Here is a 72,089-nt window from a genome sequence, read left to right as displayed (position 1 = left end):
ACATAGTTTCTAAAAACTTTCCCAGGACAGTGACTGTAATCATAGATATGTATACATTCTTTCTGATATACGTCTTTTGATAGACATCTCTCACGGCCAGTACGGTTGGGAAGGTGTTCACTTGACTATCCAATCCCTGGCTGTGGTCAGAAACCTATAAATACTGAGAAAATAAAATAAAGCTCTTTTTCTTTCACCACACCTCGAGCTGTGTCTGTGTGACTCATTTTGTGTCCAGCAGCAACACCCCTTCTCCTTCCTCACACTGACACACCGCATTATTTTTCCAGTGTTGAAAGTCATAGACCTAATTAATGGAGAGCCTCATTACCAGCGCTCCTCCTGCCTTTGTTTTTTGCCTAATAGAGGTACACCGAACTAAGGCACACCATCAACAACACCGTGTTTTAAAAAAATCCATAATTTTAAAAAAGAAACATATAAAATCAAAACTACTCACCAAACACCAACAAAACCTGCTGCTCTTTTTGGCCAATTCCTTCCTTTGTGCTGGGGTTACATTAAGGGCGTAGGGAACCTGTGGGTACCAACAGGCCCCCACGGCCACTTCCCACCCACAGCCCCAGGGCCATGAGCCCATTCCCCTCAGAATGCTCCAGTGGGGCTGTGGGACAGCTTCCAGGCCCCACCAGGACCCCCACAGCCACGTCCCACCCACCACAGCCCCGGGGCCATGAGCCCATTCCCCTCAGAGATGTGCACTTCTCTGGCTTGCACTGTGGAGGAGCCGCCAGGCCCTGCCCTGCCACGCCAGGGAGCCCTGGCCCCTGCCATGCCCTGAAGGTTTCCCCCAGTTATAACTTTTGGAAAAATACGACCCGTATGTCTCAGAGTCATAACTTCACCGTGCTTTAGAATTTTTCCTTTCATTAATTAATTCCTTCATCAATTTGCTGCTATGCTGCCCCAGCAATGGTTGTCATGAGGTCTTGAAAACCAAAGTACGTAGAGGGACTCCTTGTTTCTCAAAGTCTGAAGCCAAAGAAGGCATCTCCTAGCAATAGCTGTGGCTTTCCACAGAAACCCCCACTCCAGCATGCACATCAATCACCTGAGCTAGGAATTTGTCAACATTTTTGTCTCATGATTAGGAGTTAAAGAAAGAAGCACCTTAATTGCACATACAAATCCATATCAATAAAATCTATCATAAAATTTAAACATTTAGGACAAAATCTCTGGCAGGAACATGTATTCTTTCTTTCTTTCTTTTACTCTGACGCCTAAGATCAACTAAGGAATATTTCTTGACAATTTTTACCCTCATTGTAAAAGTGATAGCTAATTTTGGTGTTACTTTGCTTCCTCTCAGCAAAGACATGAGAATAAAAGAAAACAAAATATCCTTTTTAGGCTAGTTATTTTAATGCCTAAACTGCAGATCACTTACTTATTTTCAAAACTCTTTTACCATAACCAGCTTTCAAAATATAAGCATCTCACAAAAGTACAAAGTTTTTTGGGGTTTGAGCTATTTCAGGTTTCCAGGTTTCTATATTTTTTTATAAAGAATTATATGAAATGAATTACATATACTTTCTGTCAAAGAATCTTTTAAATAGCTATGCTTCTCAGAAATACAGGCAGAGATTGCTATTATCATTACTGCTAGGTTTGGCACATCTCTTCCTACTACAGCAATATTTATTAATAGTTTACATGCTATTTTTCCAAATCTTGTAACACCTCTTACGGGCATTAGCGTAAATGCATTTGCTGCATTGAGAGCATTGCACAAATTCTGATTGTTATAGTCAATTTTTCATCTTTTACTGTAATAAAATTAAAATTTAATCAGAACATCAAGATTTAAAACGACCCTGGCAAGAACTTGTTCTACAGAAGCCTCATTAATAAGAAACAGAATACCATATCTTTGACAATTACAGGGGCTTGGGGGTTTTTTTGCTTTTAAAAAAGACAACTCCACTTCATTATTTTAAAAAGCCTTTGTTGTGGAAAGTAATGAAAATTATATTGTTCCTTTGACTTGTCTTGTAGATGGAGGTGTCTTTGATCATTTAAGTATCATGAATTCCCATGTCAATATTTTCCCTTTCCTATCCATGATCCCAAAATACAAACAGTTGCTATAGGGGAATAAGAGTAACATTTTAGCTTAAGGAGTTCATTAGATGCTGGTCCTTAAGGGCAGTTTCCCTTAAAAAAGAATGCAGGGAAAAAAATTAAGTATCTGTGACATGAGTTATAGTGAAATCACCTCTACAAAGGCAAGACAATCACTTTGTAAATTATAAGCCTCTCAGCAAATATTTTCTACTTTCCCAGGGGCAAGACAATGCTTAGGAACATACTGATTTTGTAAAAACTGCAGACTCTAATTGAGTTAGAAGTAAAACATCAGTATTTCATTAAAGCCAGAAGTAAGCATCCAATGCAAGACTGGAAAGCAATACCTCAGCCTTATGTCTCTGCTCACTCTTCTCAAAATAGAAAGATATCCCTGATTTCCTAGACAATATATAGTGGGATTCACCCACCCCGACTTTGAGATTTCTAAATATTACTGCCTAAACCTAAGCTATCCATGCAGAGTCATAGAATCCTTGAATCATAAAATCTCTCAGGCTGAAAGGGACCCATAAAGATCATCAAGTCCAATGCCCTGCTCCTTGCAGGACTACCTGAAGCTAACTCATATCACTAAGGGTGTCATCCAGACACTCCTGTTACTCTGACAGGATTAGTGCCATGCCCATTTCCCTGGAGAGCCTGTTCCTGTGACTGACCGCACTCTCAGTGACTCCTCTGACAGTTAATGGAGAAAAACAGTCAGAAGGTGAATCATCACAGCTTCCATTTTTATTATTTATTTTGCTCAACTTCCACACTTACATGGCTAGTTACAGCTAGCCATTCTTATCAACAGGACAAGCATCAGAAGCATCTAAAAAGAGAAAAACTCAAGAAAGGAACAAATCCTATTTTTTTTTCAGTAAAAGTACAGCTGCTCCCTTCTGAGCATCTAAAGTTAGGAAAGATGACATTCATTCCTTGTGTCCATCTCCTGACTTTTACTTCTGAATGTAATGAAGATGTTTCATCCCAAACCTTCATAGCTCAGTCCTCTTTAAAAGGGAAGATTCAGAACCCAGTCTATTATGTGATGACAAACAAACTGAAGGACCAAAGGATCCTAAATACAGAAGGAAATATGTATAAAAAGCAATGTTTTTCATTTTATTTTATGTAATAAATAGGGATGTGTGTAATAAGGTGAAAAGTTTAACTTCTCTTTAAATGACTTGTTTCAGGAAAAAAAAGACCTCGTTATTCATTGCATATGATGTTCTAAACAATAGTCAAAAGCTGCAGGGATTATGGACAAAATCTGAAACTGCTGATTGGGAAATGCTATAGCAGGCTATACCAACTAGTCAGAATTGACAAAGAGTATCAGAGGAAGAGCTTTAGCATTCAAAGATACTCTTAGAAGTAGACTCTTCATTTTAAATACCTATTATATTAAGAGCTACTCACATCTCCAGTAAAACAACGAATGTACAAAACCAAGTCAGTGCTTGGAAAAAAATGAAAAGATTTTTGCAAATCAGTCACATTAATATTTATACCCACAAGAGACAGTCATTTTCCAATTACCATGTAGGTAGAACAGCAGTTCATATTGAATTTCAGAATGAAAATACACACCATGCGATTTCTCTAGCTCGTCTTTCAATACGGCTAATAGAAAACCAGGTGGAAAATTGCTCATGGAAGCCAATTAGCCTTTAGTTATCACCAGTTACATTTCCAGCTGCTGTATTTCATCCTAGACTTCTTAATTTATTCATCTGGCATATTCAGATCTGTTTCCTCCATATGCTATGTTCATAAGAAGAAGGAAGAAATCCTGTTTCTGGGGAATTAGTCCCTCATCTGTCATATTCCTGATTGCAACTTCATCAGTAATTGAGTGTTTATAAGCATGCATTTTATAGTAAATATATTTCTTGCTATTTAGGGATATAGATATCATTATAGAACCCATGAAAATGAATCTACATCACTTGGGAAATCTAAGTTGTACATTCTTACTATTTCTTTTACAATGAATGTCAGATAAACTCTGATACACTCCAGGGCTGTAAAATTAAGTTCTTAAGTAAAGGACTAAGATCTCATTAGTCTGTACCATAAGCATATTAATTAAGAGAATACTACTCACAGGCCTTTGTAGCTATGGAAAAGAAAAAGTAAAGCTTGTGGTTTTTTTTCTTTTATATAGCATATAATGATATACCCTGTCTTTAAAAAAATCAGAAGAGAAAATAAAATAGTCCTCTTACATTATGAAATGCACCCAAATAATATTAATTTTCTCAAATATAAAAATTATTTTAACTTACTCTGTGCATATAATTTTAACTTTTTCTTTATTGATCTTGAATATTGAAAATCTGAATAATATTTTTCCAAGCAATTAATTACATAAGCCACTTGATTTTTTTCTGTTTCTTAGTTGGATGCCAATTCAGTTAAGTGCAAATTTGGTATAAAGGCTTATGAAACACTATTTGTTTGTGGAAAGAAAACTCAACGGCTCAGTTGTCACACAAGAACGATAGTAAGAACAGCACAATATGAGGAATCATATGTAAATTATATGAACACTACTGCATTTGTCAGGAGTTGCACCCATTGCCCCAACAGAAATGCCCGCACAGCCCTTCTTCCTTCATGCTGTGCATGCACAGCATGATTGCCAGAGGCTCTGGCATTACTTTTTTACTTTCTACTGAAAGAAGGAGGTCAGCCTGTTATACCACTTCATTCCCACAGTTCCTCCTGGGCAAACTGGCAAGAAACAGACTGGATGGGTGGTCTGTGAGCTGGGTAGGAAATTGGCTCCCAGAGCACTTGGAGGGCAGTGATCAATGTTTCTTACTTAGGCTGGCAGCCTGTCACATGTGAGATCGATCCCCCAGTGACTGGCACAAGGCCACACACAACGCTCAACATCTTGCTTGCGAACTCCCACTCTGCAGCCTTAGCTGTGCTTTGTTGAGTTGATTTGAATGAATTACTAATACATTTTTTCAAGCATTGTTTAGAATTTTCATGTTGAAGAACCAAATTATATATCTGTAGATATGCAGTATTGTCAAACATATCTTTTCCAATTCTAAACATGCAGTACTTGATTAACCTGTAAGTGGTAAGTACATTTCTAAAATAAGGTGCCTTTCTTCCCCCCTCTTAGCTGAGTGTACAGAACTTAACGAGTAGTCCAATTTTCAGCATTGCTATTGTGCTAATAATCAGAAATGGTTTTCTGGGGTCTGCACCAGTCACACTGGGTGACATCTTGGTGCCTCTCCAGCCACCTAGAACTGTTACAAACTGCCTGCCTCTGGTTTGTGGGAACTTGGCATCCTCTTGGATTTTGTGTCTCCTGCCCCCTTTTCTCAGTATCAATGCTCTGCAAAGGGTGAAGAACCTGCAACAAAATTACATGGCCAAGTCCTCAAAGAGTTCTAGAGGAGGACATGTAGCTGCTCCACAAAGGTAGAGGAAGGGAAGCGACAGACCAACACTCATCCCCCTTTCTGAAAGAAGCATAAAGAAGCAGTGAAGGTGAAAAGTCAGAATACTGACCAGTTTTGCCTTCTGTTGTATGGGACTTGCTCTTAGTCCACCTCAGACTTTTCAGAAAAGAAATGAGAGGTATATTTACAACTTCTGCCTATGTGAGGAAGGTGGGGCAGACAGATTTTTTTCCTCCATTTGCCTTCATACCCTGTGAGAGTTGGAGTCTTGCAGGTGTCTCTCTGAAACTAAGGAGAATGATGGAGAAGGATACTGTTACATTCCCAAAGGAAAGACAGCATCTGCAGATGCCAAATAAAAAACCTGTGACTTTGCCTAAATATAGGAAGTAATTACAGTAAGGAAGAGTTGCAAAAGATAGCCAGAATAAGAAAGGACAGTGTATGTGATTAAGTTAGTTGAAGGCATCCACAAGCTTGATCCTAAATATTAATGGGTATCAAAATTTCTGGAAGTGAGCTAGATCAAAATCTTCTAGTTCTACCCATGGACGGATTAGATACATCAAAGGCAGCTATCCTTAAGCATCCAGAATGGATAACTAAATAAATAACACACTATCAGTCAGTGATTTTTAGATGTGTCTGGTATGAATAGTAGCCATATAAATCTCAGAAAATATTTAATGTATTTCATGTGAATATATTTGAAATTTATTATGTTTCCTTTGAATCGCTTCACACTACACAGATCACATTGCACTAACACTGACATATTAAGATATGGGGTAAAAAGAGTGTGTAGTAATGAGGAATAAAGGATTGAAAATTATTACCAGTATTACGTGATACATGTGAACAGAAAGCCAAATAATTGTGCCTGTTAGTGAGGCAGAGATGTCTCATGATGATATATATTCATACATTATAATCAAGCCAATGTTAATATATGCCAAGATAAAAGGATTATAGACATCTCATTGGAGAACTCTGTCCTATTGAATCCTATTTACACCTGGCTAACAGAAATTAAAATTCATAACAAAAACTGTATGAACATTTGCTTGTTTAATTAAAATTAAATATATGAGTCTGTGCTCAAAGCTACCTTACATGAACATTATAAAACTAAAAAAAAAAGAAAACTAAATTCTTAAGCTAAAAGCAAATGACCTGGTTGTTGTAGGTCAGATTCTGATCCCACTGGCTGAATATCTCTTCTGTCATCTGTGCAGATACAGAGATCAATGAATATGTTAATTAATGCTTCTTTTCAAAAGAACACTGAAGATCAAGAGATAAGCATATCACATGAGAAGTATTTCACATTTTTCTTGAAAAATCATGTACTAAATATGTTGTATTAAAAATTGCACTGTTTTGAATAAAATGTATTCATTTTATCAGTGTATTTTAAACTGGCATATGTTTAATTTATAGCTTATGTATTTAATAAAAAGGATGTTAAACAATCAAATTCATAACAACTAAGCAGCTACCTAGAAGAAAATAAAATTATTACTGTCGTGATAGACACAACATCTCAATTGCTTTCTTTAATAGGTGTCTTAAGTAGATAAGAAAAAATCAGAAGCCTCTAAAACTACAGTGAGATGATGTGAAGTTCTTTGTATTCCTAAACACAGGCTTTCTGATATGATTTGAAATTTTCTTCTTAAAAGTATAGATGCCAAAGATTCCCTGTTTTCAAAGGAAAACAGGGAGGTTTTCCACTACCTAAAAAGTACCAAAAACTACACCTGCTCAACCTTTTTTGGCTGAGCAGTGGTCCTGCCACCCCATGCAAAGGTTAGAAGAGTTCAGCTGGGAAGTTAGTTCCAGGTGCTCCTGGGCATTAGGGACTGAAATCATACCTTCTCATTCCCAGCAGCAGCTTGCCCCTGGCTCCTACCATTCCCATGGATTAAAGACGTGCTATGAAGCCAGAGCACTGTCAAACTGAAACCTATGCAGCCAAAACACTGCAGCTCAACCCTTCCCTCTCTAAAGAGGCAGCCGCACGTTCACATTACGACTGGTGCTGCTGAGCAATACGGTACAAACAGATATTTATAAAAAGTCTGTACTGGACAGACTAATCTACTTTTCTATATTGTCCCATGTTATTTCAATATCATATTTCTGATTAGTGGCTTGCATCAAAGATGTTTTGTAATTCCATGACAAACTAGGACATTGTAATAAGGGCATATCTGTGAAGAGGTCTAGTGACACATGGTCTGTGTGTTCCTGTAAATTCCATCACCATGAAACTAGGGAAAAGGCATTGGCACCTCCAGAGAAGGAGTAGAACCAAGAGAACTGAAGCATGTGTTTATGACTGCAAAACACTTTGGGCTTATCACCTGGTACCCCTGAGAATCTGTCACCCATCTATAAAACCAAACAACTGCTCCAGTACCTCTCATGACTGTGCTGTGAAGAATGAGCACAGCAGAAAGCCCTGTGAAAGACTGAATAAGGACTGGTTTTGCTGACACCATTATATGCTCCTGCCAATAGTATGTGTCAAATGCAGTTAGAATCATTAGGGTGCTCTCTGTTGTTATATGACACAGAAATGAGACAAAGAAATTCATAGGAAAAAAGTTCCTCTTCACAATACCTTCTCAATCAGAAACCCAGGTAAGGGGAACTAATGAACCTTTCTATTTTTAATTTTGAATTTAAAAACATAGAATGTTACAGATCACTATTTACACCACTGCATTTCTCATTTGCTAGTAGCAACACTTTTCCTCACTGAATCTAGGATAAATGTGTATAGTTAAGTAAAGAAAATAACGTAGCTAATTGAGTTCCAATATTTAATTAACTTCAAATGAGCTATTTATGAGTAAAAAGTAAATGCAACTATTGGCAATTTCCATATAGTGCTCTAGCATGACCACTATGAAGAGCCAGAACTGTTTGTCTACTTGTACTTGTTACATTTACATGAGAAAATCTGATTTTTACAAAGGCATTATTCTATCATCATCTCTCCCTCTTCTGCAATATTTGCAAATATAAATTCATTTATCACTATGTATACTGAATATGCAGATTCACCCTGAACCTTTACATCAACTATGGTGCAAATTGTTTGATAAGAAATCAGCTGTCAATACACAGAAGCTTCTTTCTCCACATCATGCAGTCTGAAGAAAAATTAAAATGCATTGGAAGACCCAGTTCTGTCAAAGGACAATTTTTTCTTGAGTAACTTGTTTGATTTTGAATTCTCTTTAATGCCAGGCTTAGGTGATGAGAGATTCATAGAAGTGATTTAGAATGAAATAAAATACAGCTTCTATTAAATGACAATTAGAATGATGCCTCTGTGATGCCAACCTACCAAAAAGGCCAATGAGAGAACATGTTCTTAGAAAATGGCAACAGAAAAGCTTTGTTTCAGAGAATTCCTGTGCTTACTTTCAAGTTTATTTTTGAAATAACTGCCTCTGGCATCCATCCCATATTAATTAAGTATTTGCTACTCCTGAAAGCTATCACTATCACGCTTTAATTCAGAGGAAACTTTCACTTCTGAACCTCCTTGCAGATTTAATTCCTCCTCAGAAAGCCGTTTGAATCAGCTAAAAGAGACACCTTTGGTTTTATTCTGAAAAACAATTTACTGAGCACCTTTGGCATTACATTTCTTTTCCTCAAGAATTAATAACCAATGAGGAGTTGTTTTATTGTGTGCCTGACAAATGTTGTAAATTCTAATAGATCACAATATTTCTTGCAGTAATCTGTAAAAGCTTCTACTCTTTGATTTATTAACATCTACATTACACTTATGTTTAAAAAACAGTAATAACTCATTAATCCTTTATTTAAAATATTGGTATAAATTCCAAACATGGAAGAGTTGCTTCTGTCAAAATCTGTCTAAGAAACTTGCAAAAGCTTCAGTTGAACAGGTGAGTGGCAGGAGGGCCTTGTCATTTCAAAAGCCAGAGATTCTCTCCAGTCAGTGATAGATCAGGAAGTGGTTTTCTGGTCACAGATTGTACTAATGGCTTAGGTGAGTGCAAAAACCCCAAACTCGCTTCCTCCTTGATTGCTTTAACCCAAGTCCACGCCTTAGTGGTCTTTGTACCCCTGAGATAAAATTGTCAAGATCTTTCTTTAACCATTCATGGAGAGAATGGAAGTTCACCTGAGCACAGTAACGCTTCTCAGCCAGTGTTGAACAATTTCTGTCCCTTCCTTTGCAGCATGAGGGATGGTACAGTGATGGTGTCCCCTTGCACTAGTGTTGAATTCTAAGGGTCAGTGCTGCATTGTATGGTAGTGGAAGCCAAGGTGAATCCTCAGATTTAGTGCTGACAACTGGATCTAATGTTGTGTGCCTACAACTTCTTTCAGTGCATGCTGAGGGCACACTAACTCTTCCATGATTTGGCTTTAGTTTAGTATTTTTAAATCTTTTGAAATCAGTGGGGAAATTCCTGCTCACTTCTGTAGCAGTAGAATTAGGACCTATAAGTCACCTAATAGGAAACCTCTAGGAAAAAGATAACATGGTATGTAATTAGACACATTTCTCCAGGGTAAAACCACCCTCACATAATAGTATGTGCAGCTGTGACACCGTGCTCCTGCATGAAAAGGTTAAAATCAGTCCAGACAGTGCTTAATGTGATGTTTCCCTCTTAAAACTTCAATCAGACATTTTTCAAGTAACTTCAGACACAAAGTATGCTGAAGTGAAAGATTTGAACTGAAGCCATACTATTATTAAGGAATTGGAATAGGTACAATGTACCAGGAATGTACAGACCTGCACATAATGAGAACCGAATTTCATTACTTATCTGCTGGATCATCTGAGGCTGGGTCATCTCATTTCAATTCTCTGTATCTGTTTTATCTTCTTCACTTTACTTGCACGGATCTGTAGGTCTTAGAAACAGGGACCAGCTACAAACTCTCTCCCATGCAGTACCTTTGAGCACAAGAAGACAGTAAAAGAGTTCAGACTTTTCTGAGGTCTTTAAAAGCCACGACACAAATATGTAATAATTACATGGTTCATAACAGGAATGTGGAACATCAGTTTATTTAAAAAACAGGTGTATACTTTTAATTATACTAAAATAAGGTTATTTTAGCATGTTTTCAGTAGTGGGAAAAGGTTGATTTGGTCAGGATCTGGTCTTGGTTAGCCAAATGCTGAACTGATCCTCTAGATTTAACATACCCTTTCCTGGTGTAGGAATAAATAAAGATGACAAGATTTATTTTTGATCACTGAAACTCACACTATTTCTGCAGAGTGAAACTACCAGTTCTGCTCCATTTGGGAAAAAAAAGGTCTAAAAATAGAATAGCATCAACTCAGGAAGTAAAAATAATTATCTTCTGAAATTGTTGTCCTCAAAGAAAAAACAAACAAACAAACAAAAAAGAATAAGAAAAAAACATATCAAAAACTATAATAAAGAGAGCAGAACTGATATTCAGTTCTGAATATCAGAACTGTGACAACAGTAGTGTTTGAAGAGGTAGAGATCTGGATTTATACCCAGTCCTTAATATGTCATTTGAAATCAAAGCAAGGTAGGACACGCTGAGGAGTTTGGAAGAGTGTGGATATATAAGAGACAGTGTTAAGGGTTCTGCTGCCCACTTGACCTCCAGCCTTGACAGAAAGCTGGCCTGCATCCTTTGCTTTTCTAGCAGATGCTTCAGCATCTCACAGACTGCAGAGTTACAACTTTTTATATTACACTGAATTCTTTATGTTTATAATTCTTTAGGTTTAGGTTTATGCTTTACTCCTTATAATGAATATCATTGCCTCAAAAATACTTCTGATTTCAAAGTTGTTTTTTAAGATTGGGAAAATGAAGGCAAATTAGTTCCACTTTGTTAAACTTCAGTTATTCTAAGGCAGTTTACCAAGTCTCTTTAACAAAAAATATCCCAGTTTCACAGAGGAGCATGGCAGCTTTTCCCTGGGTCTTTTTTGGTGCTTAGGGACCTGCCTGTTAACTACTAATATCTACCGCAGGACGTCGAGTCTGTGCCAGAGTAACGCTGGCCAGGAGAAGCCCTTCCCCCTCCTTCCTCAGGAGTCTTTTAGCGCTTCCTCATTAGCACCCTGGAAAGGACGTCTGAAACCCAAGGTCAAAGGAAACTCTGTTAACTCAGAAAACCGCTGGGCTGCTTTGGGGTGTTTCCTCAGGCGCATCAAGCCATGCATCAAGAGGGCAGCCTGGGGCTCCTGGCAGGCCTGGGGCCCTCCCTCCCACTGCTGCCCCCAGTAACCCCAGCAACTCGCCGGTGGGCCCCAGTGATGGGGTAGAGTTTCTGGCTTTCTGGCTGGCAGCCCTGCTGAAGGGTTTCCATGGCCACCCGCTCCACCGCCGGGCTCCTGGCAGAGCAGAGCAGGATGGGCAGGGCAGCCTCTCCCTATGCACCTGCCACCCACCACCTGGTGATGGGCCCCCTCCCCATCTGTGCCACATCACCTCTGCCCCTGCATGCACACAGGTACCTATTTCTCCACCTCCTTTTTTTTTTTTCCCCTTTCCACAGGTTTTTAAAAATTCCACTTAAGAAAAGAAACCAAGATCTTATCTTTCCCAGCATTGGGGGGCTGCAAGGCTGGTTCCTGGAGCAGCCACAAAGAGTTAAAAAAATACCTCCCCGAAGCAAAGGAACAAACCAAGTAACAAAAGGCACTGTCTTGTGCCTGAAGCAAACCCTTTGGAGTTTTTTGGACACTCCCCTGTGGACAGGTGGAACCCCAGCCCTTGCCAGCATGGTGAGAGGACAGATGCAGAGGGCACTGTCCCCACAGCTGTGCCCCTCCCAGCACCAACATTCCCAGACTTCAACTGGCAGCCTCTGCTTGAAGTGGACACACAGGAAGGGTGTTCCACAATGGGCAGCTGCCTGTAGTGAAGGGGACTCACCAAGAACTACTCAGAGGCAGGTTAAAAGCTTGATCTTTCACCCCGATATGTAATACATTGAAATGTGGAGCCAGGCTTCATCCCTATTAATCCCTTAGGGATGGGAAATCAGAGATTATTTTTGAATTTGAAACGGTGCCAAAAGTCTTTTGAGGAGTCAGTATATCCCTAGAAAGGGAAAGATTTTTTCCTGTCCTGCCAAGGGCCTACTTTCACAGAGATTTCATTCTAGCTGCACTTCATTTACAAAATTAGAGTTTTCAGTGGAATACATCGTTTCAAAATATATATATGGCAAAAAAAACCCCATATTTGTTTTCTATATTTCCCTTTCATATAAAGGAGAACTAGCTCTGTGTAATTTCTTCAGCTAGCAGTACATTTTCAAAACTACTTAACTACTTAAGTCATGCTGAGACCCATGAAAAATGACCAATTTATTCCAAATTTTGTCAAAACCTGTTCTCTCATTTCTAACTATATGTGGCCCCAGACTTGCAAACCACTCTTTCTGCTTACAGAGATCTGTGCAAAACAGCTTTCAGGTTCACAGCTCAAGCTGGAAATCTGCTGCCACGATGTGAACTGAATGATAAGACTGACAGACTTTAAAATATATTTCTCATTGTCAGTGCTATTATTACTGAAGAATGCTCACACTGAGTGCCATTTTAGAAATAAGCAGTAATGCCTGCCCTGAGGAATTTAAACTTAAGCCTTTGCCTGTATAGCAGTTTTCCTTCTGGGAACTCATTCGTTTAAACATTCACAAATTTCCTCTTCCACTCACAAATACATAGACAAGGAAATTGAGCCAAGAAGAACTGAAGTATCTTCCACAAACAACACAGAAGGGCTCTGAAACACTGCATTAAGGAAGCTTGGTGCACAGATGCTGCTACTGCTCAGGAAGAACAGAGCCCAGCATGTTAGAGGTACACGACACAACTCTACATCACAGCCATGGAGAGGAGATCAGGATCCCAGTGGATGGCAATTTGAACATGAGGCAGCAGTGCCCTGGCAGCCAGGAGGGCCAACCCTGTCCCGGGGGGCATCAGGCACAGCATCACAGTCGGGCAAGGGAGGGGATTGTCCTGCTCTGCTCTGAGCTGGGGCAGCCTCACCTCAGTGCTGGGGGCAGTTCTGGGTGCCACAGTATAAAAAGACAAAAAGCTATTAGAGAGTGTCCAAAGGAGGGCCACAAAGACAGCAAAGGGTCTGGAGGGGAAACCATACATGGAGAGGCTGAAGTTATTTGGCTTGTTTAGCCTGGAGAAGATGAGACTGAGGGAAAGACCTCAGTGCAGTTACAACTTCTCAGAAGTGGAGGCAGAGGGGCAGGCACTGATTTCTCCTCTCTGGTGGCAGGACCGTGGGAAATGGCATGAAGCTGAGTCAAGGGAGGTTTAGGTTGGATATTAGAAAAGGTATTTCACCCAGAGGGTGGTTGGCCACAGGAATGGGCTCCCCAGGGAAGTGAGCACAGCATTACAAATCTGCCAGAATTCAAGAGGCATTTGGACACTGCTCTCAGGCACATGGTGTGACTTTTGGGGATGGTGCTGCTTAGGAGCTGGACTCCATTGATCCTTGTGGGTCCCTTCCAGCTCCAGGTATTTCATTGTAACAGTGTGCTGAGATCCCAGGGTATGGAACAGCAAACAGTGCCTTTCAAACACTGTTCAGACTGGGCAGTCACACTTTTGTATGGCACTTCCTCCCTGACACACTCAAAGGACCTGCAGATCCTGCTCATCTTGGCAGCCCTGAACAATTTTAATGTCCAGAATCTGTCTGTAAGTAATGTAAAAAGTCACACTTTTTTGAGAACAACCGTTCTGTTGTTCAGATTTTGTACATTTGAAATACCTCCCAGGGGCAGTTTTTATTTGGTGTAGTTGGTAAGGTTTTAGTAGCAGGAAAGCTACAGGGATGACTTTTGTCATAAGACACCAAAAGCTGTCCCCATGATGGACAGAATCAGTTGCATCAGGTCTCAAAATGGGGCCCCTGCTGGCAAAAGCTGATTCCATCAACAACACTTTGATAATACATTTAAGAAAAAGTAAAAAATTCTGCGTAGGAGCTGTGTGAGAGAGATGTGACAAAAATGTGAGAGAAACAAGTCTGTAGACATTCATATCAGAGAAGGAGGAGGTGCATCAGGTACCAAAGCAGATTCCCCTGCGGGCTGTGGAGAAGACCATGGTGAAACAGGCTGTAGCCCTGCAGTCCATGGAGGACCATGGTGATGAAGACACTCACAGCGCAGTCCACAGAGAGCCCATGCTGCAACAGGCTCCTGGCAGAACCTGTGGCTCCACAGTGGGACCCACACTGGAGCAGCCCATTCCTGAAGGACTGTGCCCTTTGGAAAGGACCCATGCTAAAGCAGTCTTGAAGAGCTGCTTTTTCCAAAAGTGTTCCCATGCTGCTTCCCTATCATACAGTGCAAACAGAATAATGAGCATAATATACATATTATATTATGTATATATATATATATAGTATATTATGTATACTATATACATAAGTCTATCTGCACTGTAGCTTCTGAACTGTGAAAAAAATTGTGGGTGGAGTGTGAGTGTGCTCCTGAAGGAAAACCTCTCCATACAATGCACTCTGTAGATGCTAAATGCAAAAAGCAAGCAGGGAACAGAGCCTGTGTGAAACTAAGTCACACAGGCTTCTCACTCTGGCCTGAGAAAGCATAAGGAGGAATCCAAACAGTCCTTGGTAAAGGACAACAATCTTTGCAGGTGCTGTTTATGTAAACAGTCAACAGGTGGTGTTCCAATTAACCAATGTTGGTGATGTGTTGCTTTGACCTAATTGGTCTAATGACCAATGAGAGTTTTACCTCTCGGACCTTCTTGAACATATCTATAAAAGAAGATCAAGAATAATAAACTTTGCTCTCTTGGACAATGTAGCTAAGAGAGTCATGTCATACTGCTTCTCCATTCCTAATATAATGCAACAGCACCCAATGTCATAGGGTAAGCCAAACATCTTTAAAGCATCAAAAGTGGAAGATTTTTGATTCTTGAGGGGGGCACAAAAGCCTTTGCTATGCTCCCACTGGCATTTTCACACCTACACAAAGCCAGTATTGAGTTACTCTGTCATTTCCAAACCTGCCTCTATGCACCAGACACTCTTTTTAGTCTCTATGGGACAGAAACATACCAATTCTTATAAGGTGGGGCTGGAATCTACAACTCCCTGGATCTATGCTGCATTAAAACTGACTCTTTCTAAAGTGGTCTTACATTTCCCATGAAATCTCCTCACTTTACCACCTCAGCAAACAAGCAAGATCTGGGAGCTTTCATCTGGTAGCTTTGCTTCAAAAAGAAGTCACTCTCAAAGCACTCTGAAAAAAATTTCACAAGTTTAAGCTATTTATAACATTTCTCACTGTGGTCTTAACAAGTTAAAAGAAAGAACATCTATAAATTTTCCCTGAAAGAAAGAACAGTGTGTCTTTGCAAGATGTTCCTGAAGAGAACAGCACGCAGCAACTTCCGACTACAGCGTTGTGAGAAGACAAAGGTGAAGGTCATGAGCGCCAGTCTTTCAGACTAAGAAACTCACAGGGATCATGTAATGACTACATAGACTCATTCTGCATTTGCAGAACACAGGCTTAAAGGGAACTGCTGAGAACCATGTCCAGTTCTCAGTTGTCACAGGAAACCATGACCGTGTGAGACCTTTTCATGAAGTTTAGTCTTAGAACTTGTTTGGGCTTTTGCCCTCATGACTTCTACAAGAAGGCTTCTCTAGAGTCAGACTGCTCTGGCAGATAAAAATAATCTTATAACTTCCTGCAGTTAATACTCTTATGGGTTATCCCAACATTATCCCTCAGGTTAGATAGCTCTTCTTTCTCCTCTCAGTTTTATAGAAAGCAATTATCTCTTGCTGCAGTTGAAGAGGAAGCTGCTTCTCTGCCCTGCACTTTCTCCTGCTCCTCCTTCAGCATGAATGCAGTTTAGAGACAAAAAAAGTTGAGGCCACACCAATCATCCCATCTTCTTTCCTTTCACAGATTTATCACAAACAGTAGGCACATACAGAAGGCAAAAGCTTACTCAACACATAGACCTACCAGCTTCCCTGAGGGAATGACAGCCATCCTAGGGTCAGCTGAATATCACCACACTGAGCAGATGTTTGCTAGCAAAATATGAAAAAAAGGCCAACAACTGACAGCTAAATGGTATGGAAAGTCACAGAGCTCAAACCAGTTTCCAGACCCTGTTGAACTTGCTAATCCAGACAGCTCCTGGGATCGAGAGGAAGCCCATGCCTTAAAACTAATCATCTTTCTTGGGATGTTGTTTGTTGTTCTTTATCAACAGAAATGTGTTTTTATAAAATTGCACAGGGTACATTTCCTGCATCAGGTCTACTCCATCTCTCACTACCTTTCCAGAGCAATGGAGGCATTCACTGCTTACTGCTGATTGTAGCAAAAGATCTCTTTGAATGAGAGAGAGAGAAGGCTCTGCTTGTAGATAAGAAGGCTCTGCTTGTAGATAAGAGCCATGAATGGATGTGTGGGACTGCAGAAGTGTATGTCAGGCACCATCTACACAGAAGCATCAAAGACTCCTAAGAAAAAGCTGCAGTGTCTGACTCCCTGCTCTTTGGCTTGAAAAAAGTGAGCCCATGACCAGGAGTGTCGATGGGTACATTCATTATTTTAATTAATAGTGGAAGCTGCCACAGATCATGTGAGCAGGTTGATATTTTGCACCTAACAGGTGAAAAATATTGTTTTAAATATTGTTAAAATTTTTTTGGAAGTTATTGAATAAAAAATATGTTTATGGTACTTTGGCATGTCTGGTGCTTTTTCTTTTATTACCTTTGCTTCTAAGACAATTTAGTGCTTATGAAAGAGAGGTTGATAACCAAGGAAAAATATCTATTCTCTTCATTTGCAGACCAGGTACATTGGGAGCATCAGGCTTTTGAAGATGACTATCCACTTTGAAGTTTGTCTTTTCTGTCAATGAAGCCAGCAGTTTTACATTTCTGTCAGTGAAAACCATGAGGTACTTTGAAGTTTTCTTCTGCTGACATTTTAGCAGCACTTTAAATCTACATATTATAAAACACAATTTTTAATAAAAAAATTAATTTGTGGTTGTCTATGAGAACATTCAGTTTGGATGTTTATTTTTGTTTTTCAGAGTAAGGTCCATTAAAAACATGGTCTGAAAGATAGATGCCTGAAAAGCAGTTTTGAGTTTATGCAAATACCCCTTGAAATCTATGTAGAAGCCTAATAAATAAATTAATAATAACATCTACAACACTTAGCAAGGGAATAAAAGAAACATGAACTAATATTAAAATTATAAGTAAATAGAACATCTTACCATGTGTTTTTAGACATAACATGTCGTGATAACTCAGAGAATGGTGTGGTATGAGTGCATTGATCTAAATTAGAGAAAGCAGAGAGTCATGTCTGTAGCTAAACCTGAGGTATCATGGTTGAAATTATTTTGATTGCAGTACGTCAGATTACTCCCATGTATTCAAATTTAACAGGGATTTCTTGAGGACAGGAAAACAGGTATTTATATTGGCTTCTAGTGATTTTCAGAAGATTGTCAAAACTCATGTTAGCTAAATCAAAGGGAAAGATATTTATCTAAGAAAAAATAGTTAGTGTAAGAGAAAAGAGCTTGAGAATACAGGAGATTTTATTTAAACACACAAAGCCCTCTTTTTTTTATGTAGAGTAACTAAACACTAAAATTGGTTGCCAGAGAAGTCCCCATTCTTGGAGATGCTCAAAACCCTGAATAATGGTGTATCTAACAGCATACACTGATACTGAAAAGGTCTGGACTGCTTCTTTCTTTGCACATTTACCTAAAGAGCTGAGAACCATGGCCCTACTTCGTGGGAAAATCCATACTGCAGAAGTAAATTAGAAGCGTTGCAGGGTAGGCTATAGATAGACAGTATTTAGGCTATAGATTATGGGTAGGCCATAGACAGACAGTCTTTGTCTCTTTAAAACAGCAAACCTCTGAGGCTGCTGCAGGCTGAGAGCAGTGCATGTCTGACTACACGTGTGATCGCATTACGGTGTGCTCCATTTCAAAAGCTCTGACAGATATTACCAGATCACATTTGCTTTGTGTTATGACTTACACACAAAAGCAGCCCCAGTATATTACAGGGTGTTGATCTGTCTGTGGAGGAGAAAAATGGGATGACCAGTAATTCCAAGACACAAATAAAAACGGAAGGAGTAGTTCAGTGTATAGGTACCCAAATTTAATGGCATATCGGGGTCACTGAAATCCCCTAGATAAGATCAGAGCAGGAAATGAATGCAAGGCTTATGCCTGCACAAAGAGGCCCTTCTTTGCAGAGATACAGGTATTACACAAAATGAGTGGGCAAAGTTTGCCTCCCACATTTCTTTCATTACTCATACCCAACACCTGCTAGTTAACTAATAATCATTTTTCATACTGGGCTGCTCCAGTTCCACTGAACATTAATGTCAGTAAAACAATCTCTCACTTCATGTTACCCTGCACAGATAAAATTGGTAGTGCTGCCAAAGTCATGCAACCTGAATTTAGAAGTATTTATCAAGTTTTGAACAATATACCCTATTCTCAACCCCTGATGGGAGAACAGTGCACTGGAAGCAAACAAACCTCCAAACAGGCAAAGTGACAATTTTCTGGTTTGGGATCTAAGTAGAACACCTGATTTCATTAGCATTACACTTCCTCATGGAACCATTATGATAAATGCAAAACCAATTTTGTGTCTTTTGTGGAAAACATACATTACCTAAACACATCTCAGCACTGAAATGACCCTTGATAGATCAGTAACTCAGAGGTACTGTTGTCTGGTTAATTATCACCACCAGTATCTACAGGAGAAGGATATTATCAAAATTACCTGCACAATTGTTGTATCAGCTTGCAATACCTTGGCAGATTGCAGCATGACCACGTGTGGCTTTGGTCTGGAGATCTAACACTCTAAATCAACATTACTCTGAAGGTTTCAGGGAGCCTGCAGTCATTTACATTGCATGAGACTATAAATAATCTAAATCTTAAGAGACAGAAAATAGACTGATTGCTATATAGTCTATTTTATGGTATGGCATCATGTACAATACATCAGAAAAGAAATTGCTGATGAGGAATAGAAAATGATTCTATATGTATCTGCATCTGCTGAGTAGAAAAAAAACTGGAGGATACCCTCATAACCTTTGCTTTCTAGTGTGGCCAAACAAAACATGGTTAGACACATTTATTCTGTAGTCTCTAACCACACTGACAAGACTCTGACAAATGAGAATTGCCCCAAGCACACTATTCTCTTTTTTTCATTGTCAGTGACTCTCCACATAAGCTGTCTTTCATGCCTTAATTCTTTATGCTGGCCTGTGTGCATTCTGGGCTGTGGTGCTTTGACATGCTAATGAATTTTGCTCCGCTGTTAATAACTCAAAGCTACAGGACACCCGATGATATCATCATTACCAGCCTGTGTACGGTAGTTTTGTCTTCTTGCCAAATTTTAGTCTAGCATTTTCATATGGGAAAAAAATAACATGCCTATCTGAGAGGACAGGTAAGGGATATTTGACATGATGCCTACATTATACTGACCTACATTGCTTCTGAAAACTAAGGTCCCTGACCTCTATGTTGGGAGCACAAGTTTAGCAAGGGCATTCATTTCTAGAGAAGGGATTTCCTTTTAACTATTTTCTACTGCTTTCCAAATGAACTTTGTGCTGTGTAAAAGGGAGTGGGAAAATATGTGTCTGCCAAATGTGAGTAGTGCAGGCACACTTAATACAAGTATTTCCAGGTAGGAGCACCACAGCCTGCCCCTTACCTGCCAGAGCCGTAGGAATAGGGCAGCTTTTTTGACAGACTGTATCTTTCCTTCAGAAACTGCCAATGACCTCTGGGCAAGTTTTCATTGTTCCCCTCCAGCAGTGAGACTGAGAGCATGATTACATTTCACATGCACCCAGACCCCCATATCAGCACTTTTATGGCAAGCCTGAACTTTCAAAACAGTGTATAATCATTAACATCATACCCTACAGCTATTCACTGAGATGTTATTACCACTGTTTTCTATTAGGAAGGACATGCAAGAGACTCTGGCCAGTGCCACACAGTGACTTTGGCAGTCACACCTCTCAGACTATGTCTTTAATGTATTAATTTTATGGCTGACTCTGACACTGGAATAATGTAAAAATATATTTAGCACAGGCCCTGATAAAATTAAATTAAATGTTTTGCCTTTTCCTTGGTCGTTATGGTTCCCAAATAGCTTTCTGATGGAGGTGGACATCTTTTGTTCATTACAGGAATAGATAAGAAGAAGCGCTTGGAGGGGATGAGATTTTCCCACCCACATTCAAGAATTCAGTGGCCACATGGAGTGCATCTGGGTCTCATGGGTCCCATTCAGTTCGCTTTCCCAGGTCTCATGCTGCTTTGTACTAGCAGCCGCACTAGCTTCCCTCAGAACTGCAAGACTGTGACACACTGAGGTGCCTCCTGCGCCCACAATGATGATATTCAACATCACAAAGAATTAAACCATTAGTTGTAGATTCAGAGTTTGGTCTGCATTTCCTGTTCAGGTTACTGTGTAAAGAGTATGAGAGAGGCTCCCTGTATTTCCTGCAGAGGGAAGAGCCAGTCCAGGGTTCCTTAGCCGCACAGCCAAAAGTGACTTTTTCTGCACAAAATACTAGAGCAAAATAACTCCCTGATATTTCCTTCCTCTTCTCATATCTTTCCATTTTCCAAAAGTACAAGATCCCAATGTTTCTCACTTCCTGAGATACAGTCACCTCTCATTTTCAGGTATGCCAGCCCCATGTCATGCCACACCAGTCCCCTTAGAAGCCTCATCTCTTCCCCTCACTGGTAAGTGGTCCCTACTTCTTTTCCAGCATTGCTGTCACATGAGTGAAGAGGAGAAAAGGGAAAAACCAAAGTTCAGGCCAGATCTTATTCTTGTTTCTGATGTTATCCCATCAGAGAATGAGAAGCCAGAACAGAGTTGGCAGTGGAGGGCTGGCATCTGCTCCTCCTATTGTCTTGGGGGATGCTCAAGACACAGTCATTGTACATGTTGCTCCTAACCACCCTGATACCCTCCTTACACACCTCCTCCTTCTCCTCCAGGGATGACAGCTACACAGTATGAAGAGGGATGTGGATGCCTGACTCAGTTCCTCAGCCACTTCAGTCCCAGGCAGCTCATTCACTCCTTTTCCAGTTCAGGCAGTGGGAAGCTGCCTGGTGCCAACCACTGGACAGCTCAGGTGGCAGCAGGTGTCGTGGCTAGCCTTTACTGGGACAAATATTGAAGCCTTCATTCCTTGCATTGTTCTCTATCCTTACCTCCCTTTTTGTGTTGCATATTAGTAGCAGACCAGACATATCAAGTAGACACTATTTGTAGAACCTATGCTCTTAGCTTACTCAAATCTCTTGAATAAAATTCATGAAAAAAAATATAGAAGTCTTATGCCATTTTGTACTCATTCTTGAGTATAAAGATTATAAAAATAATGATATAAATAGATAAAAAATTCTCCTTCACAAACATCTTTCTCTGTTTTTCATTAAATGTATTATCCCACCACTGCTGATTATTTAAAATACAAGGTTTCATGCTAGTTGAGACAAGTAAGTAGTGATGACACAACAGTATGAAAGTACCCACCTTTCTTAATACTGTGACTTCAAAAAGCCTCTGATTTTGGCTACTGAAAAAAGAGAGAGGTTTACTCTTGTAAACCTGAAGAGTGCCAAAACAGAGGGAAAAATAATGCTTCTGCTTATCAGTTACCTAGCAGGCATCTGTGGCATTTATGTGCCAGAACCTGGATTTGGCCAGCCAGCCAGCTTCTGCTGTGGTCTCTACCTGCTCAGTATTTCCTATAACAGGAGACTTTTTCTTCTGATTTCCAATGGGTGTGCAGCTGTAAAAGTTACACTGCTGTCATTTTTCTTTTTTTCTTTTATGATTTACCACATCTGGCTGAGGAGGAGCAGAGCTTTTGTGAGTTCAAGATAACTTTCAGATGTTATTTTTCTTGGGACTATACCGCAGAATTACTTGTAGGCTGTATGAAGTTCCTGCCCCAAAATGTGCACACAATGAGATCCAGTGGTTGAAGGCTCTAGATGTCTGCAATGTAAGGAGTCACAGCCATTGGCATGCTTTGTCCTGGTATCACAGCTGAAAGGTGTTGCAAATATGATGAGATGTTTTCTTAACTACATATTTTAGATTCTTCTAGAATCTGTGTTGATTTTCCTTTTTAATAGGAAAATTTATATTGGGGGCTACAAATCAAAAAAAGGAAAAAATTGCAACTTCCAAATTTAAAATTAAAAAACTATTAAGGAATAATCTGAAAAGATGGAGAAAAATACCTGTATTACTGATTCAAGGCTTTGACTGTAATACCAGTTGTTCTTGGCTCCATATTACTTTTCAGTTCCAGGCAGAGAGGTCTTTGAAGTGTTTTTTTACATTAGTGAAGTGAAAACCGCATCTTTTCAAATATAAATAATTCTAATGATGTAAGCTGTTCTTTTATCACTTCCATTATAATAAGAATAGCAACAGTAAAAATTTATTTACACCATTGAAACATACCAGTAAGTCTATTGGCTCACATTAAAGATTCAACTAGCTCATAGAAGTCGGTGTTTAAGGAAGAGTGTAGGAATAGGACACACATTGCACTTCCCACGTTTCACCAGTCCAGAGAAGCTCCTCATCAAGAAGTCAAAGTAACAGTTATTTAAGCTGTCAGAGGTTTCATCTTCTAGAGACTTGTGGAGAGAACTCATCATTCAGCATCCTAAGTAGTCTACAGCATATGTTCCACTGTTTGGCTGTGTACTATATGGAAAGTACATCCTTTTGACTGTTTGGAATTGAATATCACTGAACATAACAAGTTCATTTTGCATGTATGATTTGATTTTTGAAATATGAGAAATGGTGAATAACACTCCATGCTTAATTTCTTATTGTTACTCAGACTCTGTAGATCCATATGACAGCACCCCCACCCCCAAGCTGTTTCACTTCTACTTTGAAGACACTAGGACGGTGTACTCATTCCTAATAGAGGTGCCAATCCTTTGATCTCTTCTGCTTCTATTCTTTGACTCTTCCATACCCTTGTTGTGACAGAGTGGTTTGAGGAGACGACAGTGTTGAAGGTGTAGGTCCATTATGAATTCTTTTGGCAATGTAATGATGCTTTTCATGTTGTCTTCTATCTCTTTCCTAAGAATCCCTAATTTAAAATAATTCATTTGCTTCCTGTAAAAGGAAAAATGGCTCCATTACAGGAGTCTCCAAGAAGTCTGCCATGGGGAACTCTGACACAAATAATCCATTACAATAATACTGTCTTGATGGATGGTGGGATGATGGTCTCTCTGAACTAATGATTAGAAGAGTTGCATTTCTCAGTTTAATGAGACACAATGATGTAAGCAGCTTTGACAGTTGTTTCCTGAGAGGCTGCCTGCCCCTTGTTGAAAGGCTTCCTTTGCCTAATGTTTTAGAAGAGAGAGACGTCATTTATGTGGGTGTTTTCTTGCTCTGCAGGCAGCCAATTATTGCTCATCACGTCTCACACAGCTGCTATTTTGCACACACAAACCCAGGCGGATGTCATATCCTATTTTCACAGCTCTAACTAATGAATTGAGGCAAATGTGGAAAATTAAATATTCCAGGCCTTGCAGGTGGGGTCTGCATTGCCACCAATTACAGTATTCTCCCCAGTGTTATGGAAAATCCTGACCATTAATATAAGCATGTGGCTAATGTCCTACTGAGCAACTAGGTAAGGATTACATGTGCAAATGCTTATCACTTTGAAGCTTTAGCCATATGTAGGGAAATTTGGTTTATTTCCAAATACTGAATGTAGAAATTGGCTCAGAAGGATATTTTAAATTATTCATAGAGCTTAAAATGTACCAACCAAGGTTTTTGATCTGGGGGTACGTACCTTGGTTTGTAATCACCGCAATGTGCTCTGTAATCAAGTGCCAGCCACAGACACTTTCTTAAGGCCTTGATTATATGTCAGCTGCTCTCCAGCTTTGACTGTGGGTGGTGAAGTTCTTCCCATGTGTGCAATGCCGGTAAATAACATTTCTGCAATAGTATCTCTCAGTATAAAAGACCATTTTCTCAAATTGTGCAGAAATAGCGAGCCAGGGACACCACTGACAGTGTTCAACAATTGACTGATAATTGACACAGATCTCAAATGCCTTTCTTTCCCAGAGTCAATAGCTCAACCTGAAATGAATACCAAAAGCTCAGCTTTTATTTCCAGACTTCCTAAGCAGTTCTTTGAGGGTTATTCTAGTTCAACATTTTTGTGACTGAGCTGATCTCACAAAGACAGCCCTTGCCTCACTGGACACAGAGTTGCACGAAGGTTTGAGGGTGTTTCCACACATAGCATCACCTCTAGAATGGGCAGTGACATGTTCTGTGGAATAGAGGGAATTTGGGATAACAAAATCGCAGCCCCCTGCAATCATCCTGTCCACCCCTGTCAGACTGGGAACAGGCTGACTCAAATACAGCACTGACAGAGGCACTGGCTCAGCACCCCAATGGAGCTGGAGGGATCAAGGCCTTATAGGCTGAGTGTACACATATTGAGAAGCCAATTTGTCCACAGATTTGAATTTCTGATTGTTCCACAGGGAAAATTAGAAATAAGGGTGGTTTAAACTGTTGTAATACACCCCAGCTTGTACTGGATAAAGTACTGTCTCTACAGGGCACTGGGATCCATTTGATATATGGGAACATCTGCCCTACATCAGAAGAGTAGCTAAATAATTTTCTGGTTTGAACCTCAGTGCAAGTACAACCACGTGTAGTGAAGAAAACTACTTTCTGATTAGATGCATAGGAAAAGTCCATTAATATATTTCCTTAGAGTCATGAGACTGAGGGTTGTCCCAGGCAATACTAAGTATGTTTCTATCAACATTTTTAGAGACATTTTTACAGATAAGCTTCCCATATTCTGATTTAATCAGGAAATGAAAGTTGGCACAATAATGGATTTTTAGGCACTATAAAGACAGCATCAGTGTGAAGGGATTTTGTTTCTTTTTTTTCAAAAGTATATTCCTTCTGTGCAGGGATTTTGCCAAGTAGCACCAACAATTCCCATAACAAAATGAAATTAAAATGGAGACAGATCTGTCTGGCCCCACTGACAGAATGATATAAAAAAGCATTAGTTCAATTGTTATTACTGATAACAATCATGTATTACATAAAAGCTCTCTCTACTGAGAGTATGTGATTCGAATCTTGTTTTTAAATACAGCAAAATGGAAGATCACTCAGTCTTACCTGTAGGCATGTGCAGAGCCCATGTATATAAGGAAGATGTGTGACTGAATGGTATTTGTGGTGTTGTCTACTCCGATTTCATAAATTGCCTACTTAGTTTTCATAAAATCCATTCTCCCCAATTCTAAGGGAATACGTCCATTCAATACCTTTGGATGTTTCTGTTCTATGAAAATTTATAGTACCAGATTACAACAGTTAGGTTTGTAAAATAAGCCCTGCAAAAAAATGCAGTCTCCATATTTCTGACCTAATTTGTCTTTTTCTTTACAAACTTTTTTTTTTTCTTAAATACCAGGTCAGAGTACCCCTAAAAATCAGTTGGAAATCCAATTGCTTCTCAGGACATAGGATGATTCCAGCCTTTTTTCCCCCCCTCTTGTATGACCAATATATTGGTCAAACTACACCAAAGATATAAAATTATATCTTATGTTATCATGATCCATCATATCTTTATTAAAGCAAGTAATAAGCAGAGCTTTGTAAAATGAGCTGAATCATATTGTCTGAACTCTGGAGTAATTTACTGATGGATCAGGTTACATGTTTGTATTACCCAGGAGGAATAAGTGCACAGCAGGGACTTGGAGCTGCCCTCTGAAGCACCCATGTGCAGTGGGAAGGTGCAAATCTCATCATTAGGAGCCCTGAGTCTGAGACAGACAGAAGAATCACAGCTATTCTTCTCCCTTTCTGACAACTGATGCACACCTCACAAATTATTATTTTGACTAGATTACTTAAGCCTTACATGGATTACTAGAGGTATACAGGGTAAGACCATATTAGCTGCGGTTATTGCACAGTTAATCACATGGGATTTGATCTTTGGCTGATGTCAGCCTGCTCAGGCTCATTGAGGAAGTTAAAAAACACTCACTGGTAGCAGCTGAGCAACAGAGGTGTGCTGCACAAGAGAAATAACTTTTTGTAGAAAATTCTGTGTGAATATCCCAAGCTATTTCCATACCCCAGCCATGAATATAGTTGGAAGAAATCAACTTTACAAAATCAAGGCAACACTGGCATGTTGTGCATTATGTATGTATTTTATATCCAGTGAAAACCAGAAATTACTTGGACTCCTGACCCTGTTAACTGAAGACATATGAATCCTGTCTGTCAGACTAAAGCATATAGCTTAGCCCAGGGAGAAGAAACTGTGCAGAACTCGTCATTCTCAAGGGAAGGACATGCTGCAATGACACATTGCACAGCCAGAGAACTTGAGGAGCTCTGCCTACAAAAAGGCACCTGGTTCTGCAGTAGTAGCTACAGAAAGATGTCTGAGGGGAAGCCATCCAGTGAAGAGTGTGAGGTATATGGTTGATATATATGCTGTCATCTATAGACATACTGCACTGGTTTTGTACCACAGACAGTATCACACACTGTCAAAACCAGCATCTGGTTTGCTTCACACAGGAGTGCTCTCAGAACCGTCCCCTTAAAGTGACAGAAAAGAGTAGATAGAATTGCTTCAAATCTCTCTGAAGTGAGAGTGAAATGCAATGACATTTGCAAGGATCCAGCAAAGTAAGGCAACTGGTAAGGTCAGAACTTGAAGAAGGGCAGGCCTTGTCATGCCAAGGCTCAGCAAGCATATTGACAGCCGTGTCAGAGAGTAAACCTTGAGAATACGGTCCAGTAACCATATTACGTTACTGTTGCAGGAGGGGACACACACTCAGTGACAGCGCCTCATTTCTTGGCTTTTTTCTCCGTGATAACAACCTCACTCAAACACACTGTCTCTTGGCATCACTGTCCTTTGATAGCTGACACCCTGCTAAGCTATGGGTGAAGCTGACACACTCATAGCCAAAGACAGAGAATATTCCCACTGCAGATCCATTCTGCTTTTTCTGAGCTCTAAAGAAATGGGATAAATTCTTGCAATAACGAATAGGGGCTTTTCTAATTTTTAAAAAAAGAAAAATCCTTGAATTTCAGTATAAGTTCACTCTATCGCATAATTATATGTATATGAACCTTTACAGAAATATGAGGGGGGGGGGGGTGTTATGGCTAGGATGAAACATTATTTTTTTGAAGATATTAGAGCAACATGATTTTTCTAAAGGATCTTACATATGATAAGGTAAATTCTGCTCTTGATGCTGGATTCTATTAGAATGAAAGGCAGTCCTGGATTCTCCTCTATTGAAAGGACCCCTGTCATACTTGATGGCACTGTTAAAAATTACACCTTTTTAAAAAATCTGCCATTTTTTGGAACAAAAACATGGTTTGAAACAAAGGCCTGGGGACAAAAAAAGCCCTAACCATGCTTTATTGCTGCCATCTTCCGACTTGCAGGCTAAATTGCAGGGGTTTGGAAAAAGTGTGTTTTTTCCTAACGTGCTTTCCAGCAAATATCATTACATTGGTGATAGAATAGGATTACAAATACCTGGCTTTGTCCTACAAAGGAGCCATGGCTACATGTACAAAGGGACAAAGTACACTCTTATGCTCCAGAGACTCCAAGATAGGAAAGGCAGAACTTGAATTTCATTCTGAATCTTGTTGCTTAGAGGTACTCCAATAGGAGCGTGAAGTTACAAGGCAGGAGAGAGTCTTATGGCCTCTTTTACAATTCTTTTTATTAATAATTATGATCTAAACTTACCTTCTTGGTCACATTTCTTAAAGAAACTGAATTCTAGTTGCTGATCATCCACCCCCAAAAGCTTATTCTCCATTAGGAGCACAACTACACAATAAAACCAGCTCATCCAACAGAGAAGGGTTTAAACGAGAAGAAAAACTGAAAAACTGAATCCTTCATACCACAAGGAGAGGAAAAGTCTGTGGACTAACTATACCCATGTACTAGAGTTTCCGAGTAGTACAGACTGTGCAGAGGGCTCATAAGAGCCCTCAGAAACCATCATAAGAGATGATATGAAATCTTGAGATGGGAATAGTTGGTGTGAATTTCATATGAGTGGCATTACCTTGAAGTGTCTGTCATAATGAGATAATGCAGTGACGCAGATGGAGGCTTTCACAGTATCCACTTCCCATATCCTACTCAGACATTTGGACTCCTAATAAGAATATGTCAGGTGGTGAATTCAGCAAAAATCTGGGCCAGAGGCTGTAGCCAGATTACTCTCACCCCAGAATATTCATTCCCCTCCTCAAGCAACGCTTGACTTGCAGACACATTGTGTATGCCTGCCTTGCAGCAAGCTCAATCAATGCACAGTTCAGTGCAGTCTGCACTAATACTTTCCTTTGAACCATTTGTGCTGGAGCCATGGAAGAAAGAGTGGCTTGGGAATAATCTGTGCTTCTTAGCAAAGCAAAGCCCAAGGCACATTCCTCCATAGCTGCGACCAAAAACCTATATAGAGCAGCTGGTTCACTAAATAACCTGTAAAACATGATGTTTGCCTTGGAGATAAGAGAGGATGGTTTAGTTTTCATTTTAAAAATAATTACTTCAGATATATTGCCAATAAAGTTGTACCAGCCTCAGTAATGAGACAAGACAGCACATCAGACATCCAGCAGACTCCAGTCAGAGAGAGACAGTACCGGTCCATTTCTAATTGCTCTTCAGTCCTGTTCTCTGTGACAAAATCCAGTCTTCCCACTGATTTGATCCTGTTGAGTATCAGTACATGTTTACTGGTGTTTTGCACAAATTTATTTCTCAGAGAATGTTGTTAAACATCTGTTGTCATATGGCACCAGCTACAAGCTGTGGCTGGTTTCTGGCAAGTGGTCCAGACTGAAGCCTCCCAGGGATTGTGGTTATAGGGGGATGCTTCATCTGGACACCTGACTACAGCAACCACTGTTTCTGCATCATCCATCATACCCATCAGCCAGGTTATTTTAAGGACTGTTCTGATACTTCTGCTCCACTGTGTTTTTAAGGCTCTCTTTTATATCCTATTTTTTTACCGTGTGTTCTTTCCTCCTCACCTCTTCTGCCTTTCTCCTCTAACATGCCAAATGCCTGCTCTCCTTTGTGTTCACATTCAACATCTGTATAAACAGAAAAGGAAATTTTGTAGATAAGAATTCTATTCACATTTGATTATTTCCTATCCTTTGTATGTCATCCTATATGTATGTCATGGAGAAAAATAATCCCTTATGGAACGGTGCAGCCCTTGATAGCCTCTTGTTTGGAAACAGTGAATTTAGATCTTCATACATTGTTAATTTCATAGTTAAGAACTGTGTAGAGGATGTGGGCTTAGTTTTGCTGGAGATTCCTCTTTAACTCCTTTGTTTAGCAGAAATTGGTTTCTATTTTCTTTTCTTTCCACACCAGTAAAATCTCTAGTGAAGTAATAATCCCACGTGATTTACTGGTACTTTGGACTGATGCCAGCTTTGTTTTAATCCCAGCTGCTGTTTTATCTTCCGGGTATTTCGGTTCATAGCAAAGTGCACAGCACAGTCCCCAGAATCTCATGTGAGCACAGATTTTATTATTTTTATTCAGTCTCTTTGCTTTGTCCCTCATGGCAGAGCTCTGCTGGTTCTCAAACTTGACCAATTTGATTACATTTAAACTATCTTTAAACAGATGCATCCCCTGGGTGAAACTTCTTCCCTGATTAGTCTGGATGGAAAGCATCTGTTTTCCCTCTGGTAAAGAGAGTTCCTAAAATCAAAGCACAAAGACAGGCACTGGTCATGTCTCGTGGCATTGGATGAAGTCCAGCAGGCATGTGGTGCAGCAGTGAAACTTGAATTTGGGCAGGTTGACCCAAAGACAATAGCGCAACCATCCTAAAAATGAAAAAAAACCAGGGGTAACACACCTACACAATGATCTCAAGCTGCTGCAATGCTTTTGGCCTTGGTGTTTGTATCAACACTGTGGTAAATGTCACAATCCAAAACATACAAAATGTCTAACCCCAGAAGTATTATTAGTTGAGGGGTATTGCCACTGTATGTACAGCAATCCTGTGTTCCTTTCTATCCTCTTCCCTGCCTGGGGCCTGGGGAAGGCCCCACTCCTTTCCCTTCTAGTGGTGAAATGTGCCACAGTGGGAATGGTTAGGGGATGCAGCCAGGTCCCACTCCTCTCTTCCTGCCTATGCTGTGCCCTGCTTCCTTGGCATTCCTCCAAGGAAAGGCAAGGGCATAGCAGAGGTGACTTGTGACTTGGAGCCATGGGAGAAGTGGGAAGGGGAGACTTGGGAGTGTTCTGCCCTCCAAGAGAGGAGCAGAAGATCCTGATGCACTGTACAGCCCTGTGCTAGGTTTGCCACCACGAGGTGATAATGCCCAGGGGCAGGTCTTCTGGAGGAATTGGATGAGTCCAGCCAACCCTTGGGGTGGGTTTCACCTTGGAGGGAACCAGCTGGCTTACTCTGGAGATGCATCTGGAACTACAATCCCATGTGTATCATGTGAACCCTCTGTCATGGGGCTGTGCAGATATACCCTAAACCTACACAATCCATTGAAGCGAGCACTGAGCTGCAAACACTTCTTCTGACTCCAACCTGTCCTTTCAAAATCACTTTTCCTCTTCACCTCTGGAAATAGGCCTGTCTTCTCTCTTACAGTGACTTTGTGACCCACAAAATTGTCTCTTTGCCCCTCAAATTCTCCTACTGCCAGGAGTGCATCCTCTCCCTGCCAATTACCCCAAAATCAGCCCAATCAGCTGATATGGTGGTGTGTTGCAAGCTGGGGAGTGATGGAGGGGAGGTGGCCCTGCTGCTGTGCACCAGAAGCTGCGCTGCTTATAAGGCACGTGGGATAACCTGTCCATTAGCAGACTGACATCTTGATGGCCTAGTGACCTCCCAAGGACATGGACCCATGTGGCCTCATGTGCATACCTGAAGTATCATGAGGAACAGTCTGGAAGGGCCTGAGATACATTTCCCTCTCTCCAAGAAAAATTCAAACATTTATGGATAATAAAGTCTTGCAAGCTACAGGCTTGATTACAAACCAAATCCCTTGCTGGTTCTTGTAGCTAGGAAACAGTGAGCTGGGGATTCTCCAGAGCGCATGGCTCCAAGGGCTGATTTCTCCCAGGAGAGATAGGCATCAGGAGAAGAACCCACACACATAGATGAAATTTCACCTGCTTTTCATTTTTTCTTAATAACAAGGTGTGTTTTCTATTTGTTACTTACTTCATGCAGATCTACTCCCATTTTTGTGTGATCCCTCTGAGGCCTTTTTCATTTGCAAACTATTATTGCCTAGTGTTTGTCTCCTATGCTAGTTCTTTTGGTCTCTGAATCCATTTCTCACCAGTGCTGAAGTAGTGAAAAGACAAGGTTAGCATAGACCGCAGTGAGGTGCAAATCTGGGAACCAACCAGTAAGGCCTGCTCTGGTAGGAGAGTGAGCTGCAAGGAAATTTTCAGCACAAAATGGTAATTTCAGCATCACAGAACCATTCCAGAGTGTCTCCAGAGCAAAGACTTAAAAATTCTTTCAGTGAGGCAGCATCACACTCACTTGTGAGAGGAAATCTGGGAGCAATGAGGTGAGACGTTAGTACTCATTTGCTGCAGAGCTTGGCCTTGAGGTCCTCCCCATCCTCTCAAAACATGAGACTGTGAAATTCTAGGTGAAGTGGAAACATCTGTGGTGGAGACAAACATTTTTTGGAAGAGAAACATGTGTTTTCCTTGCTGAAAGAAAGAGTTTTAAAGCAGCAGCAATGGCAAAAAAAAATATAAAGGGAAGCAAATATAGTTTTGGTCAACTTATAAGTGAACAGATCCTCTTTCTTTTTGTCTGGATTGCTTTTTACAGAGTGCTCTTATGGCTACATATTAGCAGGAAAAGCCTTAACATTGTCCAATAGGCATAATTTTGCCAGGAAACTCTGTGCATATTTTCCTAATACCCAACATTCTCAGGTTTTGCTACTTGTCCTCAGCCTTATGTCCCCCTATAGCTCTTCCCACCTGAATGTAAACATCCAAAAATCAAAAATCTTTCAATCAGAAAAAAATAATCCAGCATCATCAGGCTCTGAGGAGCATGGGGAGAATTTCTACAGTGCAAACTCATCCATGGACACACATAATGTAAGTGCCTGGTTAAATGCCTGCCACAGTTAACCCAGAGTCAGTTTTTGCTGTGGTGGTGATGGGGCATGTCAGGTCCTCTAGCCCATTTGGCTCAGATAACACAGATCTTTGTACATTCAAATCAATCAAGATTATTTGGGAAAAAAACATGACAAAGTGTGCATAAAAAAGGCCACACCACAAAGATCAGTTTGTCCAGTATTTGAAGTCTGATGGGGAAGTCTGAGTGCAAAGGCAGACCTATGAGCCAGAGCAGATCTGCTGGAGGCTGCCAGCGCTCCTGTGACAGGGAACAGAGGGCTGGATCCAGGAAGGCTGAGTTAGAGCTGGTGTGCTTGGACCCCTCCCCACAGCATCCCAACAAGCAGGACAGTCTCCCTTGGAGGTCTCCCCGACTAAGCTGATGGCTGCCACTTGTTTAGCTGTTGCTGAGGTCCTCGAGAAGCAGAGGCCTGGAGAGTTGAGGACTGGCACCCATGGGCCAGAGCCTACTCCATGCTCAGAAGCAAAGAGGCACTGTGTGTGGTTTCTGACCACACCAAGGAATTATCACACTTCTTCAGATGAGATCCTGGGATGAACGAAGCACCTGTAATTCCATTTACTGATATCCATCATGTCTCAGCAATAGGCGCCATGGCTGAGAAGATGTGCATTACATGAGGCACCCATTACATGACTCATATACAGAATCACATTAATTTAATCAGATGCTAAGAAAAAAAGACAGAAATTATGCAAGGTTATTGTCCATGCCTTTCAGAGCAGCTCACTGAGCCCATGCTCCCTGGCACCTAGGGCTCTTAGACTGGGGGACAGATGGATTATGTAGATGAGAACAAATCACATGCCGTGTAGCTGCAGGAAGGCGCAGACAGGATTTTCCCTGAAGCTGCTAGAATTAATAGACCACTGACAGCCATCATGGCAAACACACTGAGCAAGATTTTGAGCTGAGAGATACCAGAATGTTTGGGGAAAACAGCATAGGACTGCAGGCATGTGACCTGTTACTGGGATACAGCCCCTGAGTTTGAAATTACAGTGGTTCCTTAAAATCAGCTTCCCTTTCATGGCTCTAAAATATTATTCAGGCACTGACTACATGATGACTTGTGGAAACTCCTCTGCAAGTATATGCTTATGTATGTATTTACCTTCATGTGAGGATGAATCACTAAAGTGTGAATATCTTCTGAAATGTTCTTCAAGGCTGCTGCCCTGGATCAGGAATTAGGAAAGAAGAGGCAGTAGTGCTTATACAGAAGGGAATGTGGATCTCCATGACACTCTGGGAGGAATGAATGTTTACATGCAATCTTTGACAGATGGGGATGTTAATGCTTTCATTTTATGGATAAAGAGGAGAGATATTAGATGATTGCTGTGTATTACAGAGCAGTAAAAGCTCTGTGATGAGGATAAAATTCTGGTCTTCCAGGGAGAAAATCTCTTTCCTTGAATTCAAGAGTAGAGCCTTTGTGAAATGGATGATTTTCAGAAGGGAGACAATAGCAACACTGTCAGCACTCACTTTTTGAGGAAGAACTCAAAGGTGTGAGGAGTGAAATACAGGAAGAATATACAGAAATACAGAGAGAGCAGGTCATAGAATATTAATATTTTAGTGAGATTCAAGATTTAAAAAAAAAACCCAAAACTCTGGGTTTAGAGAAAAGGGTTAGCAAAAGCAATAAAACTTCTTATGCATCCCAAAACTACTTGAGATTGCTTTCTGCAGTGCAACAAAATCCTGGAACATATCCACAAAAGCACATGGTGTTAAATTAATCACTGTAATGATCTATGCCTTGATTATCCATCCTTCTTCCTCCTTCACCGTCATTCCTCACTTCCTTTCAGAATACAGCTTGCTTCATGTTTAAATTACAAACTCTGAAAAAAAAAACCAACAAAAACAAACAAACAAACAGACAAACAAAAAAACAAAACCAAAAAATGTTATAGAAATGTCAGGGGATTTTACAGCTAGGAAGTTAATGACTGTTGTAAATGTCAATTTATTTGCCTATTCATACCTTCTCTCCCGGAGTAATTGATCCTGCAAAAATGACTGACAACAAGTGGGTCTGAAACCCTACCATGGGGGAAATATGGCAAATTTGCAATGTCTGTAGCAAAAAAGGAAGCCAGTTCCAAGGGCTTTCAAAAGATCATCAATCCCCACTGAAATAACAGGCAGAAATTCACAGAAGAGGCAACTAACACAAGGGAAGGTCACTACTATAGGCACTAAAGGGGCAGATGGGTGTTGGAAAGAGGAAATTTAAGAAAACGCAAAGAGGGAAAGAGAAGAAAAGGTGTTTCTGGAGGTCACTGCTGACATAAAGCAATTCCTAATGCCATGGCCAACACATCAGCAATCTCAGGAAGTTTATAGGATTTGATGCTGCAGTTCCAGAGTAATGAAATATTCTTGAAAGCAATGCCGGTGGCTCATCAGTTTGTTGGTGTTTCTCCTGCCCCTGTGGCAATCCCAGCTGAGATAACCAAAGGCAAACCAGTCTCTGAAATCAGCTTTGTCAACCTGGTTTTATGTGTGTGTGCTTTGAAAAGATTCCAAATCAGGTCAGGATTCAGTAGCAGTTGCTGGGATTAAAAAAAATTCTCTGTTAGCAGTGACCTACCAAGGAAAACGAAACAAAAAACCCAAACAAAAAACCCAAACAAAACAACAAAAAAAAATGGCTTATGCTCTTGCTTGTGCTTTTATTTCTATAGAAAAATAAGGCATAAGAAGATTGGGACTGCTTCTTATAACTCTAAAAGAAAAATATATTTAAAATGTCAATTTTGGCTTTCACTGTTTTTGCTGAAGAATTTGCAGCATATCTCATATAGTGCTTGCCCGTCTCTTAGCAGGGCAAGATGGCAGAATTATCCAACCATTTAACACGAATATATTTTCTCCTACATATTTGAAGGCATTTCAATGAAACAGAATAAAAGTCCCCAAAGGACATGAATAGTCTTAATGAAAAACTGTTACTCCTCTCAGCAAAGCAGATTTCATATGTATCTGTATTATGCCAGTTATCCAGCAAGTCTATTAGGACAAGCCCTGGAGTAATTATAAAAAAGAAAGCAAGTGGATATTATTGGATAAAGAGGGAGAAACCTCTTAGGCCTGCTCCATGCAGCATAAACAAGAGTAGAAAGCAAACATAATTCTTGTTTCCCCTTGACAGGACACCCTTAGATGGAGCTCAAGACATTTACTAAAGATGAGATATAGGGGAAAAAGTGGGTCAGAGCCTGAGAAGGAAAGAAAAAAGAGAGTAATTTCCATTATGGTCTGAATTTAGACCTCTGTTGTCTTCTGTTTTAAACATGACTGACAAAAACGGTCCTATGGCCTATTTGCAGCTATTGTTGAAACAAGATGTGGAGCCATAGCTGATGCACCGAGGCTGCCCAGAGTGAAATTCAACAGGATGTTGATCTTGCTGACAAATGGCAAGTAAAGCTGAATATTAAATGAAACGTTCATTAAAAACTCCCAAAGCAAACAATAAATGCTCTACACATCTATAGGCTGAATGTGATCAGAGGATGACAGCTGAAAGGCCACTGCACAAAAGGCAGACTATAAAATGGTGTGTATCAACTGACTAACAAAAGCTCAAATGCAAAAGGCACAAAAGGAGAGAATTCAGAGGAAATCATCAATTTTAGTGTAAAATCTCTGTTCATGCATTTTAATGCCTCGAATTATGTTTCAAAACATGAAATTAATGCATTTACCCTGATGGAACTACTTTCAAGACTTTCCTGCACCTCCTGTGCCAGGACACAGAGGGCCAAACTCTGCCTGTGGGTACAGGACTAGGTTACATCACTGAAATACTGCATAGTCTATGGTGCTCCTTTATAATGGAAATCAACAGATAATGGCCAAGCTACCCTCATTTCTCCAGCTTTTTGTTTTTCAGGCAAGTCTACTGCCTCTAGGCACAGCACAGGGCAGTGTGTCTGCAGAGGGCTCCTGCAGCAGGCTCACTGAAGCACTCCACAGCTCTAATACCAGATAACCAAGGACCTGAGGGGTACAAGAAAAATTCCAGACAAGCTCAGCACTTCTTGGAAGACTGTTGAGATTACAGGGGAAAGAAAAATAAGTGGCGTGAGAAATAATTGGACAAGAATGACCTAAGCTGAGAGAAGAATTTGGCCCAGCATGGATATGAAGTAAAATCCATGCTCCTGCAAGCCAGGAAGGGTCTGACAGCACCTGGGGTACCACCAGAGAGCTGCATTCTTCTGGATTCGCATTACAATTGATTTCTAAGCAAAACTCACTGATTCAAACAGACTCTTCTTGGACAGACATAGCATTTGGGCAGACTTACTAGCAGTGGAGAGGTAAATAGTTGTATTTCCTTCACCCAATGGCCTTCCTTTGCATCCTCCTCCCTCGTGCTCCTGCATTGCACCCTTGGCAATACAGAAGCCTGCCTGTGGTTCGGCAGGGCAATTTCCCTCCAGCAAGTTGGGGAGAAGCCACAGCACTGCAAAGCAACCAGGCAGAGCAGTCATCACATCGGGGCTCACCACTCATCCACCCTTGCAAACCAGCCCAGCAAAACCTCTCTGGCTCATGAGGTGCTCCTGTCAGGGGGGCCAGCATGGGATGGGAGCTGCCCCCAGGAAGGGGTTCAGCCCCCTCTGTGCACCTGGGCTGCCTGTTCCTCTGCATGGCTGGCAAAGCACAAGCAGCCAGGCAGGATCGTGGCAAATCATCCCATCCTCCCCAGGCTGGACATCACAAGGGACAACTGGAGAGTGTCATGATTCATTCCAGACTCTTCCTCAGCAGCTGCTGGAAGATAATGGCAAGAGCTGCACTAATTGAAAAAAACAAGTGGGAAGATTCAGCTTGAAAGACTCAGTCTCTTCCCAGCCCCATGTTCAATACTGATCCTAAACACAAAACACACTGCACGGGGCTGCTACCTGTATACAAACTGCGGGAGTGGGAATTCAGCCACAAGCAGGCAGAAGAGCCCCCAGCTAAGAAGAGTTTAACTAGCTGAGCATTTTTTTTCCCACATTCAGAAACCCTTTTCCCCCATTGCAAACTCCATTATTTATTCCCCACCGCACCTCCCTCTGCATCCTCTGCCCCACAAGCCTTTGAACTGCTCCCCCACACTCTGAAGAGGAGTTCTCTGCCTGCACCCCTTGGAGATGTGCGGGAAGGGGCGCTGGGCTGGGGCAGAGCGTGGGGCTCTGGCAGGGAGAGGAGAGGAGAGGAGAGGAGACTCGAGGAGAGGAGAGGAGACTCGAGGAGACTCGAGGAGAGGAGAGGAGACTCGAGGAGACTCGAGGAGAGGAGACTCGAGGAGAGGAGACTCGAGGAGACTCGAGGAGAGGAGAGGAGAGGAGAGGAGACTCGAGGAGACTCGAGGAGAGGAGAGGAGAGGAGACTCGAGGAGAGGAGACTCGAGGAGACTCGAGGAGACTCGAGGAGACTCGAGGAGAGGAGAGGAGAGGAGAGGAGACTCGAGGAGACTCGAGGAGAGGAGACTCGAGGAGAGGAGACTCGAGGAGAGGAGACTCGAGGAGAGGAGAGGAGAGGAGACTCGAGGAGAGGAGAGGAGAGGAGAGGAGAGGAGAGGAGAGGAGAGGAGACTCGAGGAGAGGAGAGGAGAGGAGAGGAGAGGAGAGGAGAGGAGAGGAGAGGAGAGGAGAGGAGAGGAGAGGAGAGGAGAGGAGAGGAGAGGAGAGGAGAGGAGAGGAGAGGAGAGGAGAGGAGAGGAGAGGAGAGGAGAGGAGAGGAGAGGAGAGGAGAGGAGAGGAGAGGAGAGGAGAGGAGAGGAGAGGAGAGGAGAGGAGAGGAGAGGAGAGGAGAGGAGAGGAGAGGAGACTCGAGGAGAGGAGAGGAGAGGAGACTCGAGGAGAGGAGAGGAGAGGAGAGGAGAGGAGAGGAGAGGAGAGGAGAGGAGAGGAGAGGAGAGGAGAGGAGAGGAGAGGAGAGGAGAGGAGAGGAGAGGAGAGGAGAGGAGAGGAGAGGAGAGGAGAGGAGAGGAGAGGAGAGGAGAGGAGAGGAGAGGAGAGGAGAGGAGAGGAGAGGAGAGGAGAGGAGAGGAGAGGAGAGGAGAGGAGAGGAGAGGAGAGGAGAGGAGAGGAGAGGAGAGGAGAGGAGAGGAGAGGAGAGGAGAGGAGAGGAGAGGAGAGGAGCCGGCAGCTCGGGCACTCAGTCGGGCTGTCCTCGCCTGCCGTCCCTGCCGCCGTGCCAGTTGCCCAGAGACAGCTCCCGGGGTCCGGCTCCTGGCTGCAGGGGAGGAGGGAAACGCTGCCAAAACCTTTCCCTGGCACTTCCCCCTGGGCTGTGGGCACTGCCTGCACTCTGCAGGGACACTTATTAATAAGTGTTCAGTGCTTGAACGTGTTTAGCAAATCAGCTACAAGTCAAAATAGTTTTATATGAAGGGATGTTTTTCTGCCTTTGACAAGGAGACACGGTGGCATGTGTGCTCTTCCTGCTCAGCTCGGGAACAGCAGCAGGAGCAGAGCTGGTGCTGGCAGCGCCGCTGGGCAGTGTGGCACGGCAGCAGTGTATTTCAATAACATGGCATTGATTAATTCCGTGTGAAATTCTCTCAAAAGTGCACTTGAAATGCATCAAAACTTAAAAAGAGACCAGACCACCAGCAGACAGTTGTGTGGAGAAAGAAATAATGTAGGATGTAGGAGAAATTGGAGTTGTGTAGGTGCCAGTCTAAGGGTTACCACTCCTGGCTCTTACACGGGGCACGGTTATGTCAGGAGCTGCTGAGTCACCTCCCTCACCTTCTCTGGGGTGGAAGCTCCTATGGCCACAGGTCACCTCCAGCCAGGTTCCTAATGCTGGCAAAGTGACTTTGTCATACAACAGGGTCCTAATACCTGAGTTTTTGTAGCCTTTACGTCTCACGCAGTTGCTCTTCAATGGCTTGCAAGCTGGGTGAACACAAGCTCTAAAAAGCTGCCAATTTTGTTCAGAGGAGATGGGAAATTGAAGTTATGGCTGGCAAGTCAAACAGTGGATACCACAATTTCCCGGGTCTCTGGTGGGGCAGGTTAAATGGGGACATGCATTTTTGAATCAACTTTTTTGTCCCAGGGCAAGTAGATTTTACCAAATGATATTTTCCTTGGCTCCCACATGTTTTGTGAAGGGTTTCTGCAGTGTTCAGGAGAACTAAGACCTGCTATAAAAATAAGTGTGATTTCTCAGGTGACATTTGTGATTTGCTTTACAGGTGATCAGTCTGATTGATCAATCACTAGATGAGAGAAATAAATTTAGACTGAGTCCTGCTATGATCCTTGGCTGGCTACTGGCAGCTGCCTTGAGACAGGCAGCTGTGTGCAGGGAGCTGCTCGGACAGACAGAGGCACCTGTAAAACCAGCAGTGAAGCCTTTAGGTCAAGCTGCTTTACACCAGCCATAGCCCTGAACAGAAAGTGAGTTTATACAAAGGCCAAAGAATAATACAAGGGGCAGGACGGTGTTGAAAACACCTCTGACCTGGCTGAGTAGTAACTTCTATGGTGTTAGGGGTGCCAAAGATGGGTAGTGTTTGTCCACAAAGAGAGGTCTCTGCAGAGGTATGGCAGTATTTCACATCATCTACAGCTGGCAATAATGTTAGGGAACAGACCTATCAGAGAACATTTCCCAAACAGTGCACTGATTCCTCTTTAGCCCTCTTACAGAGTGATTGCAGAGCTCCCAGGCACAGGGGAATGGCTTACATCTCTCAAACTGCTTCTAATTCAGTCTCAAACTTTAATTTGCAGCAGCAGCAGAATCTGTCCAGGTTTCCCTCATTTGTGGGTCTTATAGCTGTGAGTGTCATTAAGGTATTATGTCCCTGCACATATTTACCCAAACCACCTGTGAGGGACGAGAGCAAAGTGAGACATCAGAGGAGATGCTGGTCAGCATGGGATGCCCAGCTGCTTCCTTACGGATGAGTTGACCCATGACAGCGGCACGAGCTGACAGGAGAGCACAGCACTGGAGATTAATTGCTTCTAATGAGAACCACTGCAGCCCACAGAGAAGGGTGAACACGGGACTGCCTCAGAAACTACAGCACTTTAACCCTGTGTGGTGTGAGACCCTACATCAGAGCTTTTTGGACAGTCTGAAAGGGAGAGAGGGTTTCTGCATGGTCTGCTGCCCACAGAAAGTGAAAAGGAGGAGTCCCAGCTCAGCTTGCTCAGCCACAGCGCTGTGCAAAACACTGGTCCTGCCACAAGCTTCTAAACCCAGCATGAATCTGTTTAAATCTCCCCTTTCAGGACAGACTTATTTTCTAATCTTGCTGCAGCCTCCCTCTTCCCTCATAATTTGCCCTGTTCTACTGCAGTGGCTCTTCCAGCTAGGACAGCTCTCACTCCAGTGTAAATTAAGGGTAATTCCATGGAACTTCAGAAGTGCACACTGTATTTACACCTCTGAGAAGGAGCCTGGGCTTGGATATCTGTCATCTATCTGGAAGAGCTCTATGAAGTGACTCTCTCTCTCCCCTCCCCCCCACCGCCCCATTTTTTAATTCTCCCTTTCTGTAGCGCTTTCTTTGTCAGTACATCTTTTAATAAAAAATTTAAAAACAAAACCCAGAAATAGAGCATTCCCGCCTTCAGGCAGCTATCTGGGGCAGCCATGAAAATAGCAGCAACCACTGGGTAGCTCAGGGTTTAGATCAGGTCAACAGCCTAAGGTCAGCTACCAGCTCTCTTTTAGGTAATTTCTGCAGGGTTCATCAAGTTTGCCACTGGGTCCCTCCGGGTTCATCAGGTCAGTGCACAGAAGCACACAAACGATTCCTGTGCCACCATCCCACTGAGAAATCCCCTCTAAACTTCCAGAGGAAACAGGGAGAGGAGACAGCATGGCTTCATACACACAGGAGGAAAGCTATCAATCAGCAAGTATCAGATCCATTTGCTGTGCCCTGGCAAGTGTGTCCAGGCTGAGCTTGGGCGCCCAGGAGCCAGCACCCTGCTGCTGTGCAGGGGAAGAGCCCTGCTGGGACAAGGGTGCCTGGGCTGGAAGGACCAGCCCTCTCAGTGGCTGTCCATCCACACTGGTGTGAAATAGAGGGAGGGAAGCAAATGAGCTGTAGGTTTCCCCAAAATGAGTATTTTCGGCTTCAGGGGGCAGAGGGGAAAAACAAGCAACTTGTTCATTTGATCAGTCTTAAAAGAAACTGTGGAAGAAAAAATCGGTCACTGACTTGTGACAGTTCGGTGGAAAATCACTAAGGCTTTTCCAGGCTGTTTTCATGTCAGAACTGACCTAGTTTTTAAAATGCTAAAGAGGTGGGGGCGTACTGATCTACACAAGAACCAAACCATACCAGGCCAAACAGAACCGTAAGTTGGGGGAGTTTTTCTTATGTCAGTCCAGACTGAGTTTGTTGAGAAGCTGTAGCTGGTGGATGTCTTTAGGGACAAGGGCAGAAGATCTTTTCTGGAGAGCAGAGCAGGAATGGGTGATGATCAGGAGCCCTAGGGAGAGAGAGGCTGGGCACTGCATGGGCCACCCGACAGCTGGTTGTGGGCAGATATAGGTCACTGAGAGGCTGGTGAAAACAGAGCCCACTAATTAGGGCACCAAATCACTCACTAACCATAGAGAAGAGATCAATCTGCTTGGTGACACGAAAAGACCTGAAGGCTTGTGCTCTGATGTTTATTTGGGCACATTCACCATCTCTATGATCAAAGACACAAGGCTAAGAAATGCTTTTCTAGAAACCCTCAAGCTACAACTTGTTTCAAACAACTCCACACAATTCAACAATTGCTCCATAAATCTTTCCTAAGGATTTTCATCTTCAATAAGAGACTTGGTACAGTTATTAATGTTTTTCTGAAAACAGGAGAGGATGCTTTATTCCACCTGGCTGCTTTTGTATTTTGAGACCATGTTTCATGGAATGACAGGAACTGTAGTTCAGGTATTCTTTGAGGGTTTCTACTGAACATACCCTAAACCATATAAGCTAAAAAGTATTCCATTTGGAACATTTATTTTTAAAATAATTTAAATGGCATTTAAATAATGAAACAAGCAGAAATAAATATTTTACTTATTTTGTATACTTTTCTGCAAATATAGGAATCATGTTCACACATGTATAAGAACAATATTTTAATCCATTCCAATGCTTTAGTGTTGAAGTAACTCAACTCCAAGCTGTAATATATGTTTTAATAAGTAATATAATATAAAATTACTTTTATTTAAACAAAATTATGTATAAAACTAGTATTTTAAAATAGTTGAAGTTCTTCCTCTAGTGATAAAACCTGAATATTTTCAGGTCAGTTTGCAGGGTGTTTTCTTGCAAAAAAGGTGTCCTTTTTTGCAAGAAACTGCTGCTCTAGAGCATCCTAAGCTCATTCTTATCGTAGAAGGCGGTAGTAAAAACAAAGCATACTGTTGCATGCCATAGATTTAGTTTTAAAATGTGTCTTATAGTACAGTTTCCGAGGAGAAAAAAAGAACATGTGAATATGTTACTTTTTGAGAGGAGCTGTGTGACAGAGCTTGTTTTGGCTTGTTTTGGGGGTTTTTTTTCCCATGTACTACTGATAAAGAATGTGCTTTTCAGAAATTACCAGGCTAACGTGTGGACACGGGAAAATGTCCTCCTACAATAAACAAGAATTCTCTCATTAGCAAACTGCTTGAGTGCTACTACAAGGCCTTAGTGCAGCTGGCACAGTTCCTAAGAATAGAATTATTCATTGCCATGGTTACCCATGCTGGAAATATTACCCTTTGCAATCATTGTAAACAAAGATCCTTTCACAACAGTGTAAAAATTAGAGTGCTTCAAGAAATTAAAGGAAATTATAAATTGTACAGCGGTTGAAGTTATGCCTTGTAAGCACTGTAGCTTTTCTAACACTCCATGGGTTCAAAACCCCTCTGCAGAGGCCTTATCCTCTCCCAGCCTGAGCAACGTGCGAAGATCTCACCCATCACCACCGAGAGCAGGGTCAGAGCCTGAGAGCCAGAGTGCCTGTGTAGCACACAAGCCCTTCTGTATGTCACGGGCCCTCAGTGGAAATGTTCTGTAAAAGCCACTCAGAAGGGGTTGGTCAGGGTGAGGCAACAGGTGGGAACTTGTCACATGTGTCACCCATGGCGCTCTCCAGGTGAAGGGTATCACGGAGCTAACTCACATCAAACCTTTGAGTCGTGGAGGAGAGCAGTCCCTGGAGCTGGCACAAGCTGGGCTGATCTCTGGTACCACGCTCGAATAGCTGGAGCAGAAGACATTCCAGCAAATGACACTTGCACTGTGCAAATGCCCAGCAAGGGGCTGGGTTGGTTCACATGCGAGTACACAGCAGGGAAGTAGGAGAAGCAGGACTAAAACTCTGGCATTCTTTGGTCCTGCAAGTGCCTTTTCCAGCTGGACACATTTCTTCTGGGTGAGTTCAGTTTCTCCAGATGCCCACACCTTCCTTCTGCCTGGTCTGTTGGCACTGTGGGGCTGTGGCCCCAGCACACACACCTGGAGAGGATCTCATCCTGCTGCCAGTTCACAGCAGAGTACAAAGACATCCTAAATAAAACACTTGCAGTGGTACAAAATTTGAAGAATTTGGCCTCATGAAACCTTTCCCCTAGAAGGCCAGCAATCCCCATTTAGAGGTGGAAAAAGCAGAGGGGTGTGGTTCTGCACTGAAGGTCACAGGAGGACATCTGTGAAAGGATATCACAGCCTAACTCCAGTTCTCTGTCCTGTTCTGCAGCCGTTCTCCTTCCTGATCCATGTTAAACAACCCCACAACAGTGCCAGGAAGCCTGGAGAAGCCCTGCAGAAAAGCCCTAGGGAGGAAAGAGTAATTTCAGTGATGCAGAACAAGACAAGGAAACTAGCAGCCTACAAACCTCAGCAAAGTGGTCCTTACCTCTGCTGGGCAGCTGGGGCACAGCAGAGCATGAGTGATCCTCACTGTGTGGGAGCATTTCTGCAGTGGGGAGGTCTGACAGGCCACAGGAGCTGCAGGTTGGTAACCTCTGGAGGAAGCTCCTGCACATCAGCCAACTGGAAAAAAACAGATGTGACAAGATAACACTGAAATGGAATCCCAAGGGGGAAAGAGAAATTGGGGGAGCTTGTTAAGAACCCTGCTGCCATCTGGAAGGCAGGAAGAGGCAGGCATCTGTGAGAAAGTGGCATCTCGGGGGGAGCCTGTGTGCTCGCAGCTGGCACTGCCTGATGAAAGGCTGGGGAGTAGCTGATGGGACTGCCCTTCCCTGGAAATCGGAGCTGAGGGTGAAAGGAAGGTTGGTTTCCATTTTCCCAAGACTTCAGGGTCTGTAGCAGAATCTAAAATAATCACCTCGTGCTGATTGTTGTCCTTGGCAGGAACAGTAACTTTGTGGCCCAAAGGGTTTAAATGAAGATACAAGGGGGGAAATGGGAACACACTGGGCTCTTGATTTGCTAATAGGAGTCTTTTGTGCTGTTTATTGGTTTGGAGCCATCTCCTAGGTCTTAACACTTTACTCCTTAGTTGCCATGAAAACATGTGGTCTTCCTTGACTATGCTTTTTTTTTTTTTTTTTGCAGAGGTAAGAACTGTTCTTTTTGAGCTTTCTCTAAGCTCCCATCATTGGTGCTAAATCTGGGGCATGGAGAGAGAAGAGGAGGCCTATGCCATGGTAACAGATGCCTTTGAATTAGTAACTGGTTTTCTAGTAACTGATATTTTCTGTAATTCAGCCCAATGAACACCAGCTTAACACTGGCCTTCTCTTATGGAAATGAAGGACAAAAGGCTTTTGCTTTTGGTTAGTCATGTAAATCCTCCGATGAAGCCTATTCTACCAGAAGGGTAGTAAAAGGCTGTGCTATAAATAGTGCTGTGTGTTTGCCTGCGCTGAGGCAGAAATGTAAGGTTTCATAGCTCGGACTGAGGACCCCGGTCATTTCAGAGCCAGGGGCTGACATTTGCCTTTATGCCTGTGCTCTGATGTCTGTTTTGTTTTCTGATACAGTCATTTATTTTAAATTGGTCTGAATATGCTACATCTTGAGAAAGAATTAAGATCTGGCATAGAGAAGTTAACTTGTCTCTGTAATCTCGTCCAACTGTTTTTCCATAAAACATGCGGATTTATGGTGTTTTCTATCAGACCCCAGGAAAAAAGTGCAGGGAAATTTAACAGCATGTAGTGATGATAGACATAAATATGTTAAGCCCCTGAGAAAGCAGCAATAGGCAGCAAAGGACCTAAGCACCATTTCTGCAGTTGCTGCATAGGAGCATTTCTTACTTATTTGAATGAAGCTGTTCAGATGCAGCAGCTGCGTAATCAGACACTAAATCTGCTATGATAATGACTGGATGTGGTCTAATTGGGAGGATCAAAAACTTAATTAGTTAACAGGGGAGAAAAAGACATCTATAAGAAAAAGAGTAGCAGGGGTGATTTCTTCACTGTAAGTGCTGCATTTTTTGTGCAATCTGTTATCTGTCATTAAACAAAATCTATTAGTGCAGAATGTGAAATTCAGAGAAAGACAAATGTAGATTCAATATATCCCAACTGTAAGGATAGATCAAACCTAGCTAAATCCTTATCTGTCTCTCTTTTTCCTTAAGAACTACGCAGAACAATCCTTTCGATTGTTTTCAGTGTTTTTCTGATCCTCTACATCATTTTAGTAGAGCAGATAATTATTTCATGTCCACTTTAGATTGCGATCAGTATCTTCACAACCATAGTCAAAAGGAGGTTTTTCCCTACTCATATTTACTAAGACATATTTGCCTTTATTTATTCAAATGTGTGTCCTTGCAAAATTAGGCTTTGTTTTTGTCTTTACAGGTGAACAAATGAGGCTGGGCAGGAATGAAACAGATTTGCTTTACATGACATACATAATTTATGTCCTTAAAATACAGTTTGGTCATGGGATTTTTGCTTTCTTTGCATTCTGCATGTTACCCTGCATGTTCCCAGCTCCATGCAAGGAGCTCAGCAGCATTTGTTCCCACACTGGCCTATAGCTGAATATGCTCTTGAAGCACGTTGAGCCACATTGGTGCCCTGGAGGCATCCATCTCCCTGTGAAGAAAAGGAGGACACTGCTGGCTGCAAGGCTTCTGACTGCCCCAGGCTTACTGCCTCAACCTCTCCCATCATCTCCATGATTCTACCCAGGCAACCTCTGCTCATTCAAGACCCCAGAGAACCTTTATTCAAGTCTCTTTTCTATCCAAGGGACTTAAGAGATTCAAGTGACACCAGCAGAAGGCTGATGAGGCCAGAGGAGGAACCTATCTGTGACTCCTGGGAGAGCAGACCCAGGCATGCAATGCTCTGGAGCCTGCCTAGTGCAAGCACTTAAATGATAGTGAAATTTGAGGATAAAACTTCAGACCACAGGTTCTGAGCAGCAACACCATGGAGTGCAGCTGATTTTGTGGATGTGACTTTAAAATGTGGCACCTGCAGACTTCTGTAAGTTGGGAAAGGAAGCAGTGGAAGGACTCAGACCTCCCTGGTCCAGGACAGCACTCCATAAGAAGGCACAAACCCTCCCTCCCCTCTCTGGTGGCACCCTTTGCTCAAGGTCACCTTTCCCCTGGCACTCACATGTGAGTGCTGCACAGAGGCACTTTGTGAAGGGACTTTGCATAAGGACGAAGCATCAGCATGGGTCATTTGCTAGTCCTTTCAGTAACTGCAGGGAGTTGTACTTAAGAGACTCATTGCATTTGTCATAAGCTGGAAAATACACACATAATGATTGAGGACAAGTCTCCTTCATTAGTCAGAACAGGAGCCCTCCTGTTGCCAAGGTCTAAGTGAATACCTGATCCAAGTGTTAGGGGTCTTAGCAGAGCATAAATAGTGATGTCATTAGAGATGAAGCAGTTTCTTGGTCCTCAGCTGCCATAGGAACATCCATGGCTGCTGAAATAACCCTTTGAAGAACTTTGGAGCCTCCTCCCCATCCCCCTCAGGGCACTGTGGAATGGTTTTAATTGGAAGCAAATGTGCAATGTGGTAGGTGGAAGCAGGCATCTGCTCAATGTGAGGTCCTAGTAAACAACTCCTGTACAATGACTTTGAAAGGGAAAAATATCATGATTCAAGAGAAAGGTTTTAAAATTAGACTAGTACTCACTCATGGTCAGTTGACTCGTCCATTAGACTTGCCAACACTCCTTACCAATTATTCAGAGTCAAGAATATTATCTTCTCTTTGTTGCTTGGTAGATTTTGAATGGAGCATTCACCTTCAGTGTATGGGTCACAGAGGGATTTCCAGGTCATCACTCCCATTGCAAACACTCCTGCAGTAAAATGGGCTTGAAAGTCATAGAGATGTACTGTTGGGAATGATTGATTTTGGTTTGAATCAGCAAGTGACTTTTAGCTCAATATTAGAAACTTCATTTTGATTTCAAAAAGAAAATTTGAGCCAAGCCTTGTTTCAGGAGATTTTAAATTTTTTTTTTCTGTCACAGTGGATCTGCCAGGTTACTGTCATCTGGGTTTGTGGAAGGTGTTAACAGCTCTATCACACAGATCTACAGTTATCAAGGTCCATGAGCTTGCTGCACATGTGCCCTGCACTTCATTGAAACTCCTTTGTCCCCCATTATCCCAGTAGCCACACTTGGACAAAAGCAAGGTAACCATCAGGCAATCTGTGTGGCAGCAAATTTAAACCAGAATTCTGCCTTCAGATGCATAGGATAAAAGACAGGAACATTCAATAGGGGAAACAGACTGAGAGGGACTGAACATAAAACTGTTTGTGCACTAAATCACTGGGAAAACATTTCTTCAGCCTCGTTCCAACTACTGGAAAGAGGAGTTATGCTTTTGTGAGCACAGGATCAATTGTGTCACCATGTCCTGCTCCTTACTAGAATTAATGAGCTTTTCATGCCTTCTGCTTTGTTGTTCCTTGAAAACTACTGAGAGGATTTTATTTCAGCTCTCACTCTGGCTGGCTCAGAATATTCCATGGGAGAACCTTGAGCGAGGCGGTGCTACTTAGCTCAGCAAAGTAAATAAACTTAAGGATTAAAACTTGACTGATGCAAATGGGTTTTGCATGTTCAAAATGCAAGATATTTAGAGAAAGTTGCAAACCAGAGGTTAAACGTATATGTACTACTATGTACTAATATGTATAAACTAATAAATGTAATTTAGTAGTCATAGGAAGGAAGAGATGTTTTAAAGGTGGGATAAGTAGCTTACTGCAGACTACATTTTCTAGCCGTCACACCAAAACTGCAACTCCAAAGTAAATTTGTGCCAACAGAACAAACTTGCCTGCTTGCTTCTCAACCAGGAGTATCACAAAACAAAGCTGATTCGGAAAACAAAGTAAAAACTCAGGCCATTTCATTGTGTAAGTGGTTTAAAGGGTAAAAAATGTCCAAAACCAAACAAAATCCACATGCCAATGAAACAGAAGACCAGAAGACCAAGACTCTCATTTCTGAAAGTCCTCCTTTAAGTAACAAATTCAGTTTAGCTATTTTATAATGTTATTAGTAAAACTGCTAAGGGCATTTCTACATAAAAATGAAATTGCACACATGCCCAAGTATCCTCTTTTATGCTATTTTGGTGACATAACTCCCTAATGTTTTGCTTTGAAAAGTCTAGTATTTTCCAGGACACTGGATAGATTTGCTCTAACTTGAACATCAAAAAGTAACCTTCACATTCATCAATGAAAAGTGACAACTGATTTTATTGACTGTTTCCATTATAACACATGACAGTGGGAATATCTTTCACTGTTAAGATTTTTGAATGGAAGAAAAGTGCAGTTAGTCTGAGTTCCTTACATTCATTAGAAGCAAGACTATTGAAACCATCAACATTTACAATGACACATAAGCAAACACCAGAATCAGTGCCAATAAATACACAGAGTACCAAAATAAATATTTACAGAATTAAAAATATAACAAACACTGATTAGTATATCCTTGTGAACTGCCAGGGAAGAAAGACACCTATTGCTATCAGTTAGGTTGTAAATACATTAAGAATACAGTGATTCGAGGAGACACGTGCTCATCAAAATTTGTAGAGGTGGAAAGGAGCAGAGTGTGTCTAACAGTCTGTTATAAAAACAGCCCCCCGGAATGTTGTGAGCTTTCATTAAGAAGGAGTTGGTGCACACAGGCCCACCAGATTATTACCAAACCTTTTAGATGCGAAGAGCAGGGAGTTCTGGCTTTACTCACTCATTGTCTCAAATAGGTTGTACGCTACCTTACAGGAAGTGGCTGATGCAAAAAATACAAGGAAACATTCTAATTAACAGTGATCTGTCAGCTATATCACATCTTACAGAAGCAGGCTGAGTGACCTCTAACAGGACACACACATCCCCTTCAGCACACAGGAGGCACCGAGAGCATTGGTTTGTCTGGTGCTGTCCCCGCTACCCTTTACTCAGGCACGCCATGATGTTTAGGCAGAATTGGGCTGTCATAAAGGACTAAAACCATGCTGTATTTTCTGGGTTTATTGTATTTCCCATCACCCACTTTCATACCTCATCTCCCATTTCAACAGGGCCACAATACCAGGCTTCAACATCAGAACTTTCCTGAGACAGTGTCTATTAACAAACAGAGCAGGGAACATTCAGATGGAGCCAAGTTACGGGATCCTCACTCAATAAAAACTGTCAGCACATACAGATTACTGGTGGAATGAGTCGAGCTGTTGGAATGGTCTAGCTGTTTCAATTTCACCCACGGTAGAGGATTTATTTTAATTTCACAAAAAAGCAACAGCTTTAGTCTTGCTCCCCCTTTAGAAAAGCAGGATAATGTTGCTCAGTACCTGGTGCTACTGCACAGTGTGTCTTACACTCCCTCCTCACTTGCCCTTGGGCTGCAAGGGTGCAGCCAGAGCTCACCACTCTGCCCAGGGCTTGGGTCTTCGCATCTTCCTGGCAAAATGAAGGTGGAAGAGCAGCGAGATGCCATAGACCAGTACTGGGCTACAGGGGATTTGTGGATGTTTCTGTGCTGAAACTGCCTTTAGAAACTAAGACACTGGGCACTGCTCAGGTGTTGACGAGAGCAGTCACACAGTAGTCCACCTGCAGGAGCACTGGCTTCAGCACACTTGAACTCACACTGGCTCCTCCCCCAGTGTAACACAGCAACCCCAGCATCAGTGCAAGAAAGCAAGCATACAGGTTTTCTTAGGCATATGTGTAACTCTTTTTCCACAAGGACAAGAGGTCCAGGCCTTGCTTTCAGCCCATCTCCCAGATGCCCTCCCACCCCAGCACAGCACCACCTCCCCTGCCTTTTCCTGCTGCTGTCCAGGGCTGACACCTCCACATGGCAACGCCTTGCATCCCTCTGCTGGCACCACATGCTGACATCAGACAGCAAATTCTGCCAATTCTACTGGTGGCTTGGGGTGCCTTGCTCCCCCAGTCCACAGGCTGCAGGTGATTTGGGACACACCTTCCCCTCTGCTGCCATTAACCAAGAGTTATATTTTAAGGTCAGCCTTAATTCAAAGCCTATAAAACAAATTTTCTTTTACAAGAACATTATGTTCAAAGCTTCCAATGTATCTGTAGAAAAAGCCCATGGAAACAACCTGATACTGATTTAGCAACTGTTTTGATGCAACATCATCCAAAATAATAAAAATCGGTTAAAGATCTTACCATTCTTACCATAAGTCCCCACATACCTTCTCCTTAATGACACATTCAAAATGTGGCTGTGCAATAATTAAAGGGAGGCTTCTTTAGTTACCATATCGAAAACATGAACAATGACAAAATAAGCAGGGGGTTTAGAGCTCTGGAAAGAATCTGGTCCTGTTTTTGCCATCAAGAGTTAAATTAAGGAAGGCAGTGATTGTGTTAGCTGTAATTTAAGCATGCTGAGCACTGGAGTTATGTGCAGGAGTGCAGCTTGTTAAGATGAAAAACAATGGAAAGACATGTTTCGCATTCAGATCAGTGAAAACACTACCACAGTAATATAAAAGACTGCACAAACACCTGAATAACATCAATCTGGAAAAAAAAAAATAGAAAAAAAAAAAAAGGAAGACTTGTTTAAGAAACACTTTCTATTTCCTTAAGATTAAGAGATTAAGGACCTCTGCCAGTTCTTACTCGAGTCAGTGGAAGCTTTGTCACAGCAGAACTGGACCCTGGAAGGAGATTGTCCTGTTGGCAAATGCCAACAGTTTCCTAACTTTGTGGCCATAGCTGGATTAGCTTTTATTGCAGAGCATTGCATGGATGTGATGTCAAAGTAGGCAAAGCAATCTTCTTTTAGCCATTCCTACAAGAAGCCTTTCAGCCTGGCAGTTTAAATTCCTTGCCCTGTGAGGTGCATACCTTTTCCTCTCTGTACTACAACTTTGGCTCTATTTATTTAAGTATGTGCAGAAAGGAAAAATTAAAGCAAAGATAAAATCTGGGCACAGTCTCCATAACAAACAGCTCCTGGGCTTTCCTACAAGAGTGACCTGTTCCCTGCTACATTTACTAAATTGTCCACAACAGGAAAGTGGAGGATTGTATTCCATGCTATGCAAAATATCACTCAACATCCTCATGAGAGTGTATGAGATCACACAGCAGACATCTCCATTTTAAATATCTTTGCTACTTATTCTGAGGGAGTTTCATTTTTTCAAGCTCAAGAAGTAGAAGCAAAGACCTCCTGAAGAGGAGGCATAGTGGCAGCAGCTCCTCTTTTTTAGTGCTGGAAGGCTAGATCAAAAATCTCAGTTTCCAAAGCAACTGTAGTATGGTTTAGAAGGAAGGAGAGACATGGGGGAAAAAAAAAAAAAAAGAAATAAAAGCATCCTCGGCAATAGTACTCACTGTTTTGGGTGGAGAAGCCTTCTAAGGCAAGATGAGTTTTAACAACCTGCTTTTGCAGGAATCAAGGCCCCCATGATGTGGCTCAAGTGGTTATAGCTATTATTTCTTTGCATATGACAAGTTCTTCCATTTCTCTCTACGTGAAATGGACATAGGAAACACTAAATCAGTGCTGAATGTTCCTACCCAAAATGCTCACAAGGAAGACAAGATATGAACTAATGACAAGTAAAAAATTCCTGTTAGTTAAATTAAAAATAAATTGTCCCCTGAAAACAAACAGCAAGACAGACTGAGATACCTCATGCTCACAATAAACAGCACGTGGACTCAGGACAAGGGAATCCTATCATCTCATCCCTCCCACCCCTCAGTGGAAGGGAGGGGTGTTCAGCAGGAAGCAGTCCCAGGCCACTGGGGACAACTGACAGTGTATTCTTAGCATTGAATCTCAGAAGAGTCAGTTGTTGTGCAGTTCTGCTCAGACACGTGGGGCTATGTCATTGTAATAAAAACATAAACAAAGGGGGAGAAAAAAAGAAAAGACAAAATGAAAACCAAAAGCAAACCCTGCAGAAGCTGTCATGTGTGAACTCTGCCAAGACTCCTTTCTGCATTGTTTTTGAGTTGGTGTCAATTTGTTTTTCCAAGACAGAAGCCCCAGCCTCTCATATCAGTAACTATGAAAATACATTTTCAGGCCACCTTGCCTAGAATGCCCTGTTGAGGGCTGTTGGATAACCATCTGCCTTGTAAGTGGCTATTGTTGCTGTGATCTGTCCCTTTCATACCATTATCTTCCTGAAAAGCCTTTTCTAAAAGTAGTCCATCAGAGCAGGGAAAGAAAAACCTCGGTGCATGGCCACACAGCAGAATCAATGGCTCCCTTTGATCTGCAAGCTCAGTCAGTACTACAAATTTAAGAAACAACAAGGTTTTGCTTTGCTAAGCAAAGCCTGTTAATTTGGCTCATCTGCACTCACAGCATCTTACTGAAAATGCCATCTGTATCAGATGTTTTAAGACTTTGGTGCAATATTCGCTTAGTTTAGATAAACAATTTTGTAAGATTCATTAAAAAATAATCGGTGAATTAATTTTCATAGTGTACATCTATGCATGTAATTTTTAAAATTCAGTCCTCTACTACCCTGAATGGCGGTGAGGATATTCACAGTGGATGAAGAAAATGCTGGTCGTCGATGGAATAAGACTGAAAATAGTTTTCTCTTGTTTTAGTCATGGAATTTCCTCTGAAATCTACTACAAATGTTTGAGTCCTATTACTGGCAAGAGCAAAATGCATATGCTCTGCATGGAAAATAACACCTCTTATGTCTGTTGCAGGCCACACATCTAGTACAGGAAACTTAGCTCCTATCATGACAAAACAAGTCCACAAAAAACATAATTTCATGCTACTTAAAGAAAATATTTTGTGCTGATATAAAGGAGAGGAATGTATACCACTGAAATCACTGTAGATAGCTATAAAACACTATGCAATATATAGAAAAACTCTAAGAACGTACAAAATTTACCAGTAGGGACCTGAAAGTGCAAAGAGTACACGTAACTAAATACCAAGTCCTGATCTATAAAATCCTTTATGAACGACATACAGCTGATAATTACAAAGCATCATTCAGACCACCAAATAACAAATGAAACAAATAAAGAAAAACATACTTTAAGGAAATCAAAACAATGACACCATTGGGAATGTTATCTTTGGGACTCAGAACACCATTTCTACCTCAATACCTACCAAAACCAGGGAAAATATATGCTTAAATAGGGTAACATAAATAAGAATGCAAGCTACCACAAAATGCCTCAGGACTATTACCTCTTTATGTCTCAGCCTTTAAACCCAGCAAGCCATTAACTGTTTGTTCTTAGGCATCTCACAGTATTTTACAGGGATCTTTCAGGAATTATATATAGGTCTAAAGAAAGCCTTTGAACCTCCTTTCAATGATTGTTTAGGCATTGTGTGGAGCTATACAAATATATTTGTATGAAAATTGAAAGCCCTAGTAAATATTAGATCTTCTTTTACCTTTCGAAATAAAAAACATAGATGGCTTAAAGACAAATGTGAATTTTAGAAATACAAAGTTAATTTGAACATTAAATTGTATCTTTACTCTTACACAACCATTACCCTGAATCAACGTCAGCATGTCGCAGTGATTCAAACTACCGACGCCCTACTACCAGCTACTTTCCCATTTTCCTTTTAAGGATATGATTGTCCTTAAAATATGTACATAGCAAGAAGCCAAACAAACCGCCAAGAGATTTGCAAAGTGTGCTTACAGCGGGTATGCGACAGAAAGCTTGAGGGAGTGGCTGTGGAGCACCTGGCCTGGACAGCTGCCCTCCCACCCACGCTCCACGCCAGCCCAGGGCACCTCGCTCCGGGGGTTAGCACCGAGGAGGAGGCTGCTCGCCACCGTGCAGAGGATGAAGGAAAAAAACGTGGCAGGAAAACAAAGGAGAGAGAGAAGAATGAAGGGAAGCCAAAGCATTTTAATGATGATTCGTGTTAGTGGTTACGTGATGGGGAGTTAGTCTAGTGTCACACTATTGGTTTCTCAATACAGACATGCCGCAATGCAAACAAAACACATGATGAATAATTTGACACACACAAGTCCTGTAGAGATGACAGCTGGTATCTCTAGTGGGTTTAAAGACGCACCACTCCTACTACCTGTACTCAGTGCTTCCAGTTTTTATGGTACTACCAACACATCCTCCCTCCCTCTCAACTTCCAGTACCCTATAGAATCTCTCAGCACAATTTTTCCTTAGAACAAAATGGGGAATTATGACTTTTCTGCAGACTTGTCATGCAAGTAAAGATGCATCCCTTACAGTCAAACAAAAAGAAAAGAATGGGAAAAGGAATGTCATGTTTAGGGCTGAGGAGCAGGACAATATTCCATGTTATGTACATACATCCTTCTGAGGGTGTTTCAGCGTTCATTTCTAAAATGCACAAGTGGAGTCAGACCAAACGCAAATCCCTTTCTCGGGCAGAGGAAAGCATGGCCAGCGTGCTTGGAGGCAGATGTGGAGCACAGCCTCCAGGCTGTGCGTGGGAGTGCTCACACGAGCGTGAGTGTGCACAGCCTTGGCTGGCGCAGGGAGCCTGCCAGGAGCCGCGTGCTCGCTGCACATGCATATGTACAACATGTCTGTGTGAGTGGGCACACAGGGAACCACACACGTACACGTCAGGAAGAAAACATAAAATAATCCTCTTTGAAGTGTATTAAGGTTCTTAAACCATGAAAACAGGGGCTGGTCAGGGAAACTAACACTTTCACTGGGATGCTGCAACTCGGTATTAAATTCTGCAGCAATTTCAAAACTGGCTGTCAGTTTCACCTTCGTGACTTTAAGGTCATTTCCCCAGTGAACCACGAATCATGCATATACATATATACAATTCTTATTATGGTATTTCCTGGCTTTTTATGGTTTGCCTACAACCTTAATATCCTTCAAATGTATATTCTGTATATTTCTTTTCCTTTTTTTTTTTTCCTTTTGATTTAAGAGACAATAAAACCAACTGCTATGTAAGATCAGACCCATTAACTTCAATGATGTGAATTTAGGATTCTCTGCATAATATAGACATGTATATTTTTAAAATGTATATTATTTTTTTAGATACACTGGAGCATATATTTTATATTAACTGTGGTCTGATGATTAAATACTTATATCAAAATATTTTGTAAATACATAACATTTACCTTTAGACTTCAGTGATTTTTAGAGCTTTTTCAGTGTATCATAAAAATATGTCCTCAGGCACATTAAAACCCTATTATATTTCTTTGAAATGTTGCCAATGCCCATGTATAGTAGCCACTATTCAAAAAAGTCATGGCCATTAATACATTTCTCCTAATATCCAAGATCATCCGACCATTTTATGTACCACTAGATTACCATATTTTTTTCTCTCTTAAAGTAAAATTATTCTGACATTATTGAGAATGAAAATAAAAAGCAATGAGAACCCAAACTTTCTTTAAATAGTCAAAAAACTAATTTTATATATTTTAAAAAATAATACTTAAAAAACACATTTCTTTGCTGGGTTCCTTCTTGGTAAGGTTTAAGCCCAGAGCAACTTTGTCTAAACCCCTGAAAATAGAGGTTTGCAGTGGCAGTGCTGTCAGAACATCAGCTCTGAGCCATGGAATGTGCCACTGGAATAAAATCAGCACTTCAGACTTACTAATCTGGGGATGCATGAGCCCATACAAACCAGAGTTTTTCTCTAATTTAAGGTACTTACACAAAGTTCTATCCTTTTAGAACTGTAAAATTATCTACCTATAAAAACTAACTCTTGCTTAAACTCTAGATAATAAGGACAGGTGATTTTTTTTTTTTTTATAAAAAATCTGCTAAAACACATATATATTTACACACGGCGAGCAAGTTATTGTATAAACATGGACAGTGTGTATATATTGGCATTTAGTAAAATGTTTCCCTGAACCTGATTGTATGCATTATCGGACAAGTATTGATGTAAACATCTGAACCTACGTCAGGTGTCTCTGTTACCCATTTACATTAGACCAGATCAAAACCAACCAGACAGACAGACAAACGAAAATATGTTTTCCTGTTAGACGAGTCCACCTAACTCCTTAGTTTTATCTCCTGCACACAAGTCAATCAAGTCTGCTGCTGGGCAGTGTTCTCGTTCCTACAGCAGGTAAAATACCTGTTAGGTGGGTTGTTTTCTGCTTGGCATTTTTTCCAGCATCTTCTGGAGCAAACATCGTTTCCAGAGCCAGCCAGGCACCTGGCCTCTCCTCCTCCCCGAGGAATGATTAAAAGATAAGTGTATTGGAGAACCTCTCATGTCGCTCCTCTTGTAACTCTGTTCCCTTGAAGAACTCATGACACTGCTTTGCACAAGGAAGGATGGTCATAATCCAAGTCCTGTTTCCAAAAAGGCATGTAAAAATGAACCTCCCGAGTGTTTAGTGTTGCAGAAAAAAGATATAAATGTAAAAAAAAGTGCTCAAAAAGAAGTTGACTTATTGTATTCGGCCATACAGTCTAGTAAGAAGAGACTCAGCAGTGCAGGCCCACGGAGTACAGTGAAGGAAGCCTTTTAGGTGACTTTCTTCAGGTGATGCAAAACAAATTCATTATCTGTGGTCTCCTATGCAGACTTTCCCGCATGGATTTCATTCTCTGTCTTTGTCTCCACCTCTTACCCAACTACTTTTTGGCACTGTCCTGGTACGTGGCAGTTTTCACTGTTGTCCCTGCTACGCCCCTGTTACTGACCCGGCGTACCAGGACTTTGGAGACGGGGATTTTTGTTCTGTGCATCTCGCTTTTGGCCAGGTGATGGTGTGCGACGTGATGGCTGTTACTGGCATCTGCTCCATGGCTGGCGGGATGCGATGAAAGGTGTTTAATGCTGATGGGTATCTTGGAGTCCTTGGCTGTGCTCGAGGGTGTTTTCAGTGAGCTCACGGTCGTTATTGGAGACACGGGCTTGGAGCGTGGCACACTGGAGACTTCCTCGTTTGTAGGCCCCGCTGGTGGGTTCTCATCCGGCTCAGCATAAAGGTCATAGAGAGCATCTCCACTGTAGCTATCCCTGGGAAGGGTTTCCTTCTGGATGCTTGTGGAACTGTCTTCCTCGGGACCAGGGGTGGTGGAATCCCAGTAGCCCTCGTCGCTGTTTGGGACGCCCTCGTGCTGCTCCTTTTCCCTGCTCTTCTGCTCCTCTTTGTGGTTCAGGTGAATGGCAATCTGGTGGAGGCCACCATGTTTCACCACCACCCTGTTCTGGGCCCCCTCGGTACCTCGGGTTTCCTTCAACCCCTCGGGCTTCTTTGTCCCTCCTCCGCTTCCTCCTCCTTGTGTCTGAGTCTCGTCTGTGTGTGAGAGCATATCCCAGAACTCCTGCAGGCAGGTGTCATCCACCTGGTCGGGGCTGGCCATCTCCTCCCCTCCTCCCTGGTAGGCCACCATGGTGGGGTGCTTCTTGGTGGCACCCAGCTTGCTGGGCCCGGGGGTGCTCTTCTCGCAGACGCCACTCCCGCCGCCCACATCCTCCTCATGGTCCGCAATAATATCTCCGCAGCCTGTAAGAGAGTCAAAGCTTTTCAGTGAAGTCACGTCAGCAAACATCAAACAAATACGATCAATCGATTGCTCTGAGGGTGGATCAACAGAGGAAGGGTCAGGGGCGGCTGCCGTCTCTTGACCGCTATCACAGTGAGGTTCAACAGGGGGGATAGTCGTTATTGGAATGTCACCTGTTATCGCCGCATCCTTCGCGGTCCCAACCTCTCCGGCGGCCGGCTCCGGTCGCTGGCGGCTGAGCTCCTCGGGTGGCCGCGCTGCGGCGGGCGGTTCCTCCCGGGCCGGGGGGCTGCTGGCCCGCGGCTCCGCTCCGCCCGCTTCGGGCTCCTGGGCCGCGGCGGGCGCCTCGCCGCTGCGCTTCTCCCGCGGCGGCTCCGGCCCGGCGTCTCCCGCGCCGCTCGGGCTCTCAGACAAAGGTTTCGGCGGCTCCTCCTTGATGCACTCCAGGCTGGCGGTCAGGGACCCCGGCATGATAAGGCCGGACGGGATGTCCGAGGTTTCCCCCCTCTCCTCCTTGCCGTTTTTGTCCTTTTTGTGCCACCGCATGCTGCTGAAGATCCCCTTCAGCCCCCTCTTTTGTCTGCCGCCGGCCCGCGGCTCCGCTCCCTCCGCCTGCCTGCCGTTCTTCCTCAGCAGCGAGAAGAAGCTGTGCGACTTGGCCACCGCGCTGCCGGCGGGGCCGCCGATGCTGCCGGCCGGCCGCTCCCGCACCTCGCGGGCCTGCGCCTCGCCGCCGCTCGGTTCCTCCTTCTTGCTGCTCTCCAGCACCGCGTCGGCCAAGCCGTCGTGCGTCCGGCTCCGCACCATCCCCGGCTTGCCGGCGCCCTTCCCCTCCCCGCCTCGGCTCCGCACCCCGAAGATGCTCGGCATGGTTCCCCCGGACTTCCTCCTCCTGAAAAGCTTGAAGGCGGTTTTGTTAATCCTCCCCGACGGCTGCTCGGCGGCCGGGGGCTCGGCACAGTCGCAGTGCGAGTCCATTTCTGCCTCTGCCGCTGCTGCCGCGGCCGCCGCGGCTTTCCCTCCGCCGCGGAGCGCGGTGCGATCCCTCAGTGACAGCCCCGCCGCCGCCGCCCGCCCGTCTCCATGGCAACCCGGCGGAGGGAGGGAAGGAGGGGGATAAGCCGCTTTCCCCCCGCCAGGCCGCCGCCGCCGCCGCCGCCCGTTCCGAGCCGCCCCGCGCCGCCGCAGCGCCGCCCGCCCCGCCGCCCTTACATAACGCGGCCCCTGCCCACCGCCCGCCGCCTCTGCCGCGCACAGCCCGGCTCTCGGGTGCCCCGGGAGGGTGCCGCGCCCGGCCGGGCAGAGCTCGGCGTTTACTGATGAGAGCGTTTTGCGTCGCCCCTGTGTCCTGCCGGCACGGTCGCACCGCGACCCGGACCGCGGGCATTGCGCTGCTGAAGCCGCGGGCTGAGGGATGCAGCCGAGCGCTCCCAGCGCCGACGGAAAGCGGGGGCCGGGGTCGCTGGGGGGTGGTGGGGACCTGCAGGTGCCAGTGCACCACACGGCAGGGACAGACGGGTGGGAAAACGGGACACACAGACCGAACCCAGTACGTAAATACTCCCGGGGGCAGAGGAAAAGGATGCCAAGTTCTACCCCCTCCACTTGCTTTCCCATCTCCCACCTCACCAGCACTACTCGCACCGTCCCCGTGTCCCCCTTTCTCCGCAGTGCCCGGGGCCACGTGTGCCCACTGCCGACGACCAGAGGGGAGCGGTGGTACAAGCTGGGGCACAGCCCAGCCTCCCCTGTCACGGAGGGGGAGCGCGGTGGCAGCCCCCGCACGAACCTTTTCCCTGCCCCTGCATCCACTGCGCAAAGTCATGGCTCCCAAATCATGTTCGTGTGGAATTGCCACCGGGGATGATGGCCAGCCGTCCAGTCACATCTGGTGGCTGGTGTCACCCTGACCACGAAACTCCTAACTGGCTGCAAAATCTATCCCAGCTGGGAATAGAACAGAGCAGAGAGTTGGGAGGATCCCACAGCGGTCATCCAGCCCAGCTGCCTGACCTAACGGCGTTAGTAGGGGTATTGTCCAAAGGCCTCTTAAACACCGACTTGGGGCATCAACCACCTCTTTAGAAAGCCTGTTTGAGTGTTTACCACCCTCTCAGTAAAAGAAATACTTCCTAATATCCAGTCTGAACCTCCCCTGGTGCGGCTTCGAATCATTCCCATGCATCCTATCACTGGATACCAGGGAAAAGAGCTCAACACCTCCCTCTCCACCTTCTCAGGATGCTGTGAGGAACAGAGAGGTCACCTCTCAGTCTCATTTTCTCTAAACCAGACAACCCTGGCCAAAATAACCAACCCTGGGCTCCGGACTCGCTGACCTCTCAGCTGGGTTCTGTCAGCTTGGGGCAGCGCTCTGCACCAGGGATGCAGAGCAGACCTGCTTTCACCCAGAGCTGTAATACTGCCTGTGCCCTGGCAGCCCAGCTGTGCCATACAGCACTAGTCCAGGCTTCTCAAAACAGAAACATTTGTCTGGGTTTCAGCTCTAAATGCAAGTGAGTACCACTAAAGAGCAGTTGTGTGTGAGCCCACTGGCATGGAGCTCCCTTTGAAGTCAGTAAAAGGCTTTGCCATTGTCTTCACTGGCTGGAAGAATTAGTTGTGGGTTTGGGTGCTTTTTTAACATCATCAGACATTCATTGCACTCTCCCATGAGAGCAGGTTGAATTATCTGTTGTGAATAATTTATCCAGTGAATTTAGTCCTGTTCATGTATAAAAGTGCCATTTGCATTCAGAATTAGGAATGTTCAATAAGAGCAATATGAGCAAGCACATCATTCAACTTACAGGTCTCTTCTGCCAGAGACAGAAGAAAGGACAGATGAGGCAGAAGCCAAGATATTGGCTGGAGGAGGAAGTGTGAGTTACATTTTACAGAGTACAGTTTGTAAATGTGCCTAGCACCCAGAAACCACAGAGACAGGAGACAGAGCAGAACCTTGACCCAGAGCTGCAAGTTCCTCACCTTGACTGTGCCTCCACCATGTTAGCAGTTTCCCCATCTCTTGGTCATATTTCTGCTCTTTACACAGATGAAGGAAATGTGATAAAAGAGAGAGAACACCAAATGCTCTTGAGAAAATGCAAATAGAAACAGCCAGGCGTACTTTAGAAATCTGAAAGAAGAAACACTGATCATGTATCTTTGGGGGAAAAAAATGGGAAAAAATGCTAACAAATAAGACTTGGCCATCTGACTAAAATTCTCGGTTTTTGCACTTTCATCCTGGTGCTTTACTGCATTTCACCAATCCTTTATATTCCACCAGTTCTTCTTATGAGCATTGGGTCCAATGGAAGAAGACTCAGAGATACAAAAGGCAAAGGAGAGGTGACTCAATGCTTCACAGCTGTATGGAACAGACAACTTATTGTGTCATCTTTCTTTCTGTGCCAATATTTGTGGCTATGACAGAAAGAGCGGACTTTCAGCTTGTTTTTCAGCCAGCTAAAAATCCAACTGTTTGTGGAGGAAAGTGACTTGAAGTCAACCTGAAATTACTACTTGGCAAATGTTTTGACAAACTGATATTTTTTTCCCCTATGTATTTGGTTTTAAAAAAAACATTATTTAAATAATCTTGAAGTACCTCTGGAAATGGATAGTCATTCCAAAAAGGAAATGGTAAAGCACTGAATTTTGAAAGTGACAAAGGAAACATTCTCATTTTTTCTTTTATCCTTTTGTTTTAACCTGAAGACATTCATGGATTCATCATGAAACATGACATGCTTTTCAGTCCGCTGAATTATGGCAGGGATTTCTTTACGGCTTCCCTTCATCTCTGTAGGTCTAAAATCGAAGTCTGCTTCTGACAGTGAAAAATGTCATAACTCCACATGCTTGGCAAGGGGGAAGAAGGACTGACAGACACCTTGCAAAGCGAAAACAAATGAGGAGCTCTAATTTGAAAGCACAGAGAGCCAGCGGGGAGCTCCTGATGACTTGCAGACGAGGGGCAGCTGAGCTGCTGTTGATGGGAGAGCTGTTCCTACTGCATTTCCCCCGACCTGGCTGAGCCTGAGGCGCATCACGATGCTCCCATGCCGAGCTGCACGGCACGGCCACGCCACCAGGTGTGTTTATTCTAGCTGAAGGGGCTATCAAAAAGGGTCTGTTCTCCAAGGTGGATGTTTTTTTCATGTTCAGATTGAGTACGAATGAAGAAAACTAGTCAAGAAACACTATATATTTTAAAAAAACAAAAAAAAAATCCAAAAAATAATATAAAAAATGTAGCATTTATAGGGCTTTGCTCATTTCCGACCACGGTGCCTTCTCCAGTGACCCAGGGGCGGCACTGTCCTGTCCCAGCCTCGATCCTCACGGAGCTGCGGGGGCACCCCCGCAGCTGGAGCCTTCAGGTGGAACAGCAGGATCGGCAGTAATTACAAACCAGCTGCAGAGCCTCACCCTGCTCTCTCCCCAGTCATTACACCAGGCAGATGCTCTCAGTTGCCCCAAAAACCGCAGTCTGGGGCACAGAATGAGCACTGAATAACATCCTAAGTTTCATCGTGTATGAATTAGTGATGGCAGTGACAGGTAGCAAACCATCTTGTACCTCATTTTGACACAAGCCTCAGCTTTTGCTATTTCAAAGCTGCCTCATGTGCTGAATGGGAGCACTGGGCACAGGGTGACAGGACAGAGGTGTTTGAAAATCTCTGCAGGAGTTTTTCTCTTCATGCTTCATTCCTGTGAAGCTTCAGTGACTTTAGAGAGTCAGGAGCAGCCCTCCCAACGTAAGCAGGATATGTTCAGTTCTAAGACAGAAAACTGACTATTTCTTGGCTGAATTTTTTTTTCTTTCTTTTGTTAGCATTGTCTGTGGTCTATTTCATCACATATACTATAGCCTCACAGAATTTTTCAGGTCAGAGAAGACCTTAAAGACCATTGAGTATCGCTGTTAATTGTACATGTGCATATATAATTCATGGGGCTCAAAGATGCTACATCAATTTAAAACGTGTAGGTCTTCTTAATGATAAGCAGTGAGCCTAAATCACAGAAGGTGAATTGCAAGACTTTTGCTGGCACAGTGCCTGCATCTAGGCCCCAGCTGGTAATGGGAGAAAGTCAGCAGGCTTTTAGAAAGCAATAGATTAATTACCTTGCCAGGATCTAGAATTTAAGGATGAGTGCAGGGAGGCCCAGAGCAACAATGTGTCCATTGGGAAAACAGTCTCACTACCTAAGAAGTTACTCTGAACACAGCAGTTTCTTTTTACATGGGTAGGTGTGCTACAGCACGGCTAAACTCTTCAGTGCATTACAGTACCAGGAAATGGGAGAGGTGCTGTTTGCTGGATTACTAAATCAATGGGCTCATTAAGACAGACATAAGTAGTGTCAGATCTCTTTTGATACCTAAAATCTGCTTAGGGAGCCACTGGGAGTAGAAAAAGAGAACACTTAAAACCAGAAAAAAAAATCAGGAAAAGAAATGAAGAATTAAAGAATCCCTCTTATTTTCCATGTGAGAATTCTTGCTGTAACACATACCAGTGGCAAGTAGGTGCCCACATAGGTAAAAGGGGAAAGTGTCTCAATATCTAACATTTGCCACTTGTTTACATTTGTCTCCCAATGGATCAATATCCTCTAATTCTGCATATTTCCTCCCTCCCTCTCCAGCCCATTCAGCAGCAGCTAGCACCCCTTCAGGACCATTGCTTTGTTACTCCTGCCTGTGTTTTCCCAGGCCAGATCATTTTCCACATCGTTTCTTCAAACCAAGATTTCCTCAGCTGCAGAGACATAATGACCAGAGGTGTGCAGTTCAGCATGATCAGAGCCTGGCTGACTCTTGCTCACAGGCAGCTCAAATTTGGGGACGTGTGTCAGGGAAAATGTTCCTAAGGCAATCTAAAAAATGAAATATATGGAAGGGAGATTAAAGAGTGGCACAAAGAAGATAAGGAAACTCTATCAGACTGTCATCTCCGCACAGGCTCACCAGAAAATGCCTGAATAACACATGGAAAACTGTCACCAGCAGAATCTGGTATCAGTGCAATGTACAGATAGAGAAGTTCATCATGACTAGGAGATGTGCATATCCCTGTACAGTATATCTCCAGTCTCTAGGGAGATAATAAACTGTCATTACTGTGTTTTATTGGCTGAAGAGCTGCAGTACTGGGAAGTGTTCAGTGAGCAGAACAAGACCTGTTTCTCAGAATAGTGACCCAGACTCTATTTTCAGAAAATTACGTCTAAACTCCACAAATTTATAGAATTCAAAAGTGCCCGCTGCAAAGCTCTGCAATTTAAGTAAACCCAGAACATCCTCTAAATCTCCAAGAAACCACACCAGAAAAGTGCCAAGCTACAGAATCTTGAAGACAAAATCATGCCCTTCCACAGCATAAATGTGGAGGAAAGAAGAAAGCAACTACTAACTTTTCAGGTGTTTAAACACTGGCCCAGTCAAGCCAAAACAGGAAGAAATCTCATTCAATGAGCCTGGCAGACTGTTAGACCTGAGACCTCCAAGTGAGTTCATGAGAAAGAAATGAGAAAGAATACTTGCCCTCACTGGTAATATCCTTGCAGCAAAGGCCAATAACTCCACTGCATGTGAAAGGAATCCTGTGGCCACCGTGAGGTTTACTTTTATTACTGTCCCTCAGCCCCAGCATCCCTTCTGGGTGCAACTTTTGAGAGAAAATAAAGTTCAGCAAGGAATGGATGTTCAGGCTGAGCAGAACAATCATGGGGTTTCTGAAATCAAGTAAATCATCTGAACTGACAAAGGATGAGGATACAGTAGCACATCCAAGATTTTTGTAGACTTTTTCTTGTCAAAACAACATTTCTGTATAAATGGCTTATATTTTGCTGTTTTAAAGAGCAAAGTAGGGAAAAAATAGTAACCCCCCAAAATGAAGTAAAACTTGATCTTGACCCCAAAGAAAATTATTGAATGTTTTCCAGTTCAGTCAACAGACTGAAAAAAATAAATTCTCTGCATACTATATCTGTGTTATCCAACTGTTCTTCCCAATGCAAAACAAAAGAATTACAGCGAAATAAGGAAACAACTGAGAAACTGAAAGAGGGGAAATATCCATCATTTGTCTTAAAGCTAAATACAAATTAAAAATGAAGGCAGTGCATGTAGTCTCCCAAGGGACAGATTTACTTCTAATTAATAATATGTTAGAGCCCTAGCACTCTGCATTAAAAATCCAAAACCTTTTAATCCTACTGGAACAGTATAGTTAGAACCTCAAAGAATTAACCTAGTCCAATCCCAGATTTACTTGCACTGTAATTACTGGAATTTTTTAGAGTTTATTTCCTTCCATATACTGAACTGAAAAGAGGAAGATTAAAAAAAATTGCATAAATATGTTTTTTTTTACATGGGCATGCTGCCATTTTTCTTTGGATATTTGCAGTACCTGAGACATAATAAAAACTTAAATTTTATTTTTAAGTCTGTTAGTTAAGTTTTTCTATTTCAAAAACAAATGAAAATAAAATCCTGGCTGTGCAGACTCAGCAGACCTGACAGACAATAGTACCACAGGAGGGATGGGTCTTCCCCACTATCTTTTAATTAAAGCCCAAACAGGAGTGTAAGCTGATTATGGGGACCATGGGGAATACTGGGTCAGAATATGTTTTTCGAGCAGTTGAGATGCAATTGAACATGGTTTTTGGAGAACAGCTCTGCTGAGACACTTTTATTGAGAGGTAAGCATTTAGAAAACTTTAATCACGTTGGGGATGCCTGAGGTTTCTCCTTACCTTTGTACTATCTCTGACCTTTCCATTGACTTCAGCAGAAATAGTTCTGATTAGTGTCAGTAGGTATAAAAGAATTGGAACCTTAATTAAAGATTCAGCCTCCCTAAATAGAATACCTAGATAAATGTGAACTACCTTATTTTTAAAGTAAGAAATACTTACCCAATTTTCTAACAAGGCTTTTGTGAGATTCAGTTGACACAGCTACATTTATAAAAAAGCCCTTTCATTACAATTATTGATAGATTCGCTATTAGTTTGATTTCAGGAGTGCTCTGTCTCACTTTCCTCCTCTCCCCTCATTTCACTTTTTATAATATAACCAGGCCCTGGGCAGAACATGGGTCAGAGCAGTTGGGTGCCAGCACAGTAGTAAAATGTGGAAATCTTTGGGCTCAGATGAAAGGACTTAGAGGCCAAATGTGAAAGAGGAAAAAGACAACTGAGCATGTGTGAAATACACAGGCTTCAAGGGAATTATTGAAAAGCTTTGGGACCAAATTTGTGCCTCGGGACATGGTGGGAAAGGAGAAAGAGAACTGTGATTTTAATTGTGACAGATTTTCAAAACTAATGACGAAATTCATTCACGCAAATTTTTTTTTAGGAGCCCCAAAACTGCAACTACTCCTGTCTGCAGATACACACTATATATTTTGTTTTTGAAATAGGGTATGTCTTAGCAGCTTCCAAAAGGGTTGGCTATAAGATGCCACACAAAACTAGGCCTTGCAAACCTGTAGGAACCATTGGCTCCCATCCGTCTCAAACCAAAAGGGAAGTTTTATCTCCCCGTGCCTTCCTTAACCAGCTGCAGAGTAAACAGCTGCATCTCAGCTAGTTAGCCTAAATCCCCTTTCTGTTATGTGGCAAAAGGCAGGTATTCTTAGGGTACAGTTTGTTTGACCTGTATTTGACCCAGCTTATGGGTAGATGGGTTAAAGCTAATTCTAAAAGCTCTAAGCCTGAGTTAAATGTTCAGAGAAAAACAGTTTTCTCAAATCAGCCCCTCTCTAAACGTTTTGATATTCGTGAGGTTTAAGTTATTTCCTCACTTTCCCAAAAATATCAACCAACATTTTTCAGTTCTCAGATTTTCAGTTTGGGAAAAACATTGTTACGCAGAAATAAAACATTTTCCATCATCTCTAAAGCAAGCATGTGCATTGCCCAATGTATGTGCACATGGCAGTGCCTTCTCCTTGCACTGGAGGAGCTACTAAGATGGTCACAAGCTTGCAGGACTGGGACTCTGATCAAGTCACACCATGAGAAAGGCTTGGCGCAGCCTGGATTTTGGTTGTGTTGGTCCCTCAGAGCTGTGAGGGATCCTAGAGAAATCTGCCCCCTCTTTTTTCTTTCCAGAAGCTCTGCCTTGACGCACATGGGTGAGCTCGTTAGCTGGAGGCAGGGGCGGGGATGCTGGTGGCTGGTGGAGCAGCACACGAATCATTTCGCACGCAGCACTTCCCCTGATCCCGTTTCACTGTCGGTCCCTGACGCGCTGCTCTCACCAAGGAGCTTTGTGTGGGACACGCGACACAAATAACACCAGAGGTTTTTTTCCACGGGGCTATTTTTGACAAGCGCCGTTGCTCTGACAGCAGATCGCTCGATCAATTCTAACTGAATGTCAGCTAAAGGACGGCTTTTCAGTTGTCTCTTTTTTGCTTTTTTTTTTTTTTTTTTTCCACCACTAAGAAAAACGAAGCAGTGGGTGTTGATTTATGACAGTTTTACTGAAATATCTAAGGAGTACAGTGCAGTTTAAGAATAGATTAGTACCAAGAGGAATAATCACTGGGGCTTCCACTCCTACTCTATTTTTTGCTTGGACAAAACAGGTTCCCAGAGAAGCACCATTTGAACAAGGACTGTGCAAGAAACATAGGATTAGGCCCTCTGAGTTGGCTGGAAGTACAGCCAACCTCGTACCTGGTGGGCAGAGCAAGCATCCCACAGCCTCTTGGAACATGAAAGTCTCTCCTCAGTGGTGTTTCCACACGAAACAGCTGGATTCAGCATCTACCAAGGATGGTATCTGCAAAACTCCCACCAAACTCCACAGTCCTGGATCAGGGCCAGGGGCAGGCAAACTGGAAACCAGTAGCACCAGTTTGCCCAGTGTCTCTGGCTGATTGGGAAAAGCCCATTTCTCTCAATTCCTGGGCAGGGCATATCATCTCCTGCTTCCAGCAAAACTCAATGGGAAGATTATACACCAATCCAAAAGGTGTTGTATCTATTAAATGGGACAGTCAAGATCTTCCACTCTTTTTTGTGGAGTTTTCCATGGAGATTCACAAAAATAGACTGACAGGTGGTCACAGAGCCTTGCCTGAACTCACGGATTACCAGGACAGAAGGAAGCATCCTGTGGCTGTTAGATCTGCAGACCTGGAAGAAACAAACTGGAGAAAATGACCTGATTTTTTTGAAAACATATGACTATGGCCTGTCTCTCTTTTGACTTTCTTGCTTCGTAACACACATGTGCATCCATAGATATGTGCATATCTAAACACAGAGAAGTCCCAGAGTGTATTTTTCAGAGATTCCTCTCCTTTTCACACTGGTTTTCATCATGCCTAACAGTTTTCTCTCTCTCAAAGTAACTCTCAGTATTAGTTTTTTATCTGTAATTTTATCTATGAAATAGTAAAGGGGAGAAACAGACAACAATCTGCATCCTTCACTAACACTTATCTCAGATCAATTGATAATCCCTTGTCGGGCTGATTGCTGTCAAAACCAGGACACGCAAAGGCATTTTTCATTCCCACCATTGCAGCTGTTGTCTTTTTCTGTTAGCCCAATTAAGCAAAGCAAAAAGGAATAGCACCGTATCAGAGCCAGTTTGCCTTAGGATATAAATTGTCGTCTTTTATTTGTTCATAGCCAATGCTGCAAGAATAACAAAGCGATGCCATAAAACTCAACCACTGTGCTGAAAACACAAAGGAGCCGTTTTTTCCCCTCCAATTCTTGATGGCATCCAGCCATGCTGCCCCATGGCAGGCTCCGGCTCTCCCTCAGCCTGGCTGATGGCAGGGCTGTGCACAGCCTCCCCGTGCTGTGTGCGGCCAGCCCCGTGTCCCTGCTGCTGGGCACCGGGCTCAGCCTCCCTCAGCCTGAGCCCAGCACAGCTGGGCTTCCCCTCACCACTCCAGAGCCAAGGGGTTTTGTCTGGGTGCCTCCATGAAAGCTGTTTCCCCTCCTCCACTGCTCCTCCACACTTGGCAGGAGAGAGTCCTACACCTTTCATCTTGGAAAGCAAGAGGGAGCCAGTACTTTTCTCTGGCACTGTTAGCCAAAGCCCTCCTGGAAAGTAGCTGACGCTATTATTGTAGATGTGTAGCTGACTTATGGTAACAAATGCCAAAGAAGTGCATCACCCTGGTGGCTTGTTGTCTGCATGGCAGGACACCCTGTTGTGTGCTGGATTGTCACATGTAATCTATGCAAATGCAGTCATTAGCTTTAGCAGATGTTTTTCTTATTATGCTGTTTCAAAACTGAAAAAGAGATCAGGAGGCATTTTTGTTTTCTTACCTAGATTCTGGGGAACCGAATAAATTGCAATGGCCCGTTGCTACTGTGAATGCACCCTTCCTGATGCATAAAGCTCTGTATCTAGTTCCACTGTATGTAAGAACATTTTCATTACTGCTTTTCACTTTCTTCATCTAATTTTCAACAAAAATCCTTTTAACAGCTTTAGGAAAGTAGGTCTGTGTTCAGTGCCTGCCTGTGACACAGAGAGACAAACAGATAACTTAGCAAGGTATCAAAGCAGAGGATAAGCAGCAAATTTAAGTTATTCATTCCCGGTCTTTGCTGCCAGGCAGTGCCCCTCATCACAGAATGCACTTTTTGCTCTCCCTGGGCTCGTGCATCTCCGTTAGGTGCCTATGACAGCTACCAGAGCAGCAGGCGAGGGAGCTTGGATACGGCCACTGGGTCTGAGGGGCAAGATGGTTTAGTAGCATGAAGGCAGGCTATTTTGTGTCTGGTGTCTCACTACCAGAAAGAGCCCTGTGCAGAGAGCAGATACAGCCTCAGTGTCCCATCCTTGAGCTGTGTTCAGGCCATGAGAGCACTGGGGGCACAACCACAGTCTGACCACGAGAGCTTGCAGTGTGAATTGGGACTGGAACAGGGACCAAGGCAAGACCGACATCAAAGAGGCAAGAAAGAGGGCGAAGCTGAACTAAGAGGATTTGCTGGGGGCTGTGCCAGGAGGCCCCTGGAGCAGCCATATGGCTGTAGGCAGTGCTGGGCACCACCAGCCTGCATGGCTCCTGTGGCCATCCAAGCAGCTTCTCCTCAGCAGCAGGGCAGTGGCGCTGGGGTGGCCCTGGGCTCCCCGCCTGCCTTCCCTACGCTCCGCAGCTGCTCGCCCAGGGCCACCGCGCTCTCCAGGGTGGGGGCACAGGGCAGAGAGGCTCAGGTGTGGTGGGTAAGTGAAGCTGGGAGGGGGGGTTGGAGCATCCCAGCAGAGCTCTGCACCCCACCAGCCCCCGAGCATGAGCCCACCCATAGGCACAGAAGAGGGCATTAGGGCTGTGCTGCGGTAATTAAGTGAGGATAGTGCATGTATCTCCTGGATATTTAAATGTGAACCAGTTTAACTGAGGTTTAATTAGAGCTGTTGTGAATCAGCTTAAATCTGGGCTCCTTCAGTTCTCTGGGAAGTTTTTAGCTGCAGAGGTGGGATGCTATCTCCCAGAGGCAGGAGGGTTTGAGCTCGTTAATTGTTAGAGGCGTGTGAAAACCTAACTATGCTGACCCAAATGCAGCTCTCAGAAAGGGCTCAGCTCAGTGTCCTTGGAAATCACTGAGTCCCTTAGCTCTGGGAATGGAGTCTCACAGGAACTGGAGACATTCAGCCTTTCCCTTGGCAGTCCCAAAGACAAGGTACACTTTCTCTCTCTGTTTTCACCCAGATAAATAAGTTTGTGTATCCTAAAGAAAACCAGCCCTGCCAAAATACTCAGCTGCTTTTAAAAGGGAAAGGGTAAGAAAAAGACCAAATAACAACTATTATAACCCCTACTAAACAATTGGAAAGCACTTAGTGATAAGAAGGCATATAAAATAATAATAATAATAATGAACCAATCACAGTAGTGCAGAGCCCTCAAGTAAATTTGGTGTGACTCCAGCATCTGACTTGCCTTTTGTATTTCAAATATGATGAAAGATTTAAAGGGAATGATGCTTTTCTATTAATCATTTATAGTATCAATAACTTCTTTTAAGAGTCCTTTTTTTT

At 42.8% G+C, this 72,089-nt stretch overlaps 1 protein-coding gene across 2 annotated transcripts; it reads right to left on the bottom strand.

Moving 5' to 3' along the window:
- Positions 1-43,360: 43,360 nt before the first annotated feature.
- Positions 43,361-60,169, bottom strand: AMER2 (APC membrane recruitment protein 2). 2 transcript variants are annotated; one of them, XM_058829388.1, is made up of 4 exons: positions 59,203-60,114; positions 57,645-59,028; positions 44,925-45,061; positions 43,361-44,841 (listed from the first exon to the last, which is right to left on the bottom strand). In XM_058829388.1, the coding sequence occupies exons 1-2, from the start codon at positions 60,005-60,007 to the stop codon at positions 58,151-58,153; spliced, it is 1,683 nt and encodes a 560-aa protein (XP_058685371.1). In that variant the 5' UTR covers positions 60,008-60,114; the 3' UTR covers positions 43,361-44,841; positions 44,925-45,061; positions 57,645-58,150. The 2 variants fall into 2 exon arrangements, with proteins under 2 accessions (XP_058685371.1, XP_058685372.1); XM_058829389.1 differs by having other exon boundaries at positions 57,645-60,169.
- Positions 60,170-72,089: the final 11,920 nt, after the last annotated feature.

The sequence above is a fragment of the Poecile atricapillus genome, chromosome 1 (assembly GCF_030490865.1).
Source record: "Poecile atricapillus isolate bPoeAtr1 chromosome 1, bPoeAtr1.hap1, whole genome shotgun sequence".
Taxonomy (NCBI): domain Eukaryota; kingdom Metazoa; phylum Chordata; class Aves; order Passeriformes; family Paridae; genus Poecile; species Poecile atricapillus.
The sequence above is the reverse complement of the archived record's forward strand: the minus strand, read 5'-3'. Positions and strand labels throughout refer to the sequence as shown.

Excerpts from the sequence above, each read along its gene's own strand:
- AMER2 (XM_058829389.1), bottom strand. The coding sequence starts at position 60,007 with ATGGACTCGCACTGCGACTGTGCCGAGCCCCCGGCCGCCGAGCAGCCG.